Genomic DNA, 72089 nt, shown 5'->3' on the forward strand with positions numbered 1-72089 from the left:
ATCACATATATTAGACTATTAGAATAAATTAAAAATAAAAAAACTCAAATTTCATATTTTTTATATCATCCCCTAATAAACCGGTTTCTGGCTTCCTTTCAAGAAATGAATCTGTATCCTCTTAAAATGTAAATAAAACACATCAACACAACAACATGTATTTCATTGCTCTGTTTTTTTTATTCAGCATCTTTGGGCTGAAACAGCTGAAGCCATATTTTGAAGGTTTTCAAAGCTGTTTCCCTTCAGGGTTTGTGTTTTCCATGGCCTTTCTTGTGTTTCTTTGCTGCAAAAGAAAGATACAGATTTGTTTCAAATCAAAAGAAGTTAGCCCAAAGCTCTGAGACCTTTACTTTAAGAACGTAGTATGAAAATGGCATAATGTGATTCCTTAAGCCTGACCTTTCCCGTGGTGGGAATGTCCACCGCCGAGCTGCAAGGAGGCGACACGACTGTCCAAAATCCTTGGCAGGGCCTTGTCCTCTGGGATAGCTGTAAGGTAGGAACAGGCCTGTCAGTAACGAATCCACAAAGTTACTGCTTAATGCTCAAATATGGTAGTCCACACGCAGTAGTACCTTCAGTGTCCTCAGTGGTTACGACTGCCTTCGCATAAATCCCGACCACAAGAACAAGGAGCAGGAACAGAATCTGAACCTTCATGATCTACAAGAGAGCACTCAGGCTTAGTCCAGCGCTCTGCCCTCCATTCCACCATGAAAATTAACCATCCGGTTTAAGCGCCAGTAAAAGCTCAAAAGAGATTTTAAATAACAACTCACCTTTGCCCTTAAACTACGCAGCAGAAGTCTGTAAGTGGGTCCTGAACGGATGGGTTGATGTTTGTGGCGTCTCTGTTGTGACTCTGATTTAAGTAGCAGGCCAACAAGCCTCAGGCTGCGTGCGTCTGCACGTCAAGCATCTTAAAAATCCACCCAGATCAGTTTGAGGAAAATAGGATCCAAAAATAAATCACTCACTCATTGTACTGTAAAGCACGGCATGTGCGAAACTCTTAACTGCTCATACTCGTTGTGTCAGATCTACACAGCAGCCAGAAAACAGTGGCAAACAGCAGGGACATGGAGGACACAGCACGCTGAGTTTGAACTGAAACACTAACAAGGAGGCTAAAGTGCTAACAGTGAGCTTTCATTTCAGGGTTTTTTTTTTATATCCAGACTGGTGATTTAGGTTGGAATTAACTTAAGATTTTTCTAGGTGTCATATGGCTGCTGTTGTTACTCCAAAGGGGGATTTTTCACATTATTAAATGACCTGAAATCATCACAGTTACAAAAAGAGAGCAAAGAGAGAATAAGTGTCAGTTCGCTTGACTGAATGCTTGTAAATGACACCTGGCAGCAATCCAAATCTCTGCCGTGGACGAAAAAATGTCGAAATTCAACTTCCATTCTGGCTTCAGTCAGGCAAGCCTATTCTACCGAGCCTGAGGGTGGACACGGGGGAAGGCAAATTCTGAAGATGCAAACATTCAGGTTTTGCCGGCAGGTCGGTGGACAGGTCTCAGATTCACACCGTCGTCACAGCAGGAGTTCAACGCAACCACATTCCTCTAATAAACATCTAATTTAGCAACGTTCTTACTTTGTTTACAAGGTTTCTGGTTTTGAAGCTCTCATTTTGTGGTGACACAATGATCAGAAAGCAGGCAGTAGGCCCTCAGATGTTTGCACGGTACTGAAGAAGAGAGGAGCTTTGCACACGGCCCAGTGAGTCAACAGGAAACGGCAAGAGAAACGTCAGCGTTGTCAAATGTTTGTTGGAGTGACGCTCAGCCCTTTAATGACGGGACGATCAGTCATCCAGAATTATCAGCCATGTGTTCTCGCTGCTCTTCATCAGACTCGTATATTACATGTGGCTAAAGCATAGTTCATTCATTTAAATGTGTGTGTGTGTGTGTGTGTGTGTGTGTGTGTGTGTGTATGGACAAACGGTACAGTGCTGTGTGAAGAAAGATAATAATTCAGGTTAAAGCTCTTCAGTAATAAACGAAATAAAACAGAGTCCAGTTATACATTTCTGGGGTAAAAATAAAAGACTAATTTCATGTTGTATCACCTCTGATGCCCCCTGCTGGAAGCATTATAGAATCAGATCATGTAAACAGAAAGTGTGTGTCTGCATGTGTGTGCGTGTGTCTTCATTCACAAATTGAGTGTTCGCTCACCACCAGCTCAGCTTCATATAACACTTGAGATTTATTCATTCCTCTCTAGAGAAGAAAATGTTCAACAAAATCTCTAATACAAAGAAACATTATTGACCGCAGTTGCTAATATTTACATGACATCTGTTGTCTTGACAGACAAAGAAAAGAGAGGGGGGAGATGGGAAGTGTAGGACATTTACATACGAGATACTTACAGAGAATGCGCCACAGAGCAGTGCCGTCCTAGTCGGAGAAAGTCATGAAATGCAAACAACTCTAAACTGGAAAAATACTTCTCTCTACTTCTCAGCAAGTACTATAACACTGACAGCTCTGATGATCTTTACAACGTCTCCTCTTAGCTAATAAAGCATCAAATCATTCTACAAATGCACTTTTGCAATAAAATGCATCATGATCAATGGACAAGAAAAGCGTCCTGTTTCCATTTGTGGAGAATATTCAAACTTTATAATTTGACAGTGTTTAAAATATGGCAGAGGAGTCAGTATATCCACTACTTTCAAAAACTACAAGTACACAGAAACTTCAAACAAAGTTCCACAGCTTACGAGTTTCAGGGTTCAGGTTGCTTGAAAATCAGTAAAACTGATGCACTACTAAGAATATTATTTTAGTTACACTCGTTTTTACAATCCATCACTGAGTAAATCAGTAATTGCCCAATATGGCTCCTCTAAATTTAATTTCAAGCCAATCAATTTTTTTACATTTTTCCTCATGTGTTTAAAAGTCAGAGTGAGAGAAACTGAAAATGAGTGACGCATTAGTCGAGGGTGAATTGAACAGATTGAATTGAGAGCAGTTTCTTAAAGATTCCCTCAATCTTCCAGCGATAAAAGAAGTGAAGAGAGAGAGAGAGAGAGAGAGAGAGAGAGAAACATACAAAGAAAAGAGAAAAAGAGGAAAACATGGATGGAGGAAAAGCATGCATGGCAAAAAAGTAAGAACTGAGAATCAAAGTGTCGGTGGTTAAAGAGTGACTGTCGATCCATCACGATATAATCAAAGGAGGTGAAGTGGACTGAGTCATGGCTCTGATTGGTCAACAGTTGAAAGCAGTGCTGGGACACTAAACTACGGATGTGAACTGTGCAGTTCATCCGTCTACAGCTGCCAAACTGAACCAAAATGTCACCACAAAGCTGATCGCTGGAACGACAGCTTGAGACTGTCAACACGATTCATTTTTTCACTTAAAATGTGTCATCACGCCTTATTTAACAGGGGTTCAGCTGATGAGATGGTCTTCCACGTGAGTAGACCAATACATCGTGACATAACCAAACACAAACAGTGCAAAGCACCGGGTTAGTTGCATTGAGATTATTCAATTATGGCTACAGTGTCCAAGCTAACAGTCTGAGGGCTATTAGGCACATCTTTTAACACAAAAACAATGTCACACAAGGACAGTTTCCGAAGTTAAGGGTTAAAATCTGAGATAAAACAATCTGGACAAATTGTTCTAAAACCACAAATAACATGTTTGCTGTTATTAAAGCTCAGCGTCAAATGACTTCCTGCTTCAATAACTGCTGATCAGTGATGATGTGCTGCCTCCAGGGTAACCCAGGTTTTCCCTCCACACATTACCAATATTGAAACACGGCTCCTTTGCTTCTGTCTTTGTCACATCGTGGTAAATTATATAAAACACAGAGAGCTTTGAGGTGATGTAACAGGGTCTCTGGTGGCCATAGCGGAGGTATTCGGCTCTTGGGCACCGACAGCAGTGAATATCTGGTTTCATTTCTTATGGCTGCACATAATACTGCCTGCATTATGTTTTTTCAATTACGTACTCCTGCAGAATTAAGCTAAGCTATGGCTAAGTTAAGATTTAGTAACTGAACCCTCTTAATTAAAGTCAGGCTGCTTAATCGGTATTGAAAATAACAGACATTACTGTTCCTGCCATGCTGCTCAGAGACTGAAGTGAGTAGTGGTCTGGGTTTCTTTCCTTAATTAGCAATCTGATGAGTTATGCAACGCAGCTAAAACAACGCACTTCTTGCTTACCGCAGGTTAACCGAGAGGATGTTTTCACCTTTAGTGCAACAAGGAGAGAAAGCCTCCACGATGGCTGCAGCCAAGTTAATTCTTTCATGAGAGCGAAACAGAGAGAAAAAGACAAAGTCAGAAGCATCCATTCCTCCAGCGAACAGTGTGTGAAGGTCTACAGTTTAATGTGTAACGTCTTTGTTGCATCAGCCCGACCTCATCAGGTGGAGGGCTTCAGGCTACATTTTGCTGCTGGGGTCCAGTTACAGAATTGATATTAAGACCAGAGCCCTTGACAGAAAGAGTTACGATGATTTGTACAACTGTGGACAAGCCGAAACTCCCTCGCCGGCGATGACAGATGTATGCTTGAGATGTTTAACATTGACGTCCATAACATCATCATAGTGCTTTGCTCAAAGGCATAACAGACAATAATAATTCACTCTTCCCGTCCAGGTAGTTTCCTAATCGCTTTATGGTCACAACCATTTCATCATTCTGATACTACCACCACACTGGAAGCTACAGTACAGCACACTGCCCTAAACACACTACAGAGACTGGAAACCAGCAGTGGTGCTCTGGAAGTTGAGGATGTCACACACAACACAAGTGGTACTTCCCTCCAAAACAACATGGAAGTAGACTGACAGGTGAGGATCCAAATACCAAAACATATGCAGGAGGGGGGCACTCTGTGTACTTGTGTATACCTTAAACTACATCACTAAATACCACATTGATATTTGTACACTCAGTCTTTCTCCCACAGACAAAGTCAGCTCGCTGTCCTCTTCAGTACGATGAACAGACGCTCCAAACTCCAAACATGACACATGACACCGTCCTCAGACAGAGAGATTAACAGTCAAAACATGGCGAAAACTGAACTAGACAATGGTGTTATTACCAGACGGAGGAGAGTCTTTGTCCAAGGTCGCGTCGCCGGGGCGGCGAGCCTGTTCACGAGAGAAGCTGTCATTCCAGAAACTTTACAGTACAAAGCAATCAGTCAGTTTTTCTTAACAAACTGTAGTTAAACTGTTGAAAACTGGAGTCCTGGCTGCATTTCAGTCCACGGAGAAGCTGACCTCAGCAAATTTTCAGCTTCATTAGCTGTTAGCGACTGTGTGGAAGAGGTTTACGTCTCATTTAGTGTCCATTGTTTGGTGTCACAGCTGCTCTTAACAGCCATTTCGTGCCTCACATCACAAGTGTTCGTTTAATTCAACTGGGGACAACCGACGGCGCAGGTGAACGAGGCAAATTAATTGTTCTACAAGATCTGGTTTGCCCCTGGTTGCCGGGAGTTGCCATCATCCCCCCTCTCTGATTGGTGTTTATAAAGGTCACATGGCATGAGAGGGAGGGGCTGTCCCTGCTCGGCCAGCACTGACTCATAAGGCGGCGCCGCTTCCAGCGGGAAGGAGATGGAGGCGATGTGTTGATGCTCCTGCTCCTGCAGTCCCAGCGGGCAGTGGGAGGGGGAGAACCAGGCAGCGCTGGCTGAGGTCTCTCCACAGTATGGCGAAGGATCCAGACTGGTGTAGTTAGGCTGCTCCTCCTGCTCTGCCCCTCTCTGACAAGGGTCCAACAGGGAGTAAGGAGGCGGGTCATCTGTAGGTATGTAGATCTGAGTCGAACCTGGGCCAACACACTCATCGTAGCTACGGATATGAAAACAGAAATGAAGCAGTTAGTACTCGGAGGTGAAGGTGGAGAACCAAAATTCATTCACCGTTAATGTTAATTGTCTTTGACTTCCAAGACGTAGATGGACAAAAAAAAAAGTCTCCCAGCTGAATCATCAGTGCAAAATATGAGCAACTGTGTTCTAAAATATCTGAATGTTTGAGGAAAAGTGAAAGGTAGAAGCCTGCGTGTATAAAACTAAAAGGAGAAATCAAGTGCAAACTATAGATTAGGCCTCGTGCAAACTTAATAAAACATTTAGCAGCACTTTAAATTTTAGTTGAACTGCAGCTATGGCGCATGGAGCTTCTTCTCACCAGCAACAATGGCTGAGGCTCATGAGCGTCAACATTCTCAGAAATTAAGTTTGTATAATTAAAACTGATGACCACAGCATCAATTTATGGTATCGTAAAATTAACCAGGAGACTCCTGCATTTGCATTTTGAGGAACATTGAGAATCATTAAGAGGAAACGTTTAAATGTGAATTTATGGTGTGGAAAAGTACTTCTGGAACCAGCAGCTCATCGCAGTTTGCAGATTTAGCATGTCGTTTTCTGAATGTAATCCCATTGCCCCAGTTCAGACGATGTAAGGCTGTGTGTGTGCTACATTACAGCTGATTTTATGATCCATTGTGTGCTGACAGCTGTCCAGTTTCGTCTGTCTCTCCGCACTGACAGGGACACAAAATGTCACAGTCATTTGTCCTCATGTCCTCCAGTTTTCCCCTTGTGTTTGTCTCCTGTTTCCCATCTAAATATGTGTATATGTGATGTGGGCGTGGCTTCCCTCCCGCCTCCGAGCTCTGCTCCTCCTGCACACCTGCCGTCAGTCACACCTGTCGCTCATCGGTTCATCGACCGTGCTTCTTTGTTCAGCCCCTCATTGTTCAGTTTGCCTGTGTGGTGCTCACACGACAGCCAAGCTTTAGCGTTTATCAGCAGTTTCCTCGTGGTTTCCTGATCCCTGCCTAAGTCTGTGTTTCCTGTGATCTCTGCCCACCTCGACCAGCATCCAGCCGGTCTGTCCTCCAGCCGACAGCCCAGCTCAACTCTCCAAATGAACTATTGCAAGCACTCCCCTCAGCGCTGCACATACTGCATTACACTGTGCAACTCTAAAGCATTTATCAGTGCAACATGTTATCATTTAAGAATGTGTGTACAAAATATCCCCTCCAGCAAAGCTCATAAAACATCCAACCTTTGGCTTGTCCCTGCCTGTGTGTCTAATACTGCCCTCAGGAGATCCCAGTTTCTGCGTTTGAGAGGTCAGAGGTTCTAAGTTATGGAACAACATGCCAGAAACAGGTGAGAAGTCAGCATCAAAATGATTTCACAACTGACAGAGTACCTCCAATACACGTTGAGTGGTACTTTGCACAGTGGTCCACACGAACAAATGAATAAAACAGCTTCAATACGCTGCATTTAAATAAATAAATGCTGGAAAGATATAAAATTGAAACACGCTGAAACTGGATGAAACTGAATGGATGTTGGGAGAAACTGGAAGAACCTGCATGATTTTGGGTGTTTTGTTCACGGACTGCATCACCCAGAACAGCCGCTGCAAAATCAATCCTGCTGGTCTGGTTTTGTATTAATGAGGGGGAAAGCAGAGGTTTGAAAAACGCTGATTTATGACTGTCATGATGGGCCGTTTTCCTCTGTTGTTCTTGTTACTTGATCTAAACTCCAAGATGTTGAATCACCACTGGGGTGAAGCCGATGAGTCCATTGGGCTGCCAAGCACAACCCAGATCTCCAAAAAGTTGTTGTGTAAAACACAAATTGAACAGAACGTGATCATTTTTGACATGTACTCAACTGAAAACAGTACAAAGACAAAATACTTAATTTCTTAATCTAAATTGCTGATAAAATGCTGCATTTTTCTCCATCAACGTGTAGCCTAACCCAGCAAGAATCGATAAATGCAGCAGATTCCTTTTGCTCTTTACACACACGCACACACACGCACACACACACACACGCACACACACACACACACACACACACACACACGCACACGCTCAGAGCCTCTTCCCTCTTCCTGCTGTTTTGGCAGAGTCCCAAAACGCGTCCCTGATGAACTCCTCCAGCAGCCCCAGAGGTCATATTTCTACCAACCTCCTCCATCAGGCAGAGAGCGAAGAGAACATGTAAAGCAGAGTGAAACCACATAGAAAACAGAATTATAAAATCTGTGTGTGTGTGTAGGTGTTTGTGTGTGCGTGTGTCTGCACATTTGTGTGTACTTGTACATGCTACACAGGGTTGGGGGGGAAGGGTGTTAGGTTTAGGTTAGGGTTGGGGTTACACATTTAGGTGTGATGTTAACGTTAGGGGAAGGGGCATGCATTGAGTCAGTGAGTGTCCTCACAAGGATAGAAGTACAAATGTGTGTGTCTGTGTGTGGAGCTAATGGTAGATGATGATGGAGGCATAGGAAGCAGTAAATCAGTGTAACTCAATCAGGTCAGTGGTTAACTATATCAGTCTGGTACTGCACAGTGCTGCACGTCTGTGTGTGTGTGTGTGTGTGTGTGTGTGTGTGTGTTTGCCTTGCCTTCTTTGTCTCCTTCCGTTCTTTGGTTTTATTCTTGTGCACCCTCTCTGTCTCCTTCACTACCCTCTGTGAGTGTGTGTGTGTGTGTGTGTGTGTGTGTGCCCACTTGCCAGCTATTTTAAAGCAGCGTTGGAGCCTCTGAGTGTGTGTGTGTTTGTGGTTTCCTGCTCGATGCGTGTTTGCTTGCAGGAGAGAGGGAGATATTCTATTTTAGCCTTGATGTGAGGACAAGGCTCAGTCAGAAAGACCTAATGTCCACTGCACCCACTGCTCGTCATCACGCACATGTCTCACACACACACACACACACACACACACACACACACACACACACACATACAGTACTGTCAAAGGAGGCAGAAGTAGGGCTTGAAATGAGACCCTGTTCCAAAGTCTGTACGTGCTCTTTAGCATCAACATTTAATTGAGTAAAGTTGGGACGCTGCGTAAAAATAAATAAAAACAGAATGCAATCATTTGCAAACAAACCTGAGCCCATGCAGAAGCATCCTTGATACAATCACGTGTTCACAGAGTGGTGAACCTCGCTCCATCCTTGCTTGTGAACGACTGAGCTTTGCGATCAGTGAACCTGTTAACCTGTGGAATGCTGTTGCTCCTGTGCTGCTGCATCAAATTCAGGAGCACAAATTTACAAAAATCAATGATGTTGATGAAGTGAAACATTAAATATATTCACTTTGTACTCTTTTCAATTGAATATATGTCAAAAACGGATTAAATTCTGCTTCACTTAAGTCTCAACTATTTTGGAATCAGGGTTGTTAGTGCAAATCTTGTGAGAGAACTGGCTCCCTGTTTATTCCCAGCATGAACAAACCAACGGGGACATGAAGGCATGCTGGTCTACTGCTAATTGCAGCGGACTTTAATATGACCCTCTTGGGGATTTAGATACTTTAGCGTCTGCTTTTATGGAGTTTTTATACTGACAACACTATTTTACCTGGTTTATGACTAACAGTCTAATTACAGGGTTTTTATTTAATCCTTTAGATTTAAAGTCTTGGTCTCTTTGTGGAAGACTTTTCTTGAATTTTACATAACGTCTCTCCCTCACACACCTCCACACATGCACAAAAAACAAAGGACTGGGGGTAGCTGTAGTTGTCTAAAACATTTATTCTGATTGTTTTCCTGTGCTTTGGGAAAACTGACCTTGAACGTTCAAGCCAAGGCATGTTGAGGTGAAAATTGGAGACAGGGGAAAGTGTGTGCTGGGTAGCATGAGGGTGTTTCGGAGGTGTTGTAACACACTGTAAATCCCTGTGTCTTTGGTCTCTCTGGAGTTATAAGCTCCTCTGCTCCCCTGCAGCCTTCTGCTCTGTGTGTTTGTGTTCCTGCAAAAATGTCACACTAGATAATGAATGTGGTGCTCTACACGTATGTGTGCTCTGTTAATGTGTGTGTGTGTGTGTGTGTGTGTTAGCTAGGTGTGGCTGAGTGACAATAATTCATCCCCTCTGAGACACATGCTGCGAGTTACACAACTGCTTCTGTTTATCTGTCTGTCTTTGTTTTTGTCTGCTGCTCCTTTCTGTTTCAGATCCAGACAATTTGTTATTAACAAATGCTGTTGCTCAGCGGCAGCGTAACAAAATGATGAGTCCCATGCTGCTGCTATCCTCCGTTAAGTTCTTGTATTGCTTATATTTATAAAATGTGTTGGGTACAGTCTTTAATCCATCTGTCTTTGTCTCTGCTTCTTCACCCTCAACGTTTTTTTATTTTTCCTGTCTTCGTCTCAGCCATGGACCCGCCCCTCCCTCTTGATAAAAAGCAATATTTATTAATATTTCAGTTTTAAACATTTGAAAATTAACCAAATTATGTCAAATAATATGTGTTTATGTATTGTGCTGCAGAGACAGCTACTAAAGTTAGCATGCTAACCAGCTAGCCCCAGTCCACCTTGTCCTGTAATACCACGTTATACCTCAAGAGGTGATAGTGAGCCACTGTACAGACCAGTCTGCCCTCAATCCAACATGGGAGGATGAAGGGCGTATTCTCACCTCTTGTCAGTCATGTTGAAGATCCCGCCCCTTGTGCTCAATGAATGAACGGTAAAAACAAGCTCTTGGCAGGTGAGCCAAGGGTCACCACAACCCCAAACCAATGAACCTAATCCAGACCCCCCCAACCCTAACACAAACCCCAAACCCCTCTAACAATAGGTGATCAGCAGCAAAGAGAAGAAATGAAATTTGATGCTAAACTTGTAACTTTCCAACTAGACTGGTACGTAAACCGCTCTTCATGCTAACACTGGCTGTTTAGCAATAGCTTATAAAGGTAGCTGATTGTATAATGTGACAGCTCTATGTCTCTCTATGGAACTCTAATTTACTTACATAATGGACTGTCCATTTCCTTTTTTATGATAGAACTAGGTACTCCAACTTTCATGCTTTTGTTGCCTAAACCTAAACACAGACAAGAGTTGAAGGAGATGAGTGTAGTGCTTAGTTCAATCCAAAACCACAGTGTATTTGGGAATTTAGCAGCTATTTCCTTGGAAAACAGCTTTGCTTTTCCCCCAGTCAATGCTGGTTTCTTTCAACCACAACTTAGAAAACAATCTTTCCTCAACCGGGCAGTTTTTGTGGCTTTACCCTCACAGATATTTGTCATGATAGAGATGGCGGTCCGGCACACACAGGTCATGAGAAAGGGAGGACCTCTGGCATGGATTCATGCTTTGGTAGTGACGCTCTACAGAGCTGAACACCGGACTACGCCAGCTACAGCACAGAGCATATGGTCTCTGTGTGTGAGTGTGAGCGTGTGTAAAGCTGGCATGTCTCTGCGCTTTACCACTGTGAGAGGTTCTTGCATGTGGAGAACCATATAGATGCTGCATTCAGGTGATGCCCACAGTTAGACTCAACAACTTCAAAGAACATCACAGAGGAACAGATCGGGTTCTATCAGATTGCATTACTGCAGCTTGCAGAAAACAGAGGGCGCGTGTCTCCTGTTCCTTTACAGTGTTGTTGCTGAGATTCAATTATTGAGCTTCCATTACTGCTCTCATCTTCTCTCTCACTTGGTCCCTGCTGCTTGGAGAGGCCTCTTCCTTGCCGTCTGGTGTTATCGTTCCTCCTAAGCTTTCACTGCTCCCTGACTCAGTGTTGAAATTGCTGTGAGACATCCTGACCTGAGTACACTCTTTCTGTCTTTGTCAGTGACACTGACCGCTGGTGTCACACAGTATGACACAGCTATCACACAGATAGCCAATACTGTGTTTACAGCTAGTTGTGTTGCTTCTAAGTGACCCAAAAATGTAATTAATGCCTCTTTAAAGGATCTTAATTGTGGTGATTGAAGAATGTCACCAGAATTTAGCAGTGAAGAAACACCAGATGACATCTTTCTAAACTTTGTGCAACAGATTACCTCTTCTAAGTGTATAGTGTGTGTAATTGTGTGTGTATGTGTGTGTGCGTGTGTGTGTGTGTGCCAAAGTTTGCCCAGCGTCTCCCTGAGAGGAAGCAGAAGCTTTCAGTCGCCACAGGTGAGCTGCTGATCCATGAGTGTGAGTTTTCTGGAGAGAGAGGGTGTGTGTGCATGTATCTGTGTTCTGTGTGTGTGTGTGTGTGTGTGTGTGTGTGTGTGTGTGTGCGTGTGTGCGTGTGTCGGAAGCATTACATTCACAGTCTCAGTAGGTGAGCTGTTGATCTGAGTTCTCTGAGTTTCTCTCAACCATCTGTGGTCCACACACACACTCTGTCTCTCTCTCTCTCTCACGCACACACACACCCTGCAGGATCATCACATGACTGTAACTACCTGCTTGTTGACAGGGTCCCAAACCACGACTTGCCAGCATTATGGTAAACAAAATGTGCGATTTGTACGTACGTATGTGTGTCTGTTTGTAAGTGTGTTCGTGTGCATGCGTGTGTGTGTGTCTTGGCTGCCGTCCCATCGTCCGGGCCAGAAAGTCCGGCTCTCACACAGGCTGTCCAGAACACTCTGCTTCCCTGCCAAAGCACTGACGTAGCTCGCTAGCTCCCCTTCCTCTCCTCTCCTTTCTTTCCTTCTCTTGATGCTGCTCCGCTCTGTCACGTTTCTGCTGCTTAAGCTGAACAAACGTGGTGGTTATGGTTTCTGTCCTGTACTGCTAATAAGCAGGAAGAGGATTTTTGCTAAGCATCGTGAATGGATTCATGGAGCTGTAGGGTACGTTTGGGTACGTTTTCTTGGTCTGCATTAGACCCTGCAGCATCAAGCATCGTGTAAACACCACAGCAAAGCTAAACCCTGCTGCTGACCAGCTTACACCCCCACAGCTGATGTATTTTTCAGGATAATGCATTTGTCAGTGTTACAAGGTACCACCAAGATTTTGACCACAGCTTTGGTTTAGTCTCCAGATTGCAGCTCCAGCAGAGACCTCCAGCCTCAGGTTCAATACGACGAACGTGAATCTGCAACACGATTGAATCAGCGTGATTCAGGATCCATGTGCAGCATTTCCTGCAGTGTTGAATCCATTGAGGCCACAAAGAAGATGAGCTATGTGTGCCCAGAATAACTATAATGGCTGTGTGAAGAAAAGAAATCAATATCCGTTCAAGTCACGTTCAGTTTCGCAGTGGCTGGCAGTTGGAGTACTTGTATGAAGGCTTGTATGATCATGAAACTGGACATGAATGAGAACTGAAACTGAGCAAATGCAATGAGTGCAATAAGAAATGTGTGTTTCTGTAATAACAGATGCCATATTTACATCCCATTTTCTACCTGCTTCTTCTGCAATGGTTTAATGGCACCCAAGTGGAAAATTAGCACCACCAACTGTTTATCTTAAAGTTCTGTTGTTTGTATACAGGAACTGCATGAAAATTCACATTCATTCACATTCATTCACATTTTCTGTTGCAGAGTTTCTCAAAATTCAGTCAAAATTTCTGCTACCTTTGGATGGAAATCGACTTTAGATTAAATAAACGATAAACGAGGCTATCATGCGAAATGTTCACTGGTATAACTGCATGTAGAGCCATCTGTCATGCCAATGAAAAACACAATTTCTCATAAACTAAGTTGAAATAATCAAAACATAAACTGTTGGTTTGTATTGTTAAATTAACCAAGAGAATCCAGTGTTTCTCTTCAGCATAAAAGACCCAATCGGGATGTACTGAGGGCGAAAAAACACCATATAACCTTCATATTGATGCCGAAAGTGTTTAAAATGTGTCCGCTGGTGACGAGGGACATCACAAAGTCAGATACAGTTCACTTTAAATGAATAAAAAGAAAAGATAAGATAGTATCCAACCTCAGATCGATTAATTTGGATAAAATGAGTGAAAGTGTCTCAGGCAGAGCAAGGAGAATGAGACACACACACACACACACACACACACACACACACACACACACACACACACACACACTGCAGGGGAGGGATGTATGTGAATTATTAAAGTTGCCAATTAGGCCAGCTGACATTTAGATCAAAAACACCATGACATTGGCCTTTAGCGAGCTCTTTCTTTCTCCCATTCTCTCTCACACACACAAACACAAGGTGCACAAACACTCATTCCTGCACCCGTACAAAGGGCACCAAAGGTAGCAGCGCTCCCTAATAAATGAATTACCACAGAGGAAGGGTCAAACCAAGTGGACTGAGAACAGTGGGGGACAGGGGCTGAATGGGCAGTTACATTCTGTATTTGACATTTCACATAATTGGCAAAAGGAGGCGTGGTTTCTTTCTTCTTCAAACATGCTGAAGTGAGAGGGGGGTGAGGACAGCGCAGGCTGGAGTTTTTCACTTGATTTGAAATCAATCAAGTATTGTGGCTCAAGTGAAAGCAACTTGCACTTAACATACATAAGTAACTTACCTATTTTAAGCCCAACCATGATCTTTTCCCAAACATAACCATGAGGTTTGGGGCTTAAACCTAAGCAAAGAGCGACTGTATCACAACAGCTTATTATTGTTAACAGCAAGCTTTATTTTGAAAGTAACCAGATGTGGCTGAGCAGATGTTTATTATGTTATATATTTATGTTTATATTTATTCCTGCTAACTTGACCAAAGAGCCCTGCATGATGAAAAATGACACTAAAGGGGTACCCAGTGCCATAAAAAGTGACATCAAGGGGTCCTGATGAGGTGCGTGTGATGAGCTGGGAGGGAGAACGTGTTGGTTCTGGGTGATGTTGGGCAGAATTCTTAAAGGAAAATTTTGGCATTTTTAGAAAGTGCCATGAGGTAGATGAGAGGATTGATACCACTCTGGTGTGTGCTAAGTATGAAGCCCCCGCCATCAGCCAGCTAACTTAGCTTAGCACAAAGACTCTCATCTGAGTCTTTACAAGAAAACGAAAAGATGACTCATTTTTCCTTTGAAACAGGAGTTTGAGCCTGAATACCTCGCGGGGAATGAACTATTATTCTGATCCATAATTAGCTCTGATTCACTTACCGTGGCGGTGAGTCGGGGTACAGGCTGTTGACCTGTGACAGAGTCTCTCTGTACGAATCAAAGTCTAAACCAGGAGGAAAGTCTTCTAAGCAGGTAGATCTCAGCTCTCCTACTGAACCTCCATAGGAAAAACCATCCAGACCTGCAGACACAGAGACATGAAGCTGAAGCCCAGGTTCAATGGGAGTTTTATCATTGGGGACATCCAGTAGTACTGCAGTAATTGAGGTATTGGATGCAGGTTTTGTCTTGAGCGCATGTTATTTAAAGATAAGTGAAGTTCTGAAATGCATCCTGTGTGATAAGACAGAATAATTTCAAAGCACAATTAAATGGATTACGTAATCTGTTTTTTCTGTCCATCCATTTAAAGTTCTGGCAGCAACTATTGATTAATATTTGTTTAGTGCTTTGAAATATTTACATTCTCTTGGGAAACTGAAGAAGAGATTTTGGAAGCGAGTTATGTGCGTGATGGTGTGGGTGTTGTGAATTTCAGATCAACATGAACAAGAAAAATGTGTAGGGGTATAACATCACTTATGTGAAGCCCCCACGTAAGAAATCTGTATAAATGGGCTTGAAATCTTAATATCATATAATCTTAACAGTGTGTTACTCTGTGTATCTGTGTCTGATTTCAGAATGACTCATAACATCTACTTCCTGAGTGCTGTACAGTCTTTTAGTGATAATGCAGCTGTAGGTTGGGCCTCCATCACCGCACAGATTTACCTGATGGAGATGGTGAAAATCACTGATTTTAACAGGTGGTGAAATACAATCCTAACTCAAAAAAAGGGGGAAGATGCATGAGATGACATGTTGGTTGCTTAAGTCTCAGGCTGACCGTAGCTAGCTCGGAGGTGTGGGTTTCGCAGTCGACTGTCTTTGCGCAGGCTGCCGACGATGATGGTAATGCAGGAGAGGAAGAGGACCAGGCCTATAACAATCCCCGCCACCACCAGCGGAGACACCAGGAGAGACGCCTCCCCTCCCGACTCCCTCTCACTCCGGCAGTCTGGGTACTCCCCATGGCTCTGGTTGGAGCTCACTGCAGGGAGGCAGAGAGAGGTGGAGGTCAGATGTGTGTTTGTGTGTTTTAGTGTGTGAAAATCTGCAAACTTGGAGGGCTGCACTCAAAGGGTTTGTTGTGGTGAACTTGTAAGCAAACAGTCTCTTATTAAAATTAGGGTAACCCATGAATTTCAAAAAGGGATTGATTAAGTATATGTTGCTTAAAGTAACTCATTGATGCCCTGACATTGATGAGATATTCATAAATAAATCCCAAAAATCAGAATATACTAATAAACAAATGATCTATCTGTCTGTATGTGTGTTCCTGTTGAAGGTCGTGTTACATAACTGCTGTCTTGCCCTACACATCGTGTCATCGAGGACTTATTCCATTTCAGTGTGGTGACAGATAATTAGAGCGAGAATCCACACACACACACACACACACACAGTCATCATCATTAGATTACAGAGCGACGCTGTTGCCCTCCATTTCTGTTTAACGTCTCATCTCTCTGTTTGCTCTGCCTGCCCACCCTCTTCCTGTCTGTCTGCCTCTTCATCTGTCTTACTGCCAGTCACTGTGGATCTGTCTGTCTGTCTGTCTGTCTGTGGCTGTCTGTCACAGCATGGCTGAGAGAGGACAGGGGAGGAGACTACGATTTCTTTTAGTGTAACCAAACTGTTCAAATGCTGTTCTGCACGGCCTCTACTGTGACACAAATCTGACGTTTCCTCAGAAATATGAAGAGCACAAAGCTACGTGGAGTTGGGATGGATGGATGGATGGATGGATGGATGGATGGGATCAACACAATGTCAGACTTTAATGCAGGAGATCACTGTTCATTTCCTGTTTCCTGCCATCAGTCAATATTAGCATCTTTTAACCACGAGGGCTGTTGTTTCCTGACCTTAACCAAATGTTTATCAACGTCATCATGACATCAGAGTCTCCTAGCCTCAGCAAATTAGCATACTTGCCTTGAATTTAGAGGACTTGAATTACACTGGTTTCAAATATGAGTGACATCCTATAGAAGATATGAGCTATGACTCACCAGACAATGTGCAAAGTGCAGCAAAGCTACATCATTCCTTCACTTATTCATGGATCAAGAAACGATGCATTCACTGAACTGAATTCACACTAAAAATCCTAAGAAATACAGGAGGTACAGCATGCAAAATCTGTCTTTCTTTACATCAAATGCACTGTATGAAACGCAGTAAAACACATGTATGTACCTGCAGTGATAACAGACACGACAGATCTTGGACAAAACTTGTCATTTTTACACCTGACTGACCCAGAGGGCGGCTGCATCCTTCGTGTCTGAAGACATGTTTGCTGCTGTGTCTCGTCTCTCACCCTATCTATCACTGCTCTGAATATAAAGCAGGAGAAACAATCAAAACAACAAAATGATTTACACTCACAATATTGTTTTCATTTCTGTCTCTGTGCTTCTCTATTGCTCATTTCTCGTCTCTTTGCCCCCGAACGTCTGCGTCCGTAATTCTGTTGCCTGCAGTAATTTGGTTTCACGCAGATTCCCGAGAAGAGGAGTATGTTCTCTCACCCCAAACGATTCCCAGCAGACCTCTCTCCTCTCTCCGTAACGTCTCCCCTCTCACGCTCTTTGTCTCCTCTTTCTCTCGCTCCTAACATGATTTGCTCTTCATTTCGCTTCTCATCTCTTCCTCATAAAGTCCATTTTCTCTCGTTCCCTCCAGAGAGAACTCGCTGGGAAATCTATAATTATATAGATGTAAATTCACAAAAACCTTCCTCCTCTATAACATCACACACAGACAAGCAACAATCCTGGTAAGGCTCCTCACTACCATGAAATTTTATACAGACATTCATGGTCCCCACAGGATAAAATCCTATTCATTTCGATGATCATTTGACTTTTCATCTAGCAGCATCATCAGGTCAAACTGTCGAGCGCTTTGTTTTACAACCAAATACCAGTAAACTAAAGATATTCCCATCAGCCTGTTATTGATAATTAGCACGTGTTAGCATGCTAACTGAGGTGATGATGTTGTTGTGATGAAAAACTTAATCACTGCCCGGTTTATGTTCAGAGGAAATGTTTCTTTGAATGAATGAAGCTCTACATCGTCTACTGCAGTCACACAGAGGGGGTCGGGCTTGATGGCAGGTGTGCAAAGTGCAGGACGTTCACTCCAAAGAGTGGTTCACATCCTGAGTCCCATCTATGGTTAGGTTTAGGCAAAAAGAGCGCTTTGGTCCCAGTTTGGTAGAGTTTGTGGTTTCACTTAAATATAAATAAACACGTCGTGTCACAGGTCACAGCAGATGTTTCCTATATTAAACCACAGATTGTCCCTTGAGGGATGAATAAGTATTTTGAATTGAACTAAGGGATGTGATCAAAGTGCTATAAACCAGTCACAATGCAAGGCAGAAATTTCTCGTGTCTTACTTCGACTTTCTTTGCACCACGTCATATTAAAATGGCTTCCTCTGTGTGACTGTATGATCTCATTCTCCTGTGAGGCCATAAAACCGACCACGAAACACCTTTTTTGTTCTCTCCCCTTCATTGTGATTTAAGACAGAAGAGGAGAATTTAAGAGATGCAAGTGGAGGAAGAAGGCAGCAAGGAAGAAACGGATTTTAATAAATGGTGATAGTGTCATATTTCAAAAGCCCGAGGGGCCCGGACCCAGCTGCAGAGGGAAAGCAGAGAAAGAGGAGAGAAATTTGGTTTGCATCTGTGTGTGTGTGTGTGTGTGTGTGTGTGTGTGTGTGTGTGTGTGTGTGTGTGTGTTTGTGGGTGTTTGATGGTGACTGGGGGTAGTATGAGTGTCCAAGTGAAAAATATTAGCCCTGCATGGCCGTCGCATGAAATTAATCAGTGTAAATGAACAAAGGGAAGCAGGTTAACAAACAACCTACAACCCCTGAGACATCCAACGGCGTCACATGTTATTTCTCAACATCCATTATGTAAGTAAGGTGAGCGACAGAGCAGCACCTGCAGTATGAGGTACGTCCTCAATAGACGTTTCAAAGCCTCGCCGCCATCCACAGATGACAAGGGAGCGTGTTGGCTGAGATGCCACAAAAACACACATTCAGAGAAGCTTCTGTAAATTAAGCTCCAATCTCCGGAAAACAAACATTTCTCGGAAGAGATCGTGAATTTGCTTCGACACTGAAACTCTTTCGAGCCATCGTGAAGCAGCTAATTGTGATACTGCATCCCGAGGCCGTTCTGCGCTGGCCTCTTCGCGTCATAGTCACAGCGTCTTGCTCAAAGGCACTCCAGCAGGGTTCGTGCTTGCAGGCGTTCTGCATGAGAAACACACAGTGACCCCTCAGTGTGAGAGAGAGTATATAGTATATGGTCATATATAATGAAGCAGCAGCAGAGATAATTCACTTTGACAGCCTGTCAGTAAAGCTTACTGTTGAACATGCGCCCACCTCTTCCACCATATAGTGTGTTACAAAAAGCCTCTCCATAATCCTGATGATGACACCAGCCCGAAGCTGAGTGTTGACCTGCGGCTTTTTCAGTGTCTTTAAATGTGCACCAAGTTCAAGCTGTTTTTATTTTCTGCGTTTGTGCTTTCACAGTCAGAAGCTGTTTTCACAAACTTCAGCTGCACATTGATTTCATCCCCGAGAGGAATCATCTCTTCCAAAAATCTGTCTTTGTTTTCTCTTCACCTGACAGACATGGCCTGCTAACATGGTTGGAGTTTTGTTCGCTGCAGTGAAAGTTTTACTCGACTGCAGAACATTAGACATGAACTGAAAGAGGACTTTGGGTAGTTTAGCAGTTGTAGTAGTAGACTTCGAGTGAGTAGTTTATTAAGCATTATGCTGTCGATGCTGTCCACTTTGAGTAACACCAGGATCAGATTCAGAAAAACTTTATTGATCCCTGCAGGGAAACGGCTTTGTTGCAGTACAGCTTTGCTCAACACACAGTTAGAAAGAAGGATAGAATACTTCAAAAAGGTAAGAAGAAATGTGATGACATAGCCATAATATGAATTATAATAGCAAAAATGTGCAAATGTGATTGTGCAGGGGGTAATGCAAATGTGCAAATGGTTAATGAAATAACTCTAAGAAAAATGGAAACATAGTAAAAATGATGCTGGTAATAGTGATACAAGGGAAGAGTTCTACTTCATTACCACGTGTAATGGTATTACCACGGTACACCATGTGTTTGAGACGTATTACTGCACAGTGGTTTATGACACTATGAGGCAGGTTTTTACAGCTCTGAAAAGGCATCACAGCATCAAACATCTTATCCCCTGCCTCAGTCACTGAGAGGTAAAAAGAAGAATAATGTTGCTATATTACAGCTAATAATGCTAACAAAGTGCGGCGCGTTGCTGCAAAATTTTAGCAAGAGTCACCTTTTTTTGCCAGAGCCTCTGCATCAAGACTCCATCTGTGCCAACTGAAACCCTCCTCATTAACTGAAATGAATGGAGTAGCTGCTTTGCTTTGATGCTGAACTAGTGGTGGTCTGCATGCAGAGAGTTGGCACATGTCATTCTGGAAAATGTAAGACATCATTAGGTGGATTTCTCTTCAGCCTGAAGTCAGAGTGAAGCTTATAAAATGTCTCTGGGGGCTCGTACAGAGGGGTCAGGAATGTAAATATAGAGCAAACGTGTTGTCATGTTCAGCAGTTCATCTTCAGGGTGTGTTTGATTTATTAAAAGCTGCTGAAACGATAAATCATGAGAGACAAACGCAGAGGGGAAGACATAATAATTTTGGTGTCAAAGATCAACATATAGATCGTGTGTGTGTGTGTGTGTGTGTGTGTGTGTGTGTGTGTGTGTGTGTGTGTCAGACTGGGGAGTCACTCGCAGTCATTTATTTTGGGGTGTCACAAACTATAAAGGTTACGGGCCTGTGACATTGACTGCTGCTGCGTTCGCTGCATCACTTTGTACATTAGCCGCATACATTATACAGAGGCATCAAGCAGCCGCTCAGATTCGATCTGACAGCTTGTCGTTATGAGTTACAACCACCTTCTCTTCAGTATGAAATATACCATAGTGCCGGCTGGCTGACTGAACATCCACAGACGTCGAGGCAGAAAGAGTTCCTCCTGGCAGGATGTTCAATAGCGGACGACAACGAACTCAACTCAAGCCAACAGCAGCATCAGCGTCGATTTGAAGGGAGTCTTAAAGGAACATACGGCTGTTTTCTAAGTCTTCCTCAAATCATGTACATACATCTTCTACTTCTATCAGCCATTTTCCAAAGCATGCTCCAGCATACATTTTTTTAAATGTAAGTTTCTTTTAGCTTCATTTTCACATGAATATCTCTGTGTTTTATTTTTGATGATATCTGGTGATTTTGGTGGTGATTCATGGCTGATTCATAAACATATCTGGGCTTGTATTTGTCACAGGACATGTAGCGCAGTGCAGATGCTACAGAGGATGCTAAACCTCCAATTGTCATTCATCCACCCAACTTTTATCCGTCTATCAGGCTCCGTGTCCTCTGTCACTCTTCCTCTTTCTACCACTTTCACATTCCTCTCTTCAAGCCTTCCTCTTTCCTTTACATGCTTCTTCATGCCCGACATTCAGAGCAACCCGACAAACCTCGACAGATTTTTCCTCTTTTCATAGCTGACAGCTGGACTGCAACCATTCCAGACACACACACACACACACACACACACACACACACACACACACACACACACACATATGCATCCCTCCTGAGACTTCTTCACGGTCAGGACACTCTTCAGACTCTCTTCATACACCAGGCTGCTCATTAAGAATTATCTACATAGAAAAACGATATAAAATATAAAACTAGAATAATGAGTAACGCCACAGTAGAACATTAAGCCTCACACAGTGTTTAGACCATTACAACATCTGTATCCTCTAGCTGATGCATTTCAAACAGGCCGAGGCAGCGTGAGTGTGTGTGGGCTGGGAAGCTGATCTGATTCACTGACCTTCAGTCACCTATTTGTTGTAACTCTCATTCACTCGGCATTCGCTGTGTTTTTTTTTTTTTTTTTTACTATATGGGCTGAAGGAAGAGTTGTTGTTTCCAAGGTGATATAACTTGCTCTCTCTAACCAAATCTCTCAGTGTTTTCCTCAATAACTGACAAAACGCTGCAGCTTTAAATGAAAGTTAATCATTTCAAAGGTTGATATAACAAAGCAGCAGCACCAGGTGGAAATGTGGTGCATCCGGTAATATGAGGTGACTGTGAACGCTGTTTTAAAGTGAGTCAAATCCAATCCTAAAACACTAATTAGCTAATGGACAACATTTATCACATTTGACACTGAAGGCTAATTAAGCTGGTTGCACATAACAATCAGTATCAATGCGGTTACGCCGGGATGCTCATTAGGATGCATTAACATCATTGCAAGTCTCTGACCACACAGCTGGATTTTTAAACCAATCAGCCTAAGTGGTATTGAAAACATCTCCGCCACAGCGGGCAGCCATTCCTCAAACTTTTAGCATGCAGCGGAGGATTAAAACATGGTTTTTCATTCCTGAGAAGGGAAAATGATGTTTTTGAAATAGAATTTAAACAACAGCAGCATGAATACAGATTTCTAATCTAACCACTGTAATGGATTTGGTGTTGCTCAGCTTTGTCCTCTAATCGCTGTGTCTCTTCTTCTGTGCTTCTTCTTTCTCATCTGGATCTTTCAGGGCCCGAAGCAAACAAAGCTGTAAAGGAATATTCCACTGATGAACCTCTTCAAAGCATGTAGGAGATTGGCTTTGATAAAAGAAATGTTATGGACACCCATTATGCTCCTTCTGGTGCATCATTATTATATTTACTGCTCAATAACATTTAGATATGTGATAATATTCTTAATTGTTGCTCTAAAACTGGGATATGGATAGTCAAAGGGGAGCGTCAAAGGCACTGAAGCATAAACATATCTTTAAAAACATGTCGAGCTCAGCAGGAGGGTAATAAACTAAGACCATTATACTTTATACGTTTGTATTCCTGATCAGCATCTTTTTATCAGATGCTGAGTTTTGTCTCCTTTCAACATCTCACCATTCGATTGCTGTAAATTTCTTTATTATGATGACAGTTTGACGCACCCTCTGATTGGCTGACTGCTCCGTCTACGATCACCGAATAAAAAATCATGTTGATAAAAGGACGTCAGGATCGCGTCAGTTATATTTCTTACAAGTGTTTTCTTTTTACAGCCTTGAAGCAGGGCCCAGGCTCAGTGTCTGATTGGCCGGTTGGACCGGCCGCCTGCTTTGTTTTGTCTGTAACGGGGCCAAGAACTTCTGTGTACCGCACATTGTTTCTTTGCTAATCAGACAGAAGGCCATGAATCAACAAACTGCTGTGAGGACGGGATTTTTTTGTCTGCATTCAAGTATGGAAAGTTGGCACTGCTTGTCTTTAGGTCCTCCAAATTCTGTTCATTGTTTGGTAGACTTGAGATGATTTACTGTGCGTGCTGCTGCAGACTTATCACATCCAGCTCTACAGGGACAGTGCTGGGACCTGGCTGTCCTCTCTCCTGAGTCGTGACTGTAGGTCTTCTCTGTTTTCTTGTTTTCTGAAACCCTTCAGACCAACCTGAGCCACCTGACAACACCAGCACTAATTAACCTCTCAGCTGGAGTTGTTATTGCTCCATTACATATCATATTTATTAGCATCACAACTGAAAGATGATTGTAAAAGCTGATGTGAGGCTGCAGGAGGAGAGCTGCAGGAGAATGATCAAATGACAGCTCAACAAGAACACTGATTGCTTCCATAGTGGTTCTTCAGGTCTATGAGTGTGCTGATGAGGAAATACGTTGTGTTTCCTCCATGCATGTTTTTTAGTGTGCGTTCGGCATCAGAAGCAGCAGGATGACCTCCAGTCTCTGAGCCCCTCGGGATGCCATAGACATTCCACCACAAACAATGTCGTTCCTCCTTTTCTGACACATGAGCAGACCTCACACTAAAAATACCCCTTTCAGAAAGACTTGAGTAAAACAAGACTGTGTCTATTGAACAAGTGTGCCTGGAAGTACAGGCCGGGAGGCGCTACTGCACAGTCATGGTCTGCAAGAGAATCAAATATTTGACAGATGGAAAAAATATGTAAATACCATTTTTTAGTGTAAGCACCAAATCTTGGGTGTCATATTGTCACTGCCTCAAAATGAATCTAATTTAACTCAGCGATGCCCAGCTCTGATCTCACCAACATATCCCCCTTTCATCTTAAAAATATCAAAATCCTCCCCTTAGCATCTGTCTAAGGATCCCTGAAGTGTCCGCCTTTACAGTGGGAGCTGCAGTGTATCTTTATTTGCAGAGAATGTAGTTGTGGCTGTGACATAAAGTGACAGATGTTATCTCTTCACTTGTGCAGTGTGCTGGAAAAGCCTCAACCTTCCTGCCGCCTGGTCAAAGGACAACAGGGGGCTCAAAGAGAGAGTCCCTCTCTCACACGCACATCCTCCTGCCTCGCTGTCTCTCACCGCTGTCTTGCTGCTCCCCTTGCTTTTCTCTCTCTGATCCTTCCTGTTGTTGTATTGAACCGATGCCAGGAGGTCTTTGTTGTTGGAGGACGGAGGACACTGGCCATTAAAAACCATCATGTTGGGGCCGAAATATCCTCCTCTGCTTTAAAGAGCAGCTCAACACCAGGCTGAGAATCAGCCTTTCACTGCCCTCGCAGGCTGAATGTTTTCATACTGTTTCATCTCTTAAGTGTGCTCTGCTGCACCTGTAAGCACACCAAAAACTGATGTCACTGGGAAGCTCACGTTCACTCCCAACTCAAGAATGCGTCAGCAAAGAAAGTCATAAGTGTGTCAAAGACTAAACCCTCCAAACATCATCGCACACAATGCTGCCAGTCTGACACATAGCCACCAAATTCTAAGCCTGTTTCAGACACACACACATTGTTATCTAATGATGACCGCAAAGAGATGAAGAGAAACACTACAGGAGGGAATCACAGCGAGGATGATTCTAGTTTCCGGTCGTGCCCCCCCTCGGCGGTGTCATTGAAACAGAAGACATATTCAGAAGACCTTGTAAGTCTGTGACTGCAGATGTGTTCGCGGTTTGTTTCTGGAAGCTTTACACACAGTGGTTCCCTCAACCTCAGGCCTGGTGCTGTTTCAAGGTTGACAGCTCAACGAGATGAGTGACAGGTGCAGCGGTATGAAGCGAGTGACAACGGAGAGGGCGAGACGCGCCACGCACTTTGCTGACTGCTGGCGAAAAGTTGCACGTCGTGGAGTTAAATCATAGGTGACAGACAGCAAAGCATCGTCCTCCTACGACTGCAAATAGAGCCCGCTGTCATTTTTTCCCCCTTTCTCTGTCTGTCTTAACGATGGCACATGTGATCATATAAACATTCGGCTGCTGGATGTTCAGCAACTGTTCGTTTTGATGTACTGTAGATAAGAGAACATAAGATACTATAAGATAAGATTTATCCAACGACAAGACAAGAGATAAAAAAATACAATTACTATCATGGATGCTAGACACACAAAATGACCATGAAGAGACGCAAAACAATGATGGATATTATTTCATATCAAAATATTAATATGAATATTGTAGTTGTTTATTTGGCATTCATTCATTACACAGAATAAACAATGCAACTATTACGATATATAGAATACTATCACATATAATAATGATAATAAACTTTATCTGTACAGCATCTTTCATACAAGAAAGCATGCTTCACAAAAAAAGGACATAGAACATAAAAACAGGGATAGAACATTAGTGTAAAGCAAGATGGAGAATAAAACCCACTTGAATTATATATTAAAAAAAAAAAGGATGAAAGTAAGGAGAATGCATAAAACAAGCTAAAAAAAAAATAAAGAATTAAACCACTAGATAATAGTAATAACACAAAGTACAAAGAAAGCATGAAGTGCCAGAAAAGTGCAAAAGTTTCAGGCCTGAATCAGGAAGTCGTTGCTGGTTAAAGGCTAAATGTACAGTTAATTGTTAGCAAGGACCTTTAAATGTGAGTCTCATTTAACCAAAACCTTTCTTCAAATCTGTGCCCCAGCCTTGATTGAAGAGTTTGTAAAGCCACCCCTGATTTTAGCTGCACCCTTTGTGGTTGTGGATGAAAGCATCTGTCCGAATTAAACAGCTCTCACATTCAGTAAAAAGCTAAATGATAGTCACTGTCATCCACTGAGCTGCCAGGATGCTCTAACAGCAAAACGTCAAAGTTTAATGGCATCGATCTGCAATGTGGGTTAACCTGCAATATTATCATACTGCAGCGGTCCGCAAGGTACAATGGTGCATTCATTCTTAATGCGAAGCACACGCGCACTCGCTCATACACATATCAGTATCAAATTAGGAAGTGCATTTAGATGAGGTAGTATGTGGGTCACAACACATCACTGTGTGCACGAATATGGGTCAGAATACATCATACATCCCCTTAATCTCTCTCTCTCTCTCTCTCTCTCTCTCTCTCTCTCTCTCCCTCTCTCTCTCTCCCATGTGGGATAGATGGATGGCAGAGAGACAGATTATCACACCCTGCTGGCCCACATTCCTCCGTTCCCCTCGTTTAATCATCCGCCTCTTTTCCTCACTCGTTCAGCTCCGACCATCGCTCGTCGTTATTGTTGTGGTCGCTCGTTGGGCTCGTTTATCTCCATAAAACAGCCGCTGACCTGCTAATCAGGCCTAATTCTGATGACATCACCGCTCATGAATTATGGGAAGCGTGATGCAGCAGAATTAGGTTTCCAGTGCAGCGTTGTCACATTCTATGATGCTCTAACTGTTCTGTATATTTTATATCTGCTTAGCCAGCAGGTACACAGGATAGCTGGATGCACACAGTAGATGCAGAGAGAGTGATAAACAAGTCAGTGTGCACATGTACTATTTTGTCTGGATAGGAAGAGGGAGAGGTTCACTCCTGGCGTCTGAGATTCTGCTTTCTTGCTTACATGTGAGTTAATCTGTGGGGGACAGCTAGAAAGCAGATCTGAACCGATTCTTAGTTAGCTAGTTGTAGTGAAACCTACTTGCAGCTGTTGGTGGCGTGGGTTTGACAGGAAGAAGGAGCAGAAATGTTTTAATGAGCAGGAAGCCTGAGAGGATTACTGGAAGTCTTAATGTGTCAATACACAGTTTCAGAAAATCCTGCATAAATAAATTAGCTCTAAAAATGTGTATTTCTATTTTTAAAAAGTGCACAAATAGATAATAGAAACTCAGTGTGGCATCTCTGTGGCACAAACCGAGCCCAGAATAGATCCTGGCAATGACTGCACTATATCTTTCTGTAATTGGTCAGTGATCTCTGTAAATCTGGCTTTGATTGATCAATAAACACTGCAGATCAAGTTATGATTGGCCAATGCCCACGAAAAGTCAATATGGCGGGTGAGTGAGCTTCATAGATTCAAGTCCAAATGGTCAGGGAGCACTTTAAATCCAGCTGTGATTGGTCAATCAAGCCTTCAGCAGCGCAGAAAATACCATCTACTGTCGCACACACGCACTCTGCAGATACACACATACTGAATGCACACACAGCACAAGAGGATGTGTGTCCCCATACATGTACACACTTGACCATTTCCACCGGGGCCACGCTGTGATTACTGCCGCAGACACCACAGAGTCTGCGGCTCAGATGTATTTGGCCACAATGTGACTAATTTCCTGTCGCTGCCATCTCACCTCTCTACAAGTCACAACACCTGTCCTCCTCCTCCTCCTCCTCCTCCTCCTCCTCCTCCTCCTCCTCACCTCACAGAGCCACTGGGCGGATGGATCAGAATATGTCTTTTTTATCTAACGATAAAACAGTTTATGGGTTTGTTCAGACGCTGCAAATAACAGCTGAAGAAAGTAAACTTGAAACAACATTATTCTGTTTTTCATTTTTGTCATTTCTTTTTCCGTTGTGGACATTATAACTTTGATTGACAGGTGTCTCAGCCTGTCATACACAGCTGAAGAGATCACTCTTGTTTGTCCCTTCATCTCCTTTGAGGCTCGCCTTGTTGCTCCTTTTTCAAAAACAGATGAAAAGATGGCAAAAAGCAGTAAACCAAAACTCCATTTTGGTTTACATTTCTGCTCTGTCTCTGCGCATGAAAAGGCAGAGCTGCCCCGAAATGCATGCTGGGATCAACACCAGTCAACAAGGGAAAAGACTTTTGCCATGTCCCAAATCAGCATACTGATCCTGTGCAGTACATACAACATGCTAATCATCCTAGTACACTCTTTTAGCAGTTACTATAAAACCTATAAACCTGCTGTCAAACTCATGTGGTCACTTTAAGACAAAAGACGGAGCGGCGAACAGCCTTTTGACAATATGTCTGATGCTTTTCCTGTCAGACAATAATCTCTCTAACGACATCATCACCTTTCTGGTCTAACGAGACAGTTAAGAGCTGTGAAATTGTTTTGACATTTGAATGAAGGCGTGGAGGCAGAGGTGTCCACTGAGGGTTTGACAGGCAGCCACACGCCCCAACCTCAGCAAACGACTTCACGTAAGACACCGCGGACACCATCTTTTACAGCATCGTGGAGTCTGTTTCAAATTGGAAATCTGTCCGTGAGTCCATCCTGTAACGCTGAAGGATCCCCCACACGCGGCGCCTCAGACTGATTTGTTGAAAATCTGTCTGTTTCTGCCAAGCGATCAGACCAATCTGCCTGAAAGTGTTTCTGTTCGTCTGCTGGGTCACTGAAGGAGGATTACGCCCAATCCAGCGAGGGCCGGTGGCTCGTGGCAACTGGAGCAGCCTGATGAGCGGAAGCCAAAACAGTCATAACATCATATTACAGAGGTCTGTTTCAGACAGACCTCTCCCTTTTGAATTATAAGACCGTGATCTCTTCCTCTGCGTGACCCTCCTCACCTCGGTCTTTGCCTTTCTATGTGTGATTCCCTGTGAGGCTCTTGCCCTTTAGCTCACCCATCCCTCTCTTTCTTTCTTAGAATTGCCGTGTCGGGGATAATGATCGGTGAGAAAAGGGTGGAGGAGAAGATGATACAGAGCTGTAGAGGCGGAGGAAGAAGCAATGTTTAATCATGTTAACACAGCTGCGGGACACACCCCTCTTTGTAGCCGTCTCCCCTCTGCACACACACACACAAACACACACATTTACGGATTGCACGTGTTGCATAACATGTTGTAGATGAAATTATTGCATTTGCAGGATTGTAAACAGCCAGTCTGTCCATCCATCCTCACACTGATTGATGTTTGTAACCAAACCAGTTCCATCTTTCCTTTGATTTGGAACAATACATCCATCAGCTCTCAATCTGCCCGTCCATCCATTTCCATCTTATTCTCATTAAAGAGCTGATTAAATATTAAAGGTGTTCACTTTTTATTCTCCCATTTCCATTCATCAGTTTGCGGATTACTGATTAATTCAGAGGGAACGCACCAAGCGTAATGCACATTTTATCTACTTTTCTCATTTCTCATTTTTGGCTGGATTTCCGACCTCCAGGCAGTCACTTCTGTTCAGTGTCCATAGAAATCATGTTCATATAATCAGTTTTACTCTACTTTTTTAACCACTATGGGACTGGAGTTACCTCTGGAGCAGCTCAAACAGATGAGTGAGGCAGGGATTGTGCTCTTCTGTGTGGCCTGAGCAGGTTAACTGCCTCACCGTCAAGAAGCAGTCTGCAATATCTGCACATTGCAGCTGCAATTGGTCATGAATGGGCAAAAATCTTGGTTATGGTGAATTAAAAAACAAATGTTAATTTCTGGTCTATGACAGGATGTGAACTGGTCTCATGCATCAAAGTCAGAAATCTTCCCACCAGACCTCACTTTGTGCATCGGGGCATGGGGCAGGTTGCAGGCTGCTTCCTGCGCTGGCAGCACAGTGTTGGACATAAATCCTGTTTTGAGGAACCTCTGGAGCTAAAAAAGCTAACGCAAAGAGGCAAAAACTGCAGTTCCTTCAATGGGCAGTTGAGGCTGGCTCCAAAAGCGAATCAATCCCCTTAGACCCTCATATTAAAATGCCCAGATTTGCAGCAGAAATAAATATGTTTACAGCCTGGTACAAAAAACTGTTGTTGTCTTTCTAGCTAATTTCCTCATCCATGACAATTGTATGGGGGTGAATTTTTATATATAACTCACTCACTGAAATTATATTAAGTCTTAAAGTTATGCAAAAATTAAGGCATTGAGTGACGGCTAGCTGCTAGGTTTCAACTAAAGCTAGTGCTCCCTGGAAGGAATGAAAACCCCTCCATCAATCGAAATAGTACTACATGCAGTTTTGTAGTAAATAAGCTGAGGTGCTGTGGTCCTTGAATGTTTGATCCTCTACATATCCATCCATCCATCCATGGTGACACTGAACAGCTGAGCCAATACGTCCATTACCAAATGACAGAGCTAATGAACTGAGGAGGAGAATGCAGCGAGTGTACCGAAGTCAAAGGGAGCCAGCGTTAGTCAATACTGGCACCAAAGACATTAGCAAAGACATTTACCCTTCACTTCTCCTTCCTGTCCCCTCCTCTCGCGCTCTCCCCCTTTTCTTATTCTCTCAAACGTTCCAAGCCACCTCCCTCAATTTCTCTCTCCGCTCCTCTCCTTTCCCCGACTTCCCCTCGAGAGTGATGCCGTTTCCCCCCGACACCCATTTCGCTTCCTATGCTGCACCTTGCTCCTGTCCGCTGCTTTCCTTGTTTCATGTATAGCTCACACTTCCTTTCTTTTATTTCACCCATGCCTCATTAACTCTCTCCCCTGCTTATTCAGATGTTTTATTCTGGATAGATAGATAGATAGATAGATAGATAGATAGATAGATAGATAGATAGATAGATAGATAGACAGATAGATAGATAGATAGACAGATAGATAGATAGATAGATTGATAGATTGATAGATAGATTGGAATTTTTCTCTAATTGCAGACACATTCACACAAATTTGACTACCTGTGGAGAGTATTATTATTATTATTATTATTGTTATTAGTATCAATGGGCCCTGATGGGGGCTTGGTGAGGTGGAACAGCCTTTGATATTTGCTGACCTGCTGGGCCGTGAAATCTCGCTGCATATGCACGCGCCTCATATCCATTTAAATAGATTTAAATAAACGACCTTACACTGTGACTAGATTGGACGCGAGCGTAGATGGAAGGGCGGACGGACGGACAAAGAGAGATAGGTGGATGTGATAGAAGGTAAAATGCCATTAAATGAAGCTTTTCCCTCCCATTTCCATAAAGCATGGGAATGTGATGATTGATGGCTCGGTGGCGGGAAGGCGAAGCGTTGTGGCGCAGCGCTGATAGATGGATGGAAGATGTGTGCAGCGAGGGGGAACAGAGGGAGATTCCATTTCAGATCTGCCCTCATCTGATGCACACACACGCCAGCGCACTAATATGCAGATTGTGTTTAGCCTTTATCTTTTGTAATGATATGGCAGGGAGGGACATGAGCATGCACACACACACACACACACACACACACATACACACACAAATATGCAATTATTTTGCACATGGCAAGCACACAAATGCGAATCAATCTGTAACTTTTTATGACTCCGTTACATCACAGGATAACAGTGGTTTTAACAGCAATTTGCCTAAAAAGACTGAATGCATGTGAGGAAATATGTGGAAAAGCTCACTTTACTTTCAGTCGTTCTCTGTCTGTAAATAAAACTGTTTTTCTATCACTCAATGACTTTGCCTCTCTTCCAAATATGAAGACAGATGTGAATGTTTATGTTGGCAGTTGGGGACTAAATGTCCTTCTCTGGGGCACAGCAGCAGCAACCCTGAGGCACAAACAGCTGCCATGTGGGACACATCGGCCTCCTTTACACGCTGCAAAAGCACCCAAAGGTGGGTCAGGATAAAGTTTTCAGAACCCTCGTTTATCTGGGAAAAGTTCTTAACCACAGGCTCGCTCCAGGTGGGCGATCATACTGTCCTGTTGGTGATCACGAGCTTGATCGGTGGAGCAGTTTGACTGCCGTATAATAACAGCAAATGTTGTGATAAAAGTGTTATAGGCATTTGAACCACATCTGTTCAAGATCGTGCGGACAAACATTGTGTGGAGCCAACACTGAAGGGAGTTATTAATGTGTTATGGAGCTCCGAAAGCTTCACTAAAAACTGGATGTCGAGATGAAAAAACACTTTTAAAGGAACATTTAAAGGAAACTTTTGTGATCTCAGGGACGACCTCACTGTCACTTTCTCGCTCTCTTTCCAGCTGCACTTTTACATTTAAATGTAGAAATAGGTCGCGTCTTTCAAAATGACCCACATGATGCTTCAAAAGCGACTCAAACGAGTGTTTTCTGATCTCTCCGGTTTAGGTTTGGTTGTGTTAAGCATCTTGATTAAAGTTGGAGAGAAATGACCTTCAGCAGCTTGGTGGGAGTCATTGTTCTGCATGTCAGCTGACTGATGGCGTATTGTCCCAGATTGTGCCACGACTTCTGTAAGCCATTTGTCTCGTTGCTGTCAAACCCTAAAACTGTCTCTGCTGCTGTCATTTCAGTGTCCGATCAATACGACTTACCTTCACCCCATTCCCCTCCAGCTGTCATCAGAGCCAGCTGTCCGTGGGTCTATGCACTGCTCCCATCAGAAATCCTGCTCCACATCACGCCTATCCAGCTCTCCACTTCCTGTTCTTTCACCACCACCACTAGACTCCATGCATTATATTTCTGTAAGTCACTACGGAGCCCCTTCCTCACCTTCCTGTTGTGCACGATATGTCAAATAAATTCACTTCATTACTCCTCAAGACTTTCGTTCAATTAATTTGAAATAACACTATTACTGCAGATCGATTGAAGTACCAGATGGGAGCACTTGCAACCACAAAGCAACAACCTGGCACACATGCACAGCATCGTACCAACAACCTGCTGTGGCTACACCACTGAAATTTCAACAAATTCAAGAAACCACCTCATCAGTGTGGAAACATGGAGACAGCATGAGTCATAATGATTTCTAATAATTAGGTTATACCTTTCCTACCTTTATTTGATTGCTAATAAATTAAAAAAGGTAATTTAATATCGTTTCTCATCCCATAAAAAGTGACGCCTTTCTCTTTATCTGCTCCTCTTCTGCTCTTTGTCCGGAGAGGGCTTCAGGTCTTTAAGATCATCAAGCTCAAGTCAAAGTAAAATACAGATGATTTTACTAAAATATGTCTGTCTAAATTATATTTGTGCTGCTGTTTAAAGGCATTTTAGAAAAAAAAACTCAAAAGCAACTAAGGTGCATGTGGGAAAGGCACAGCTAGTTACAACTTCTGGACCATCATAACCTGCTGCCATCCAACAAGAGTGACACCTAAAGGGTAAAATACTACATTTTCCACTATAGTCTAACATCTTGTCCTTACTGAATCTAACACTGCTGGAACCAGTCTTTTTCAAAGGATTGCACAGGACTGTGTAAAATGTCAACCTATACAATAAGCCAGATGGAGAAATACCTTGACATATCTATAGAGCTGCCCACACCAAAGCTTTTTATCTGTCTCTTCGCTCTGTTCTTTTATTCATCACTCTATTTCTTTTCCTGGGAGGGATGCACTGTTGGTAGAGGTCTAAACGCCCTGCAGCGGACGGAGGGATTCCAGGTGTCAAAGGAAAGAGAGAAAGAGTCAGAGAGGGGTGTGAATAATAGATCAGAGAAGGGAAGAGAAAGTGGGAAAGAGTCGGGAGGAGAGACATAAAAGGTGGAGAGAAAGAGAAACAGATATAAAGAGGGTGTCTGAAGGAAAAGAGAGCCCGATAGGAGGACGCCTGAGAGATGCATGGGAGTAAGAAAGAGGAAGTGGGATTGACAGTTTTCTTAAAGGGCAGTCGTGACAGGAAACACACACGTCTATATCAGTTATGCATCCGTCCATCCATCCATCCATCTGGTCGTCCCTCCTTCCGTCTCTTCCCTGCCTGCAGTGTGGTCAGGAGTCGTTGCATAAGACAGCGGTTCATCTTTTATTGAGAAGGGAAGCTTCCATAAATACGTCTACCTTGTTCTCTGGAGTTTAAAAGCTCAACCTGCAAACCAGCTGAAAATAAACAAAGGATACCCACAACAGCAGCGAATCTAAATATACTGCGGACACAGCTGAGGGACACGACGACGTCTGCTCTCGGCCGAATTATTTCAGAGGAAATGAAAAACTTCTCTAGAAATCAAAGGTTGACTGATGTGTGATTTTAAAGGCTGATGACACCATTTTTATTGCCAGATACTCATCGATGGTGATATTCACTTATTTTAAATCTATATGTTTTGCTTCACAAACATCATCAAATATGACCCAGACTGACAAAGTTCAGAGTTTAAATACTTCTCAATGTAGTACATGACTGCCCAGTACTGTAACACGTAGTGCAGTGTGTAGTCTCTTTCAAGTGGTTATACACATTTATCTCATATCTGTGTTTACGTCCCTTCTGCCTTCTGTAATTATCTGGAATATGTCATTCAGACATTTCCTTCTTTAGATTTAAAGTGTTAAAGTAAAGTAAAAGTTATGAAGTTTTATTGGACAGTAATTCTGTTAGTTTATCACAACAGGATGTTTGGTTATATTGATGTATTTATACAGTAAATAGAGTACATGTGGTTTAAATGTGGTGTATTAGGTGGGTGCACCCCTGTTTATAAGTCTGTATGCTCTCACTGTGTCATTATAAACATCAGGTTCATCTCATGTTGAACTTTATTGTTAAATTACTGTAAACACAGACACACATCTTTCTGCTTTGCTGTCTTATATATTTGTTTTCCACATGATTCCCAGATGAAGCTTTCTCTCATCACCTCACCCCACATTACAACGTACAAATCACCCCCCCTCTTGGTGTGTGCAGAACAAATAACACTTAATACCAGGAGACTAATTAAAACGAAAAGAGGAGGAAGAATAACGAGTCTTGTTCCTTACCTGAGCAGATCAATTTCATCAGCATGAACCCCTGTTCACAGTGTTTCCTATTGGCACATCTCAACAGGCAGGAAGCCAACTTCAACTGGTCTCTACCACACAGTGCTGCTATATATGTAACTACAAGGAGAGAGAGAGAGAGAGAGGGAGAGAGAGAGAGAGGGAGATCAGCACATTAGTGAGAGAAGACAATGTGTGGAGCAGGCCTGAAGAGAGAGGGAAGGAAAACAAACAGCAGGCAGGTAGATGAAGAATGAGAGAAATAAATGAAGAGCGAGGAGAAGCTGAGAGGAGGGAGGGAGGGAGGCAGGGAGGAAGGGAGGGAGGGAGCAGAGACTGATGTGCGAGTCACAACCTCCAAGCCCGGCTGTTTATAAAGCCCCGGGCATTGTGTGTGTGTGTGTGTGTGTGTGTGTGTGTGTGTGTGTGTGTGTGTGTGTGTGTGTGTGACGCAGTCAAGTGGCCACCCACGCCACCCTGTGTGTGAATATGTGTGTGTGTGCGCGCTTTGTATGTGTGTGTTCATTGCTCTTTCCGGAACATGGCCACAGGGTTCAAATGTACCAATCAATACCTGAACCACACACACACACACACACACACACACACACACACACACACACACTGCTTTACTATACTGTTGCATACTAAAACTACTACTTCTAAAATGAATAATAACAATGAAAATAATGATGATGTTGGTTATGAATCTTGTCATTATGAAAAGCAGAATAAGCTGAACACATCACAGACAGATATAAATAAACACACACGTAAATAAAGGTTTCCCACTTTAATCACTATGAAACAATCTTCCTGGAACAAACTGTCAGAGAAGCTGCTTTGAATGTGATGTTTAATATCAGTTCGTAACATCTTTATGACCTGTTTGTTTTACAGCTGACCTCATGGTTTCTATGATGCAGAGTTTAATGGGGCTTAGTTAAACATGAATCAGTCGGCGGCCTCCTCCGTCTTTCACACCTCTCTGCTCTGCCACTATACATCAAGTTGCCTGCGCTGACGTTGTCCTCAGCACATCCTCCACGCTGCCCTGTCCTCTGATCGCCCATCAACCTACAGGCACCTGTCAGCTGTGCTCACGATGAGCGCTGGACGTGTTTGTGGGTTTATTTGATTGGACTTCATTAGTATTAGAGTCTGTTACTGGATTATAGTCCCATTGTTGTATTTATCTATTCGTTTAGGGGAGTTTATCTGAGATCCAGGTTCTCTCTTACATCTCTAACTTCCTGGTCATGTTTTTTTGTAATGTGATTTTAACACACAGCTCTTCTGATTTTTAATTTATCGGTTGGTGATTTTTCTCGTTTTCTCATGAATGCCTTTGACTTCTTAATGATCGTCACCTACAGTAAGTAACCACTGCGGATGTGGGCCATTAAAGCCCATTGAGACACTGTATACGATGGAGGTCTTTATAAATAGATTTGAGCTGAATAAAGCCATTTCAAGCTGTCAAACGCTCTGTCACCGTCACTGTCGAGTCATGCCGATGAGATGTCATGCCTCACTTCCTCTAATTCTGATAAATCATGAATGCTGTGTAAGATTTAATCCCTCACTTCCTGTCCTGAGGCAGAGCGCGTACAGGAGCATGGCTGCATATCTGTGTGTGTGTGTCTGTGTGTGTGTGAGTGTGTGTGTGTGTGTGTCTGTGTGTGTGTCTGTGTGTGTGTGAGTGAGTCATGTGAACCTACGATGCATTCTGCTTTGTTGTTACATAACTGTCCCTGCTCACACAGACAGATATTACAGTCAACACTCTCTGGCAGCTAGACTGAACTACATCTCTTCTCTACCTCACACACACACACACACACACACACACACACACACACACACACACACACCAGGTTGTTGTGTGTATATGTGTGTGAGCGAGAGAGAGACAACAGAACTCACAGGATTTGTGTCAACTCCAAACCGACTGTGCAGTGCAGGAAGAAATGAAGCTACAACAAGAGGAGTGAGCGAGAGAAGAAACACAATAACACAACAAGACCTCACCGCTTCTGAATTACTGCACATGTCACCTAATGTATAGATATAGATATAGATATAGATATATGTAGAGGCCATATTTGCTTGTATTGGTTTATATGAAAGCACTCCGACAAATTAATTTAATGTTTAGAGGTGAATAACGAAGTAACATCAGCTCTTTGTTTCCATATTTTTGGAAGTGCTGCCACAGCTCCACGCTGCAGGAGGATCCCTGCAACAGAAGCTTTCTAAAGGCAAATTTCAGACCTTCAGCTGCTGCATTGAAGCATCATCGTAAGCTGATTACTGTCACCACAAACTGAGCCTCGTTTTAAACACAAGGTTGAAGTTTTATGTGCTTTATCGGGGAGAGCCTCAAAGAAATTACACTCTAACCCTTGTTTCTGAGACGCTGGATAAACCTGAGTTAGGAGTTTTTAGGAACGTTGGAATTATTTTATTTAACCTCTATTAACCAAGCTAGCTAATTCGGGTAAAAATCGTACTTATGATGAGGGATAAAAAGGAGTATTGAAGGGAAAGTGTGCAGATGAGACAAAAAGGCTGAACTGAAACAAACAACACAAAGCAAACACACATTTAAAAAAAAAAATAAAACCTCCATCACGCAGCTCTGATATACAGTAAAAACTGATATAGTGGAAAAACAAATTCATATGATCCCATTTAATGCATTTCCAGGAAGAAGGTGTTCAGAAGGATTCAGGTTTTTATAGACTTGAATGCAGTTTCAAAATGGAGATGATGTCATTTCTCTACAGACTTGCATAGCTGCCAACAGGAGCCTACTGCCAGTTTCTCAAAATCACATATGAGTGTCCTTAGAGAGAGTTTGGTTGGAGATGAAAGGCTTGTGAAAATCCTAACTGGACAGGAAGAGAAGAGCAAATAGTGTACTTTCTTTAGAGTTTACATTCTGCTAGTCTGCATGCAAAACGCATTTCCGGAGAGAAGACTGCACATTATTGTTTGGGCAAAGCAGAACACAGACAGATGAGGATGAGATGAGAGTAATCACTTTTCTCTGTAAGTACAACCCAAAACACAATATACCAAACTGAGAACAGTACAAAGACGATGTATTTATGGTTTAACCTCATCACTGATTTTTGTAAATGTCTGCTTATTGTAACTATGATGCAGCAACAAGTTTCAAACACGTTGAGACCGGAGCAAGAAAAGACTGGGAAAGATGTGGAACGCTCCAAAAACACCTGTTTGGAACATTTTACAGGTAAACAGGCTCATTGGTGACACGTGATAGTATCATGATTGGGTATGAAAGCGAGGATGAAGCGAGGTTCACCACTTTGTGAACACATGATTGCATGAAGGATATGACTACATGGGCTCGGGAACAGTTTATGAAGGCTGGGCCAACAGAAGTTTGAAGTCTACACCCTAATTTATACCAACAGTCAGTGTTGGTTTCTTTCATCCATGCAGGTCCCAAAACCCATTTTGTCATGAGGACTCAATGAGATGGGAAAGAATGAAAAGACGTTCTTATTTAAGTAACTTGTCAAGTTGCCACAAAACAGCACACATTCCTGAGGTGTTACACGAGCGCTGGTAGTAAAACAGCTCCAGATACTGTGCAGAGCTTGTAATACTCAAAAACAGGCGATGATGGGGAGTGAAAAGAGGGAGAGAGTGAGGGACAGGACCCGTCAGAGAGAGAGAAGCTGAGGGAGTCAGGTATTGCCTGTAGCCATAACAGCACTCCATCATTTCTTCATTTCTTCATCTTTCTTCCTGGTATTCCCTCTCTCTGATTCTCTCTCTCTCTCTCTCTCTCTCTCTCTCTCTCTCTCTCTCTGTGTCCCTCTCTCTCTCTCTCTCTCTCTCTCTCTCTCTCTCTCTCTCTCTCTCTCTGTGTCCCTCTCTCTCTCTCTCTCTCTCTCTCTCTCTCTCTCTCTGTGTCCCCCTCTCTCTCTCTCTCTCTCTCTCTCTCTCTCTCTCTCTCTCTCTCTCTCTCTGTGTGTCCCTCTCTCTCTCTCTCTCTCTCTCTCTCTCTCTCTCTCTCTCTCTCTGTGTCCCTCTCTCTCTCTGTGTCCCTCTCTCTCTCTGTGTCCCTCTCTCTCTCTCTCTCTCTCTCTCTCTCTCTCTCTCTCTCTCTCTCTCTCTCTGTGTCCCTCTCTCCCTCCTCTCATCCATCTCCTCCCAGCTCTCCCTGACAGTCTATTTGGCCCACACAGCCCTGTCATCCATTCAGCCTGTCAGTCCTGGCAATGGCACCAATCTCACACTGACTAGTGTTTGTAGCCAGGCAGGCAGGGCCCGTGGTTAGAGCGTCCGTGCCATCGCTGAAAGCCCGGGGGTTAAAATCCCATGACAGCCGGGTCACAGAGTCGACCCCACAGTGAGACGGTCAGGGGTTAGGCCCTCGTGGTGCGCAGTGCTCATCCCTTGTTATGAGGTTTTCACGCAATCTGCATTTACTGTACTGTACTTAAAGTATTTCTGAGTACTTAAATGTGTTTTGTAACATTTTTTTGCTGTTTTTTTAAATAAACATTCACATTTCTTTTACAATCTGCGTCTTTTTCTTTACGCTTTTGGCTATCATTGCTATCAGTGTAATTTCAGACTTCCCTTTCTCTTTCTTTTCTCCCACCCTGTGTAATTTTATTCCTGTAATTTCCTGAAAACATGACTGCAAACAGAGTGATGCCTGCTACGAGTACTGCTACATTATTTACACTGACAGATAAAAACTGCATTATATGCTTGCTCTAAAAGCCACATCTCAGTCATGTATCCAGTTTTAGCTTATTGGATCTGACTTTAAAGAGTCAAACATGTTGCATAAATCTGTAAGTGTCAGACTAAAGTCAAAGGGCTTTTTGCAGCGTTGACCTTCATAGCTGAGTGGAGAGAGGAAGCCACTTAGATAACCCACGGAGGGGCTTTGATACCCTCTGGGGAGCGCAGCATTAAGACTGTGCAGCCCTGACACTGCGAGGCTCTTTAGATCAAGCTGTCCACCTCCGTCCCTGAAGAAGTCACACGTATTAAAACAACACGGCTTTTAACACAACAACACAGATGATCACACTGCTGTATCGAGGGAATATTTGATTTTTCGTTGCGTATTTTTGTCTCTGTTCAGTTCTTGTGTTCTGCTTTTTATCTTGACCCATGTGGCTTCACCTGCACCTGTTTGGATTTCCTCTCTTTGAAAGGTCCAAATCACTTTTACGTAACTTCAGCCCTTTAGCGGATCACATGCGTGCTGATCTGAGTGATATGAACACACTTGGCCAGCGTTCCTCTCTGCGCTGTTACTGTTACTGTAGGGTTGTAAGGCTTCTGTACTTCACTGCTGAAACAAGAGAGTTAGAGTGTGTGGGAGGAAAGCCTGGGAGGAAAGCTGAGCGAGAGGGAGAGATGAGCCCATCCAAAAATCACTATAACTCACCCACAACAGGGACCCACTGTGTGTTTGTGCTGCTTGCTTGTAAATTTGCTTTCTGCTTTTTTAAATTTCCTCTTACAAAAATCTGTTTTTAACATCTCCTGTGCATAAACGATGCATAATAATTCAATGCAACTATCATTCTTGTTAGCCTGTCTGCAGCGCACAGTGCATTGTTTTTTGTGTTTACTGCTTTGGTTTCCCTCCTGTGTCATAATGATTGCACAGGAAAGTTCATACTCATCAAAGCCTTCACTCAAGCCTCATGGCCTGTGTGCATCTGCATTTTTTATGTATCTACCCTCATTTATTCAGGTTGCACCAGTGGTGGAAGAAGTATTGACTTAAAAGGAGCAATGCAGAAATTCTGAAATACTCATTTACAAGTGTGTAAAGTAAGCAAAGTCCTGCATTCAGAATGTTCCTTAAGTAAAAGTATAAAAGTATTAGCAGCAAAATGTACTTAAAATATAATTAAAAATGCAAAAGATGTCATTAGGCAGCTGGTTTTCTCATTAGTTTAATTATAAATCAATTAGTAGATTACTATCATTGATGCATTCATGCATAAGCAGCGTTTTCATGCTGTAGCAGATCGAGGTGGAGATAACTTTAACAACTTTATTTACAGTTTGGTAGCCAGTAGTTATAGCTGAGATACATTAAATCGAGTAAACAAATTACATTTTCCTATAAAATGTAGTGGAGTGGAAGTGGCGTCAAATAGAAAGTACAGATACTTAAAAACTGTATTTGAGTGGCACCACTGAATTAACTTGAGCCACACTTTACAATCTCCTGTCAGTGCCTGCATTGGAATATTACATAATATCACTGTGATACTGTAGGAGGTAAAATACTATGAAAGTAATGGACTCACTCTGAGAAACCAAGACAGGAACTACAACCACACCTCCCTACAACTCCCTGTTTCAGCGTACCGGTAGTATATATGCAGTTTTATGGTCACCGCAGACAGAGTTTAGGTGCGGATGCGGAGAGAGAGACAGAGAGAGAAACAGAAAGAGAGAGAGACAGAGAGAGAGATTAGCTGCTTACCTGCACAGATGTAGAAATGCAGGAAAGCAGGAGTCCTTTCATCAGCTCCTTAATGTCGCTTCACATCACTGACAGCAGCAACAGCAACATCCCAGAGAGATGAGCCAGTCCGAAGGTCCTCTCTCTCTCTCTCTCTCTCTCCCTCTCTCTCTCTCTCTCTCTCTCTCTCTCTCTCTCTCTCACGGGACTTGGCCCACCTCCTCAGAATAGCGCTTCGTTAAACTCTCGGCGATACCCGAGATTTACCCGCACGATGATCAGCACTGAGCAGAGAAGCGCTCCGATCGTCCGAGCATCCTCCTCCGAGCGGTCCCGTCCTCACACCCTCCTCACATCCTCATCCCCATCATCCTCATCATCATCATCATCATCATCATCATCACTGTCACCATTCTCCAACCCGCAGAGCTTTATTTTCCTTCTTTCTCTACGAACATCCCTCTGTCGGTCACAGCATCAGCATCTCATTGCGTTTTCTCTCCTCATCCTCATCGTCTTCGCCTGACTCTGTCCTCGCGGCTTGCTGGCCGTGTCTCTGTCCCGTGGCTCGTCCCGTGGCTCGGCTCTGCAGCCCAGGAACTGTGTCATGCTTGGGTAGGGAAGCGCATCATCCAGGGCAGGCATATGCCGATGGTGAGACAGCCAGCCAGGAAATCCCTCACCAAAAACAAACCGTGATGCTCGGAGAAATTAGGACAACGGTTAAATGTGCAGAAATCACCTCACGAGCAGAGAGAGAACACGTATCAGAGTGTTACTGAACTGAAAAATTACATTTAAACCTTCAACTTTCAGAATCACCAACAGGAATTATCCATTTATTCGGTTGAGTCCCACAAACACAGTTACCTGTGGCAAAGATTTAAAAACACAGTGACACCACAAAATAAACTGATATCCAGTAAATTCAAGGGATGTTACAGGAGAGCTGGAGGAGGTTAAAATACCAGATAATACGTTAGGTGTGATGACTTGCTCTGAATGTAAGGAATTAAAACGCAGCCTTAAAGTTTATTAAAGTCCACACACTCTCAGGGAAACTCTCAGCGCACTGAACTTCTGGATTACAGCGTGCTCTCTCGTTTGTGGCCCTTTCCTGTTTCAACATGACAAAGTGAGATTACAAAGAAATGTTTTTCACAGTCTGATGTGGACTCGACTGGTGTGCACAGAGCCCTGACCTCAGCCCCATCCAACACCTCTGGGATGAACCCCAGCTGTGAGCCTGAGCCAGTCTCCCAGTGTTGGTGCTGGACCTCGCTCATGCTCTTATGGCTGAATGGGAGCAAATCCTGGTGGAAAGCCTGAAACCAGAGGAGTGGACGCTGTTACAGCAGCATACTGTGTTCAACAGTCAGGTAGAGGTGATTTTGACTGAACTTAACTGGACGTTTGACATGTCAAGGTAAGATATAATGAAATTAATGATGATTGCTCTGGGGCACTTGGATAGAACAGAGCCATCATTAGTTTTATTAGTGAGACTTGTGTTTTTCCCACTATGACAAGTCAAAATGTCTCTTATGAAAATGGGTAATTTCTTACATGGAGTTTGGTGAACTCCCATCACAGCTCCAGCCACCCTCAACCTGTGCAGAGGTCAAATCAGCCAGAAACGAAAGCACCTGTTTAGGTGCACAGAGCCTTTAAAAACAGGTGAATTATACATGCAAGTCCTTCAAGCGTTGTCTGTGAAGCTACAAGCAAACTGAATCAATTTTTTTTTACTGCCTAATTGCAAAAATGCAGTTTTTTATAATATGATTTCCATTTTAACAAACACTTTCATTTGGACTATTCTTTAAAATTAGTTCTTTCACTTTAGACACTTGAGTTCATTTTACTGCTAATGCTATTTGTTTCCTTTAACTTGGGATCAAATGTGTTTTGAGTGCTTCTGCCACTGGGTGACAACATCACCTTTATCAGTACCTTGTGCCTTGGCTTGCCTTACTTCTTTTAACTGGTTTTCAAAATCAAAATACATGTGTGTCAGAACTGAATGCATTAAATTCACCATAAAATCGCCCAAAAGCTCTCCATGAATGGAAATGAAACAGGGTGTACTTCATGCTTTTAACCACAGTGTGGCGACAGAGCATCACCAATCTTTAGCCAGCTTTCAGTTTGGCTTTTTCTGATGTTCTGCTTCCCTTTGTTGGTTCATACGTGATCCATTTCATTTCTGGCGCACATGATGGGAATCAGTGATGGTAATTAACATCATAAGCCACGAAGCCACGAAGCTCACCAATATGGTGAAGATGTCTTAGCAAGATGTTCACCTTCACGTGCTGTTCTAAACTGTCCCGGACTCTTTGCACTGGATGTGGATCAAACTTTCTACCATTTTGCAATGAAAAGGCTCAAACAAAGAGGATGAGAGGATGGAAAAGGGGATATCCTCATCCTCACGTTGTTGTTAGGTATTCACCGTTCACAAACAGGACATTAGTCAAACAGCTACAGTGGCAGTCACGTTGAAATCACCCTTTACGTATCTGTTTCACTTGAAGGCAGAGCAGCTGAAAAATCAGCCCTCAGTGTGGCACAAAACCACAACATCTCCCAGCTGATTAGTCACCAGAGCATGTCTTTCCTTCACCAAACAGGTTCCAGCAAACACTGCGACGTTGGACCTCAGCGGAGTCTACATCTGCAACAGCTCCTGCTTTTGTAGCGGTTGTTTTGAACTCAGGTTTGTTTGTCAGTGTGTCAGTAGGATGTCTGATGCAGCTCTGCCTTTGTGATGGTTGACTGCAGTGCTTTTCAAACCAGGAATGAGGACCAGGCCTGTTTCCAGTGGGCATCCATAAGGGAGCGGTACTGGTATGTTTGAGTAATCCTGCTCGACCATGACTTACACGTAGGGAACTGAACCCCTAAATCTGGCAAAGCCGCGTTCTACCTTCTTAGCTACATGCCACAGCTTTATTTCAGCCTCTGACAAAGACAAAAACACATCTGCTTGACAGACCAACAGAGGACGCGCAACAAAAGAGACCCAAACGCAAATCCTGATCCGCAGCATGAGGCCAGAACCTATGTGTGCCACAGTGTTTAGTCTGGAGATGTCTGTGCTACACCGGTGACATATTTGCACAGACAACCCAAAGAAAACAGTTTTTCTCCCTCTGCAATAACAATAGACAGAGTTTTTATTTATGAGATTTTATCGAAAGATGTGGGCGAGGAGACAAGTTGGCAGCTTTTTCAAACAACATCAGTTTGTCTCTGACAATGGAAGACATTCCTCACTCGAAATCAACTGAATTCAGCCTTTAAAGCTTACAGCCCATTTTAGAAACCTGGTTTCTTATTTAAAACCACTTAAATGTTTCCAAATATCTCAAATACTATGCAATAACAGGGACGTGTTCATCAAAATAGTGTTTTGCATTTACTGTAATGGATCATAAAGCACGAGAGTCTCAGGTTGTATATTTCACTCTGTGGGATGTTTACACACATTACAATATCGAAGAATATAAACTGATGATGTATATCTAAATATCTAAATGGTGGTTGAACCTACTGAAGGATCACATTTCTGTGGTAAAATTATATGTTCATGTTCAAATTAGGTAACAAGAATGGCAGGTTGGAAAAATCCCCCCTGAAATCCTGCACATATCCACCACATTTACACCAAATCATGTCATATGTGCATGTAATACTTAAAATTTGTTGCAGTGTGCACAGGTACAGTAGCTGTGTGACTCTCTCACATTGATCTGTGCTGTTTTTCATGCTAACAGAAACAAACATAACTCCTCGTGACAAGACGCAGGGTATTCTCTAACTGGATTACATGCTGTAGTCATGTAAACAGCTACCCGTATCAACTCCTTTTGCATGTAAACACACACTGCAGCCCACTTCAAAATTCAGACTTTCTTTGATCAGGCTTCAAAGGATTATCCATTCGCAGTCTCCATGTAATCGTATTCAAGGATAAAGCATGCCTAAGTTTAATAGTCTGGTTTTGTAGTTTAACGCGATGTTTAGCATGTTGCCGCCAGCTGGTCCTGTCCCATCCTCACCACAAGTGGAGCAAAGTTGAGGCGAGGTTGAGGGAGGAGGGGAGATGAGATGGAAGCATGCCTCTCTCCTCTCTCCTCTCTCGATCAGCGTCTTTCCTTTCAGTCTCGCTGCTTCCTGCAGACATCCGTCACATCTTCCAGCCATCCTCCCTGCCTGAATAACTGATGACAGAGTGAATTTGGTGTCTGTGCAGCTCACAAGACTCAGTGAAAGCTTTTTGAAAGCATCCCTGTTCCTGATTAGGTGGTATTAGAGAGTGTAACCATAGAGGGAATATGAGAGAACACCAAGGGTTAGATGCTGGACCACATGGAATCACTCAGAGTTGTGAGAGGTTGTATTTTCCATTGGAGACATGATGAGGAGTCACACAACTGCTTGAAATGGTTAAGTTGTGGATGTTATGGATAATAATGTGCTGCTTTGGAGTTCCATCTGAATGCATGTGATTTTTTTAGCCTCTGATGCCCTTTACAATGCTCAGGCTAAGGTAGTTTTTTTGCTCTCCCAGGTTGGAGGAAATTGGTGTTAACAGCCTGTCCACTCCCCCACCTGCAGCAGCTTGGGTGGGTCGTCAGAGTAACCGGCTGCACCTGAGAGATGGGAGTGGCTTTGAGTATTTAAAACCTGTTTCCAGCAGGTTCGGCTGTCTTTCTGGGCAGCCCTCACATCCTCCACTTTGTCCAAACGCCGTAATTAGCTTTATGTTTAGGCTTTAAAATGACTTGGCTGTATTGTCATTCAGTCCTTCAGACACGCCTTAAGGAAAGAAAGGAAATGTAACATGACCCTTGCTTCCTGTTTTCACACCTCCACAGCCCATGTTATTTCCTTTCATTTAATTCAGTAATTTTGACTGGCATTTAAAACCTTTGTGTTTGCACAGTTGAGTCTTGTGTGTAACAATAAGAATGCTTCAAAATACAACAATTCACAGATATGATTGAGTGCACGTAACATCAAGGGCTTCTTGATGGATTTAATGATCCAGTTTAACCGATTAGACCAAACAGCTGCAACATAAAGTATTTATCAATGCTTGGTGTCAAGCCAACACATCCTCATATCTGAAACACTGAGAAGGTTGATTGTTAATGACTCCCGAAGCGACATATGCACCATTAGAAAGTACCAGCTACGAGCCGAAGTGACAAAGGCTGACCTTTGTCGTCACATCGTTAACGTAATCAAACGATTGCTTAAGTTTAGGCAACAAAAGTCCTTGATTGACTTTGGGATTCACACTGTGTTTGATTCACTCATCAACCCACCTTCCTCCACATACAGACTTTCTTGCTTTTCATACACAAGTCACCTCACTCCTTTCGTTGCTCCCATCATAATTATTAGGGCCGCGAGAGGTCGCCACCCAACAATAAACGTAAATGTGCTTCATAATAACCTGCCTGCAAAGTCGAGATACGCTATCGTTTTTCCTGGTTCGTCAAGCAATGAATCGGAAACATCAGCAACTAGCCTGAGTTAGCAGCTAGCAGCTACGTCATGTATTTGTCTTCATGTATTTCTGCAACTTTTTCTGTGCCACTTTTTCACATAAGAACAAAGCAACAGGTGGCCGCTATTAACGTGCAGAACGGTGGTACAACAGGATTGTTTTGTGAGGAAACAGGACGAATTAGCTATTTTGACTTGAGGACTCAGTGGAAATTGAGCTTCCTGACACATATAAGTGCATATATGTGGTCACACATAAGAGCATTACAGCGAACAAAGCCTGAAGGTGTGTGGACACCTGGTCCTGTTTTACAGTCATTTGTCAGCCAGATCAGAATCTCAAATCTTTAAAAGTGTGTGTGTGTGTGTGTGTGTGTGTGTGTGTGTGTGTGTGTGTGTGTCCAGGGAGAATTGACGTCACTTTGGCATTTCCCTCTCTCTCATTTTTAACCCTGTGATCTTGCACACTTGGCCATGTTTCGTGTTCACGTCTCATATGGATCTGATCACATATATGGAGGTCTGACCCCTCAGTCCACGGCCCCTACCATGATAAAACTGCACAAAGCTGTGCTGAATTTACACTTGGTTTGAGATGGAGAAAAACAGAGGATATCCTCTGCCTCACATCTGATCACATGTCAAAGATCAAGGTGAGGGAGATCAGAGCTTTCTTCACGCCGCCGCTCATCGTGTAACATGTTGGATCATTTTACACGAGGGAGCAGAGCTGATCTTCACCACATGGAATCTTATACAAAACACTGACTGGATAAAAACTGGCTGCTAATATATACATTACTTTGTTTTTGAGGACCAACAGTCAGACTTGATGTCATTTGGTGCAAATCTGCTGCAAATCTCCCACCTGACCCAACCTATTGTCGGGTTATTACCAGCAAAGGAATGATTTTTGTCGCATGATGTCATTGTTTCTCAATCAACCTTGAATTTGAAATCCATCAAACTACTTTGATAATCATATAATAGACGTTTTCTTCATTAATTAAATTAAAAAAGCCTTGTGAATTTCAGTTTTTCTATCACCACAGGCTCATTTTTGGCCCTTCTTTACATGGTTTGATTCATAAAAACATCAAACCAATGTAGTTTTGTTTGCCAAAGTGGAAAATCAAAACACCAAACACAAGACAACAAATACATATTTAAGTGTTTATTTTTATTCTACACTTACAAAAATGTCAGGTAATAAAAAGTAGTTGCTATACACCATAAAAACAATATAGAAAACATTGTGTTCGCCATCAAAAAATGAATTACAGTATTTTTTTTAAAGAATAAAGGCACATGTTGCTTCCCTTGAAGACCCTCCCTGTATTTACACAAGAAAAAAATGTATTTCTATGCGGTTGCTATTTTTTTATTAGGTCGACACCCATTTGTGTGTATGTACATGGGTACAATCACAAGCACGCGCACACACACAAGAGCACATACAGAAAATCACATATTCACTCGGGCATCACTCGTGCATCAAAGACTTTCATTTGTAGAAAATGAACCTTTTTGTTACTTTTTACAGCAATAAAAAGAGATTGTGTCAAGTTTAACATCTTCTAAATACAGTAATTGAGGCAAAATATAAACAAGGTGAGGCCAGAGAAAAACACTATTAGGCACATTTTTTTCTATGTACATTTCACTCAAAGTTACCCCTCAGTATTACATGGGATACACAGATGAAATGAATGTTAAACCACTTAAAGGTCTGCTTTGTGAAGTTAGTATATCGATACACGAGGGACGTTTGTTTCTTGACATAAAGGTGAACAGTTTTATTTTTTGTGCCTGGATCCCAACCTGAGAGATTAATTTTCACTGTCTGGATCCAAAGTGATTCACTGTTTGATAAAGGAGACAAATGTTCTCACACAGCCATCGATGGGCCACAAATAAAAAATCAAAAATGGCACTTTTTTAGAACATCTAACAACTCAACTTGACAAAATGGCATCAGTGTTACATAAAGGATTTTGCAGATGCTGATGTGTCGCTGTGGAGAAGCGACTGAAAATTACCAAATAAAAAAAAAAATCAACCTGAAATAAAAAATGTTGATTTGTAAGGAACAAACTTCAGTTTCATTCCAAAACAATATGTACAAGTCATTATGTTGCCAGCACACAAAATAAAAACAAATACGAGACTTTCAAGAGGAACCACACGCGTCTGAACATCTGTTTCTGTTTAGTATTCTATTAATGACCCTTTTAGAAGTGTAGACGTATATATGGATGATTTTTACATACAGTTTTGCAACTTATCAAGTGGAAAACACTGCTGACTGAAATTGTTGCCTACCTCTCCAGATGCCCCAGATTTTCTCACCCTAACTACATGCGACACTTATTGCTGTGAGGAAAGAAGATAACGGTGCAGCTTTTTCTGCTACAGGCTGCTGATTTCACTCACATTCCCAGTTTTTAAAAATATAATCTGTAATCAGTGATACACAAACAGATTCCTTGAGAGCCGCAGATTTGAAACGGCAGGATAAAAGCATGTTTCCTCTGGTGCACTGTGAAGTCGAATTTTAACTTGATTCACAAGGCCAGTCTCCATTCTTCGACCCAAACAAAGATGGCAGCCAGAAAAGCTAGCCATTGTTTGTTCAATGAATGTGAGACACGGCTTATAAAACCAGCTATGATGAGATTTTGGAAATGTCTTCAGCAGTAATAAAAGCTGATACAAAGGCAATCTTCAGTGCAAGCTTTTAAAATCCACAAAGGCGTAATTAGAGGCTGAAAGTCCTTCACGTTTTACAATATAAATGTTATTTTTCTGCCACTTGGAGCCATTAAAGTGAAGAGTTTTCTATGATAAATTTAAAGATTCAATCGCGGGTAATCCTCATTGATTTCGGAGTGTTGCATTCAATGTTGCTTCATCAAGGTGCCAGAGCAACAGGATGTTAACACCACTTGCATGTACGATGTGTCGCAGCGTTTCATCACACGCATCTTTGTTCTGAAGAGTTTCTGCTCAGCTGGAAAACTCATCACTGCTCGGCATTGTTCTCTTCATCTTTCTTTCTTGTTAACCCCCAACCTCATCCCAAGTTTCTCCTTGCCTCGCTCCCTTTTCCTCTCCAAGATTGTTTCCCAGGCCCGGCTAACAGGAAGTGAGCACAATGTGTTGGCTCACGGGAGAGATAACACGGACAGGAAGGGGCGGGCGCAACGCCCCAGATGGACAGGAAGTTGACCCCACTGTTTGGTTTAGCTGATTAGAGGACAGAGAGGGAGCGAGATGGTGTGGTAGAGATACTGTGAGGCAAACAGGGAGAAAGGAGGAGAAGGAGAGACAGACGGACAGTGAGGTGGAGGATCTGGCTTCTCTAAGTATGTATATGAAGCCAACAGGAAAGCATTGAGAGGGCTTCCAGCTATTGTATCCACCGTTTATCCAATGGAAGTCCACACGGGCCAGAGTTTTAAAGAAACAAGTCCAAGTCCAAACAAAACAGAATAAACAGGAGAGTAAATAAACTATATTCTCTAAACTTAAAAGAAAAAAATCGAAACGGCAGCATCTTCAGCAGAGTGGAACACAATGGATCTGAATATCTCACCGTCAGCGAGGCTACTTTAACAGGAATGGGCACCAGTTCACTGTTAAGCAAACTTATCCCGACAATTGGTGACCTTTTACCTTCACGACCCTTTATAAATAACTGTCTAACTGCAAAAGCCATGATTTATCTCCAGGACCTTCATTTATACAATAAGCCAAAATGTCTGCAGTGATTGTTTAAATGTTACTGATAGCCAAAGGCGACTGGGTGCCGTCATTCCTGATTGCTTTTAAAGCTCGGAAAGAGCGAAGTGACAGCACATCCTGTACGTTATCAGAGGATGTACCCACACCAACCACCAAAAAGGGGGTGCTAACAACCTGGCAACCCAAATAAATTACAAACCGGAAGGGACAACCCACAATGGAGCTGAGACAGTCGATTAATCAGCATTTGGCTAATTGATTGAGTTTGGCTGCTTTTTTCTGTTTTATCTGATTGTAAATTCAGTTTCTTTGGGTAACATTTTTGGTAACACACAACAAGCAGCATCTTAGCCTCTGTGGCCTCTACCAACCTGCAAATCATCATGGAGTTTTCACATTTTCTGATATTTCATAGATAAAGATTAGGTATCCATGAAAGGCTAAAGAGGTAAATCAAATATTCGGCAGATTAATCAACAACAGCATTAAGGACTGTGTTTTTATGGTTAACTGTGGTTGACTGTCCTGTTTATACAACCACACGCCAAAATGTTGGTTTATCCATATTTTGAGACAATAGGTGCTGTAAGATATTAACTAATCAAAGTGTTACTCTAAGAAGCAGTCTGGTACAAAATGAATAGACTTCTCATATTAATAAAGTAATGATGAACAAATCACTAAGCCTGTAGAAGTTTACCTCACTGAAGGATGGCAAAAACCACAGTCAAAAAAGGTCGAAGGATTCAAGCTTTGTTTCGCTTTATCTTTCTATAAATATGCTAAAAATCTGAATGGAGTTTATAGCCTGACAGTAGCCAAAAAGGATGAGAGGTTAAAGTTATTCAAGCCACCTCAGGGCCATCACAGCTGCCCAACTAGCTGCTTGTGCCACTCGGTGTTTCCTGAGTTGTCTGAATGACTTTTGTTCTAGTAGACCTCTGAGAATTGGGCTTTCATCTCAACAATAACTGCGATGATGGGTTCTGTCAAATAAACCCTGGGAACACACTGTAACTCTGTCCGAGCAGCAGCAGCAGCGCTATTTCCTTTCTGTCTGTCTGTCTGTCTGCTGTCTTTTGTCTCCTCAGAGCAGAAGATGACTGGGAAAATGGACAAAATGACTCACTTAGAAAATCACTCTGTACTGATTTTAGATGGCGGGTTTCAGAAAAGGTTTTTTTTTAAGGTTTGTATCTTCAAAAAACACTGTGCTAAACATCAGGATGGTTTGATGCATGATTGCTTTCCAGGAAATGCAGAAAATCTGTAACTATGTGCAATGAGAATATCATGAAAAAACTTCCTGTATGAACGGTTGTCCATAGTTTAGCTTTTCTTAAAAACAGTGCTTTTTCGTATTTTACATAAAACAAACACAGCTGGCATCTCGTTGTGATCAAACAAGTCAAACCTCTTTGAGTTAAAACTTTTGTGGCCGCTCAACGTTTTTTCACCTCAAACAATAAACCCCTCAAGCGATCATATTCCCGAATCAAATCACCAACTCCACATCAAAAATAAAATCAGCTTGTTCTATTTGTGTTTGTGGCCTTTTTGTCAGATATTAAAAAAAACAACAAAGTTAGAAGAGCTTACAGGCCATCAGCAACAAAGAGAAGAGCAAAACAGAGAAAATCAGCGATGAACTGCTTTGAAATGCACCATTTTGCATCCCCAGTGGAGCAGGAATAAATTCATTTAAAACATCCATATATATTGAAATTCCAATATTAGTCAATACACAGTACTTAAATGAGCTCATGTCCAGATTATATCCTTTAATATTAGCAAGATATAAGACAATGAGTACTCTTTAAATAATGTTGAATGATTTCAATGTCACTGCTGGGATGCAAAATGGTGCTTCGTAATGGAACTGAGACTTGAATTGAATGCATAAAGAATCTGAATAACACTAACATCGCTGGCCAGCAGTGAACTGATTAACCCTTCAATTATCCGAGATAAACTCTGATTGGCCACAGCCTGAAGTGGACTTTCATCTGATGTGACTTCTAAAGCTGAATAAAAGGGTCATGATGGATTAAAATGCATCCTCACGGTGTGAATCTCACGCTGTCACCAGCAATCCTCTTTCAAATCTGTGAGGCGGCTTGGTCTCACTTCCTCCCGTGGCGTCATGTCATGGTGTTGCTTTAAAAACCTTTCCAAGAGGAGGCGAAGGGCGCCGTGTCTCCAAATAATGAGGTCTGGGGAAACAAAAACTCCTTGATTCAACTTGATGGAACTTCCTAGAGTTTTTACCGACAGGTGGTGGACAGACTGGGGAGGCTCGACAGCTAACGGACTTCACTGAACTGATAGCAAAAAGTCAGTTGTTAGACTGGAAACAAGAGCGCCCTGTTTTCAGAAGCTAGACAAGTCTTTGGAGAACACGGTTGTCTGCTAGATCAAAGATACTCGTCCAGAAACAAAATGGACAGCATCAAAGCCTGCTGCTGTGTGTGTGTATGTGTGTGTGTGTGAATGTGTGTGTTTATTTCACGCTTTTTGCTTTGTGTGAGTGTATTGTTATGGCTGTTTTCGATGTGTGTGTGTGTGTGTGTGTGTGTGTGTGTGTGTGTGTGTGTGTGTGTAATTTGGCATCATATGCTTCTTAGCAGACGGTCTCCATTAGTATTGATGGTAGTACTCAGGTGCATCCACGCCGTACAGCTCGGCCAGGGTCCTGAACCTCGGCCCCCAGTCATTGAGGAAGTCGTAATCCAAGTTTGAGCCAGTGGACGAACTTTCCAGAGAGCTGAGGCTTCCAGCTAAAGACTCGGGGCCCTCGTAGCCGTAGATGTGGAGAGTGTCGTACGGGAAGCCGTCTCTGTCGTGATCCGCCTCTTCTTTCTTCACCTCGATCATCACGGCCATGTCGCCTTTACATGCGGTGGGTTGGGAGTGATGAGAGGGTTTCTGGACCATGGCGTAGAGAGACGGGTGGGGGTGGTGGTCCGGGTGGCGGAGCAGGGAGCCATCGTGGCAAGCGGAGGAGAGGATTGAGACATCGTAGCTGAAAGAGAGGAATAATGTTTGTTAGCTTACTAAGAGCTGGTTAAGTCCTCACCTGGGATGGGATGGTGCTTTTATTCATGATGAAATGTTTGTTTCCAGAGGGGTCATGAACATTTTCTGAGTTACACTCACATCAACCATGTTCTACTGTCAAGTCCTAGATTTGACAAAACAAGGAAAATGAACAGTGAAGCAGTGCTATCAGAGAGTACAAACATAACCTAAGACTATAAGAAATCACATTTAATCCGATTTTACAAAAAGAACACGTATTTAATTGTACGAGAACAGAAATGTCAGTAATAGTTTCATCCGTTCTTCACTCTGCTCTTCCTCCAACCCAAGTCATCGTGTCTTTTGACAGCATACAGTGTGTTGCAGTTAATGCACCATAAAGGATTATGTATGGTTTTAATACTATTTAAATATGGGTAAGATTAGATTCAGATTAGTTCAAACATTAATGATTTCCTTTGGATAAACTGGGTCAGCAAACTGACAAATACACCAGGAAGAAAATAAATACTGCCAATGGGGAGAGTTGATAGACTGTGTGTTTTTATGTGAGTACAAAATAATTTAAGTAGAACGTCAGTACAAAGAGTCCTTAATAAGAAAGGTACAAAATTAATATATTTGTTGTGTTGAATTTTTAAAAGAGAAGTATAAAGACTCCTTTTTTGAATACTGTAGCTCAGATAATAAATCTGACTTCTGTCAGCTTCAGTGACTTCTTACCATTCGGGGGCAGAAGTTAGTACCAAAGAGAATTTAATGACAACAAGAGCATTCATGGCCTCGCTGGCAAAGCACAAAGGATGAGTAAAAACGCAATATCTCGAATTTCTTTGCCTTCTTGTTTCATCATCAGAGGTTATGAATTATAGTTGATTGTTTCAATGGTTGAAAATTATTGAAACTCTCAGCATGTTCAGGTTTTCTGAGTGAATGTGGTCTTATTCTTCATCTACATACCCATTAGTGTCCATCTCTCCTCCTCCCTCCTCATCGTAAGTGACCAGCTGCTCGTGAATCTCCCCGCTGTTCTTCATACTGGCCAGAGAATCCTTCTGGTAGCGTTTCCTCATCACGAACAGGATCACTATGACTGGAGAGCACATCAGAGGAAGTTAATTTTAGAGCTCCTCTTCGACAGCAGCACCTTTCACACCAGTTAAGATAACGTTGAAATGATCTGCTCGTTTCAGACAAGAGGAGCAGACCTTAACAAAACTAGTGTGAGGTCTGACCTTGCAAGATCAAAGGCATTCTAGGGAATCACTATCTGAGAAACAAGTGGATCAATTTCGGCCATATATACAGTGTAAAAACCCCTCTGTTGCATATCTTGTCATTGTGGGTGAAAACAGACTGTCCTGCCATCTTTCCTGCTGGACCAACGCTTCATTTTTGGTACAAACATGAGAGAAAAATTAGGGCAGAAAACCACAACAGAATAAAAATGGGGGCAGGAAAGAAGGAGGAAAGTGGAACACTAATGCGGGATTGAGACTAGAAAGCAGAGCGAGAATGAGGGGAGAGAATGACGAGTGGATGGTTTAAGGTGTCTGAGACATTCGCCTCCAGCATGAGAACTTCAAATGAATCTACTCAGCCAGAGACAAACACATCGCACAAAGAGAGGAGAGAGAGGGGAGCACAAGAAACAGGAAGAAAGATTCAGTAAATACGGCGGAGGAAGTGGAAATGAGTGTGACAAAACAACACGAGAAAGAAAGGAAAGGGAAGGAGAGCTGGACCCGACACATGACGAAGAAATAAACAATCGAGGGAGAAGGAGAGGGGAAACAGAGCGAGGAAGTCAGAGAGTAAAGACAAGAATCCACGGATAAGAGTCTTAAGAAATAATGAAATTCCCCAAACTGGCATTTATACATTCAAGTATCAGAAATCTCTAGCACGGGGTGCAATGTCTGGTCTCCGGGCCAAATGTGGCCTGCGAGACGGTTTGATGGGGCCCACGAGGGAATTCATGTTGACAAAAAAGCAACTCAGAAATTAACACTCTTTGGAGTTTGGGTGCCCAACACGCTGCTTTCAGAAGACCCTGAATGCAACACACGTAGTGGTTGATATGACATCAATGCTTCATGGCGACTCAATAAAATGAGAGTGTCACACTTCCCAAGAGAAATGCACAATCAACTATTTTGGGTTTTTTTCGCTGAAGTAAAAGAAAGACTGTGTTGAAGTGAATGAGTTTGTGGAGACGAGGACAAGGTGAATAAGGTGAATCCAAAGTCATTACAGCTACAAACATGTAGGCAGACATGCACTGAAGTGTGAATCTCTGTTTGGAGCAACTTACACTCAAGGCTGACTGACCCAAATCTGGAAAACCAGTCGTCATCGTCATCATCATCATCATCATCATCATCATCATCATCATCATCATCATCATCATCACGACCATCTGACATTAGATGCCTCACCAAAGAGAAGCAGTTCCAGCCACCCCAGAGATTAGTGTACATGTTTTCAATAATTTAGAAGGATGTTATAAAAATTGAAATGGCCCTTGACAGGAAAAAGGTTCTCCACCTCTGCTCCAGCAGCTGTAGGAATTATGATTCTTGTCTGTCAGGAGTGAAGACGGAGGAAGCGCGATGGTGCTGTCGAGCCTCAGGGGAAGAAGGCTGTGATAGTTGCATGGGTCACTTCCTGTTTCCTACACAACCAATGCTGGTTTCTAACCTTGAATCATATCCTTGAGTCAGTTTGAGTCTAAAGTGAACCAAACCTTAACCGCAGCAGTGTCAGATCAGAAAACTGTGATTTGTAATGGTCTCAGATGTCATCTGTCAACTGTGGGCGTATTGTACAATATGGAGGATTTGCTGTCTCGCATAAAGTTGGGAAACCAACGACACATACATGTTTTTTCATCTTAACATTCAGAGAGGAGCACATATTGAACGAATGAGTACATATAGAAGAAACTAGAGACCATCTTGGGATGGGATCAGACCAGCTGCGACGCCTGTCAACATGCTGGTGTTCCGACGCGTGAGTACTTCATTTTGATCTCAACTACACACTCAGAAAGTTTTGTGACTGCGTCTTGCGAGGTTTTGACGCTACTGTGGTAAAAAATCTGTCCGCAGACAGATAGACAGACATGTAACACCTGGCAAAGTACTCAAAACCGCTTCTGTGATAGCTGCTGCAACAATAGGTGCCTCCAGAAGCGCATTTTGCCATGATGACACACAAACATACACAGACTCACAAGGTGGAAACAGTGCCAGCCAGGCTGCCGCAGCTGCTAGATACAATGAACACATTTGAGGCACATCATTTTCAGCCCTCTGAGAACGAGAGTCATTGTCTGCTCCTGAGAGATGCCAGTGACAACGACTGTAAACTTTAAATCCTTCTCCCACTAAGTGACATGAACAGTTTTGTCAAAGTCACGGAGGTTAAACATCTTAAAAAAAAAAAAAAAAAGCCTTATCTGGATGACAGGCATCAACCCGTGAACAACAAGCTGTGATCGTGTCTCCTTCCTGTCGACACCAGCAGACCCACGCTGGATTTTGGCCGACCTGGGTCTGAACATTCATACAGGCTCAGCAATCATAATGTGTGTTTGACTGGGAAGAAAACTGGGAAAAGCACCATAAGACAAGGTCGACTTGGCACAGACAGTAAACCTGGTTCAAAAAGCAATGCCTTGTTGCTTTTCTTTTGTCTTCACTTACCGAAGCTGATAAGAAAGCGGAGTAAAAGACCCTGCATTTAGGCCATAGAGACGCAGAACGAGGACAAGGAAGAGAAAGAATAAAAGGAAAAGACAAACAAATGACGAGTGCAGCCGACGACCGAGGGAAGGAGGAAGAGGAAGAAATGGGAGAAGTCGGGGCTGAGGAAATCAAGACAGACGACAGATGAGGAGACGAAGGATACATTTGACATTAGATTAGGCCTCGAGCCTCAGTCCCGATATGAACCTCTTTCTCTCTCAGCGGACGGGCAGCATTAGCCATGCCTTTTAGTCGAGGGCGAGCGGGACTAATTTAAGTTTGCCTGGGAAACCAACAGATTAATCTTTTACAACATATGCTCTGCAGTTTAATAAGCTCTAGAGATATCAGACTTAGAGGGACGAGAAAAGAGTGAAAAAAAGGAGCTCTTCCTTTGTACAAAAACGACTGAGAAAAATTTCTTTTCGCGTGTCAACCCCGACTCCTTGTGAGAAAATGCGTCGGTGAATGGGGAGCGCGGTAAATTGCTTTGGGCCCTGGCAGATAATGACAAGTGCATTAAATAGTTAATCTGGCCTGCGTTGGGGGTGTTTGATAAAGAGAAAGAGAAACAGAAAGGGGAAGAGAGGGCGGCAGAGAGAGAGACACAGAGACCCAGAGGGAAAGAGAAAGAGGAAGACAGAGATGAAGGAAAAAACGGAGGGGAAAAGGCGCGATAGTGAAGGAGTGTATTAATAGTTAATAGGTTGAGTGTTTGGTGGTGTTTGATAAGCAGACGGCACCTAAAGAGCTGATAAACTCCCCTCATTACCACTCCTATTCTTCTGCTGCTTTTCCCACAATTCTCCTCTTCGGCATCTCTCTTCTTTAACCTCTTTCTGTCTCGCTCTGTCACTCAGTCTCATTCCACCTCAGTTCCCCGTCTCACCCGCCTCTCGCCTGTCTGCCTGCTTCACCCCTCTCCACCTCCGATATCGAAGCCTACATATAAGTTCTCTCCATCCGTCACTCCATCCCTCTTAATCCTTAAGTTCTTCTTCTCTTTGCCTTTCTTCCTCAGCACTCCTCAGCCCAGATCCCTCTTGTTTGGCCAACTATCTCAGGCGTGTCTCACATCCAACATGACAAGTGTCTCTTTTTCCCCAGAAAAAAGGAGCAGGGGGCGAAGGTATCAAAGAGAATATTGAGCTCACACAACCACAGGCATTATTTCCACATCCGCCGCTGCATTATTCATAAAACCAACAACAAAGGGAGGGGAAACGTACCCCACAAAACACAAACCATATTTATCGCAAAGCAAGGGCAAGTGAATCTGCACACATGCTCCGATCACTCAGTGCTGGCTTTTTGCATCATTGACGCCATCTTCATTCGCTCCTCTCACAATAAAAACTGCGTTTGAGACCTTTTGCACCTGTTTGTGAACAGACTGTAAAACAACCAGGACTGAAAGTGAAAATGAATCCATCAACAATAAACGTTTTCTCATAGTCTGTGTTTCTGCTCTCTATCTCTGATGAAACTTCGAACATTTCACCAGTGTTCATATATTAGTTTTTCATAAAACTTTAACACAGAGCCACATAGCAAGCGATGCAATTCATTTTTCCTGCTTCTTTGAAATACACTTGTGTTTGATTGAGGGTCTAATTTGTTTACTTCCAACAAATTTCCGACCTCCAACCACAAATGCAGAGTACTTTTCCTCAAACTGCAGTGTCACATTTTACAAATGAACACGGCTGATGACACCATAAACAGGAAATATTATATTAAAACACTTTTAAAACAAAGCAGTGTTTCGCTGTCCTCTCTGATCCAAAGATTCAGCTGTCACCTCTGACCACACCAACCGCTACTGACCTCATTCACGAATGCTTGACGCTGTAGCCCCACTGTCCTCTAAGTAACAATGACTGGTTGATGATCAACCAGTCATTGGTTGTCAGCCTGCATTTCAGCCTCCATCAGCCTGAAATGCAGTAAATCCTTAAAAGAGTACTGCACTGATTTAGCATTGCACACCAGTAACAATGTCAGACTCATGATGGACAGACAAAATGATGCAGTAGAACAAGAGATATCATCTTTTTTTCCCCATAAACTGGGCGCCTTCATTACCCATGATGCACCTTGACTGACAGTTCTGTTGGGGATTCAGCTGTGTTATGCTAGTATGTTATGCTAATGTAGTGTTAAGACTCTGGCCTCAAGCTGAGACGAGGATGTGTCACTTGTTTCAAACTCCACATCATCAGATGTTTTTTCATTTTCTAGTCTTTAAGCTTTTAGTCCTCAGCTGGAACCGATGCTGATTGAAGTGATATCACATGTTAGATTTGACACAGGTAAAGTCCCCCTTTAAGGTGCTCTTGAAGATGAAAAGAAAAGTTCTCATGAAGATGAAAAGGAAAACAGGATTGTCTCCATCCTGGTGAAAAGCCTGGCAGTAATGAGCATTTCCACCAAAGATGGAGACCACAGTATGAAAGGATGAATGAAAGACAGGATGTAAGCAAGGAAGGGACGAAAAGAAAAGAAAACTCACCCAAAATGGTCAGGATGCAGAGCAGGATGGCGATCAGGGCATGAACACTCACTCCCATCCTCCGAGCACCAGCTTTGCACTGTGTAGGAATCCGCCTGGCATCACACCGACACGACTGCAACAAACAATTCAGTCAAATTAACTGATTCATCGAGCAGTGCTCATCCACTCATTATCCATTTCAACTATACACTGCATGCGATTACACCTTATGAGTTTTATTGTGCTAAAACTGGCGATTTTGACTGAATGGAAGAAACACATTTTGTGCTGAAATAATCTCAAGCAGTTTAGTACATCCCAACCACACACACACACACACACACACACACACACACACACACACACACACACACACACACACACACTCAAGCACACAAGCGCACGCAGACCTTGATTGCCAGCTTGGTGATGCTGGTCTGGACGGGTCGCCCTCCATCAGTGATGCGCACATCCACGCTGTAATCCTTGGGGTCATCCAGGCTGAACGGCCCCATTTTCACAATGATGTCTGCTGTGTTGTCTTTAAGAAAGAAGCACATAAATACACACAGTGAGTGTACAAAGTATGACAGCCACCTTCACAACACACATTTACCTTTCCTTTCTGCAAAAATCCATGTCTAATTTGTCTGACTCATCACTTCATCTCACCAAAGCGGATCTAATGTTCACCTGCTCGGTATATAGAGTCTTTAAAGTCTATTTATACAGCGAGCGTCTGCTCCACAGATAAAACAAGATATGAGAACAAGAAGAGAGTCGTTACATAAAGGCAGACAGATAATTTATGATTATCTGTCAGTTTGGTGCATGTTGGATTTGAGTCATTTGGGATTATAGATAATGGCAGCACCTTAAAAACCTCAAATCCTACATGAGGAAATGCTCAAATAAATGAGAAATAAAGGTTGTGACTGTATGTAATGTGGTCAACTGATGGTCAGACAGGTTCTGAAAGAGGCAAAAGAACCAATAATCTAAAAGTCAGAGCACCAGAAGGGAAAAGAACAAAACAAAAAGAGAATAGGAATAAAACGAGAATTGAAACGTGTTGAGCAGAACAGAGCTGCGTCTCCTCCGCAGGCCGGACCAACAATACAGTCATTAGTCAAATCCCCGGCAGGCAGACGTTTCCTGCTGAGACGATGGGGAGAGCCGTTTTTCCACAATATCCCACCACTGGAGGAATTTCAGAGAGCACAATGGCAGGAAAGACCCTTGTGAACACGCAAGCATACCTAGAGACACTCTGTTAAACTGTCGCACAAAGAAGCATGAGGTATAGCTCTGGTTTAAGGTCAAGTTTAAATAAAAACAACCTGGGTGTCGCTGACATTTGCACTTTGAATACAAATCACATCCGTCTGGTGTGAGGAGCTACAGTAAACTTCTTCTGCTGAGGCTTGTTTCACATTTTTTACAGTTAACTCTGACCCTTCACAGGTCGTAATGATTACTGATAAGACTGCAGCAGCTGACCACACGTATATCTGAGAGGCCTTCCTTTAAAAAGGTTAAAGTTTGTATGTAAAGGTTTGTACAGTTCTATCCAAAATATATAGACATAAAATCACTGGAACTAAGAGAAACAGTCCAAATGAAAACAGGTCTGTGGATTAAAAGAGAGAGTAAGGGGACGGTGGATTGAAGGAGGTGCTACTGATCAGCTGTCTTTACACGACACCAGAAAGTGATGCATCCTCCCCAGAACGAGGCGGCGTTAGTGACACAGTGACTGCGCAACAGGTAAACCGCCGTAGCTGGTGAGATAATATGCTCACCAGCTAGTGGGAACGTGCTATACAAGCTAATTAGCTGTGTTGCAAACAGCGTGAAAAGTTCAAGTCAGAGTTCAAAGTTCAAAGAATTCAAATGAGGCTCATGCAACCAGCTGACTGGGATCAGGTTTCCACTGTTGCCTGCAAGACAACATGTAGTCGCTGAAGGTGTGTGTGGGAGGACATGGGTACAGATGAAGCTTAGCTAACTGAATAAAAGATGAAAACAGCTTCTGTCCTCCCTTCATCTCATCTCTCCTCTCCCTCTCGTCTCCTGCTCCTTCTTTGTTTGAATATCCTGTCTCTCTGGGTTTCGGTATATTTCTCACTGTCCTCTCTGTATTTCTTTTGTTCTCTCCATCTCTCTGTTGCTGCATCTCATTAGTCCTTTTCTTCATCTCTTCGTCTTCCTTCCTCCTCCTCCTCCTCCTCTCTTGTCTGTCTGGTATTAATGCAGTGGGCTTCATGTAGCCGCCTGGTCTGAACACAGAGTCCTGTCACTTCACCGTGCAGCTACACTGACTGTTGTAAAGTGTGTGTGTGCGTGTGTGCGTGCGTGTGTGTGTGCATGTGTGTGTGTGTGTGTGTGTGTGTTTCTGGATCCCGTAATGAAAGCATGGTTGTTTTTTGCAAGTTTTAAAGAGCTGGTAGTCGCTAAATATTTCAAAAGCCCTCACTTTGCAGCTCTTGTTGCGTGTGTGTGTGTGTGTGTGTGTGTGTGTGTGTGTGTGTGTGTGTGTTGAGTGGTGTGAGGTGCTGTCAGATGACTTTTGGGGGACCACAGGGGAGAACAGAGGTTCACACTGGCGACCAGCACTTATCAAACAACGATCCACCTCCTCTCCTTTCTTCCTCCTTCCCTCCCTTTTCCTCCTCTTCCCAGTTCTCTCTCCTCTTCCCATCTGTCAGTTTCTCTATCTTCCTCCTCTTTTCCTCCACTTTCTTTTTAACCTTTCGTTTAAACTTTAATGTCTCTGATCTCATCTCTCCTTCTTTATCAGGTCATCATCTCGTCTCCTCCTCTTTATCCTCATTTCTTCTGTCATTCCTCGTCCTTCCCTCTCCCTCATGTTTAGCCTATTTTCTGTTCTCCCCTCATTTTTTACCTCCTCTTTCCTCCCTTTTCTCTTCCGTTCACTCACTCCCGTTTTCTCTCTGTTCACCTTTTTTCCTCCTTCCCAAATCCTGCTCCACTCATTCATATTTTCTCTCTTCTTCTCTTCTTTTCATCCTCTTGTTTATCGCTCATTATTCTCTCCCCTTTATATTTGCCCCCTCCTCGTTTTAACACGGTCTCACTTTAATATTACCCGTCTCCCTTAATCCCGATCTCTTCCTCTCGCTTCCTTTCATCTCCTCTTCCACCTCTGCCTCGTCTGTCTTTCCTCCATCTTCCTCTTCCTCTTCTCCATCAGTTCAACATGTCAGCCCCTCCAGGCATGAGCAGAGAGGAAATAGATGAGGCAAGTTCGGGCCTTTTTTCCCCTCTGTTTATCTTCCCTTCAGTATGTTTCAAGTTTCACTTAAATTAAATAGTAACACTTCACCTAAATCTTTCATCTGACTACCTAAGGCTTTCATCTATTCAGACTTTTAATATTTGACTAGAACAGTTGGTAACACTTCCTCGGGCTTTCATGTATTATAACGGTATGTGATGATCAAAAATGATGAAAACTGTTTTACTTGTGCCACTTTGTGTCCTAAGCTGAAAAACCCAAATAGGCTTTGGAAATCTGATGTAACAGAGCACCAACCTTTGCCTAAATATCAGTGTCTGGATCAAAGAAAATGTCTCTGCAGAGTTTCACACCACCATCACAGTCACAGTCTGTTTATTCGAGCTGACATTTTTTAACTTGTACATTTGTATCTACATAAATGGCACCGGATCTGCTGAATGCAGATGCTGCTGCTTTGAATTTGCAGCAATCTTTTAATCATAAGAAGAAGAAGAAAAAGAAGAAGAAGAAGAAGAAGAAGGAGAAGGAGAAGAAGGAGAAGAAGAAGAAGAAGAAGAAGAAGAAGCTCTCGAACAGCAGAATCCAAGTGTGTCAGCTGAAATATACAGTGTAACTATATATAACTACATTATGTGGTTTAATGGCAGGTTCCTCAGAATATTTTAAAACCACACTATAAATAATGAAAATGTGAAAAGCTGATTTTTATCCATGCTAACGGCCTGTCTGTCATCTCTGGTCCAGACTGAAATATTTATACTGTTCAGATGGATTGCCATGAAGTTTGGCACAGATACCCATGATGCCTTGAGGATGAATCATAATGATGATTTGGTGATCCTTGGTGACTTGGCATCGACCGCCCACAGCAGGTCACAATCAATTATTTACATAATTCAATTATTCAGTGAAATATTTCAACACCTACCGGGTGGAATAGCACAAAACCTTGCACAGACATTCATGCTTCCCAGATGATACATCCCTCTGACTGCGGTGATCCCCTGGCTTGTCCTCTTGTTACTGAGATCATGTTAGCATGCTCACATTAGCATTTAGGTCAAAGCTCTGCAGTGGGTAACAACCTCACAGAGCTGTTCGCATGGCTATAGTCTTGGTTGCATGTTTAAATAAATATAGAGTGGTCACATGCGTTACATGTTTATTCATTTCATACATTTTGTTTCATTTTTAATCAGTAACGCTTTTAAATTCGAGCTGTAGCCATGTCTGATTGAAGCTCTTTTATTCTCTTACAACATCTTTGATGAGCCCTAAAATGATTAGGACAATGTACACATAATCAAAATGTGCATGCTCTCATGCAGATCCCTAATAAACCTCATGGTGCAGTTTTCCATGTGCTCTTTTTTTCTAATAATTTCTTGTAAAAAAGCACCGCAGTAGCACTGAGTGTGACATGTTCCTTTAACATACTTAGGATGAGTGTAAAATACATAGAGAGTCATCTGCAGGTCCACTGAGCCACTTGCTCTCATTATGTTCAATATTTGCTGTTGTGCATTCTAGACAGCACTTATGGTCCCAGACAGGCTCTCTAAATCCCCCGTCTGGCTGGGAGAACCACAGCACGCTTTGAGAAGTTAAAATAATTTCAACTTTCAGCAACAAAGCACTGCGCCTCAAATGGAGTTTCAGTTGTTGCATAGCAACAAGTGCCGAGGCCAGTGCTTCCTCTGAGCACCGTTTAGAGAAACAAGCAAAAAAAGAAAGGTAAATATATGCTCGGCGCACACAGAGACTTACTGCCGTAGTCTTTGATGGAGAAGTTGGAGCTCTCACTGGCCAGGCTGAAAGTGAAGGAAGCCGGCTGGTCGTCTTTATCTGTGGCTCTCAAGGTCCCTATCACCTGAGGAGAGACACCAAGATGAAATGAAATGAAATGAATCCACCCTGCACGCAAACTTTGTTTATATCCAACGCAGTCTAAACGTACAGAGCACGTGCAGTTGCCAAAATGCAGTTTAATGCAGTTGCATCTCCAGGTTGTGACACAGATATTTGTGCAGATTGTGAAAATAAATAGTCTAAAAACAATATATTCTGAAGTGACTATAAGACCTGTAAATATCTAATTAAATGCAGGGCTGACACACAGACTGTAGTGATGCTACACATCTATTTTATGCCACTCCAGCTGAATACAAACAAATCCAAATCAAGAGATAACCTGCTGTAAACACTCTGTTTTTCTTACCGTATCAGCGATGTCGTTCTCGCACAGGAAGATCTCATCCACCGTCAGCTCTGGCTTGTTATCATTGATGTCCTGAACCGTAATATTAACTTTGACAAATGACTCCAAACCTACGGAGGAGAGACAGCAGCACACAGTTAAGTGCAGCGCAATGATCGAAGTTGGTTGCAGGGGCTAATTTTGTTGATTTGGTACTGATTTATCTCGTCTTAACTATCTCAGCGTACTGACAATGGAAATAGTCAAAAGAAATACATGAGACATTTCAGTGAGCTGCCTGCAGGGATTCTTCAGAGCCAACGCACGCTGGCGGATCAAAAAAATCCTTACATGTGAGTCTTATGATGTGATGTAATTTTATTTAATGTCATACTCAATATGGAGGGAAAACAAATCATCCTGTTAAAACGGATTAAAACAGGAGAAACAGTTACACTCCAGATAATCAATTCTCTGTATTCTTTGTTTTTGTTGTTTAAAATATTTAAAAATCCCACAGTTCATCCAGTTCCCAAGTTTTTCTATCATTTTTGTCTACTTAATTTTACTCTCTTTGTCTTCACGGCTCACTTCAGGCAGCTTGCTTGTCATTTACTCAGAGTGTATCTCTGTCTTGATTAAGGTCAAACGACTGAAATGATTTCTATTTGTGAATTCTTTGTTTCGCTGCTTTTTTCGTCGCATTAAAGCAGCTTTTGCCTTTATTTTACATCACTGATGTTCTTTTTGAATATGCATCTTTTGATAAACGAGTGGCTCTCTTGTGCTGAGATTTTGAAACTATCTTTAGTACAGCACATGCACTGTATATCGAGGACCTTGTCAAGCTCAGGGGACCATTGTGTTCCTTAAACATCGTGACAAGCCACTAAAATAGATCTCTGGATTTCATTCATTGCTGGTCTAAAAATATATAGTTTGGTTTGGAAGCTGCAAGTGAACAAAGAGACCCACTAATGTGATTTTCCTGCTTACTCTCTCCTTCCTGTGTGGGTCGAACCAGGTGTTCTGGCAATATGTTAAATCTATATAAATCCCCGTTAATGTGTTACACTCCCATCCCTCAATAAATCCAGAAGAGCTGCTCAGTGAACAGCGAGGGAACATGCTGTCTTCTCGGGCCTTTCTAACTCCCTCCCTGTCTGCACGTTCCCATTGTTAGAGAAAACACATGGTTTTGATTTTTCATCTGAGGTTCTATTGTTTAAAGGAAGCAGGATTAATAGATGAATGTGTGACGTACCGTTTGGCTCCTCCTGTGCTTTAACTTGAAACACGTGTGTGGCCTCCAGCTCTCTGTCCAGCGTCCTCAGGGTGGACAGCTGACCTGTGAACGGGTTGATGCTGATTGGACAGTCCTTGTCTAAGATGGAGTACCTAGACAGAGAGATCAGTGTCAGAGCGTCTGTGCAGGATTAGTGACATTGTTTGTTGTTTTTAGGGGCTGAAACAGCAGCGTACCGTATGTTCTTGTTGACTCTGTCGGGATCTCTGGCTGTGACTTTTCCAATGTTGCTCACAATGCTTTCCTCCACCACAGTGAAAGAGTAGATGAGCTGGGAGAAGACCGGTGGCTCGTCTACATCCAGCACCTTGATGTTGACCTGTCAGTTTAAAGTCATGCAGAGCAGTTGAAAGGTAGCTTTGACTTGTAGTTTGTGCAGATTTGGTCAAAGTTACAGAATTAAATGGACTAGACTTGTCAGACTGAACTTTTTTGTTCTTTTTTTCTACCATGTCATATTTCAGGCTCATTCTGTCAGTGATCAGAAGTGAGACCCGCCTGCTAAAAGCTGCCTGATGTTTGAGCAGCTGCACAGTTGGAAGCTAAGACTCTACAGCTCTGCTCAAGAATATGCAGTATTTACAGAAAGAAAATTACCAGCCTTTCAGCCTCCAAATCAGTCAATTTCAAGTAGTGTTTATATTGAATTTGTATGTTTCTGCTTTGTGTTGTTTCCTTAATTCCTGTTTTGATAGAAAATTAATGAAAAGTTGGGTGGTAACATCCCTGGAGGATGACTTAAAAGCTGCAGATGCCTTGTCTGATGTTTACCTGGGCTGTGGTGACAGCACTGTTCACGTTGTCAGCAGGAAAACGGAGGCTTCTTAGGTTTTCCCGCACCTGGACGGTGAAAGTATATCTGTCCGTAGTCTCATAGTCCAGAGCCTGAGGATCCCAGAAAGAGGTAAATGTGTATTCAGTTCTCAACATACCAAAAATAAATACTTATTAGATCAGAATTCAATTTTATATTGAAAATATTTGGCTAATATGAGCTCTTCTCATTCTTGCATTAGCTGTGCTTGTATACCTAAATAATTGAGTCCCTATTTCAACAAATATGGTTCAAAAGAGAGAAGAAACCCTGAAGTAGAAGACTACAGGAGTCCTCCTCACCAAGAGCACTGAGCATTGTTCTCATTGTATGAATGCTGTCACCAGATCAGTGTGTTCAGCTGTAGGTTACCTCCTTTAAAACAGTAAGTGCACATGATTTCTCAGATATTTACCTGTTGGATTTGATAAAAGAACAAAGCTCATTTCTGCCTCTCAAAAATGCACCTCATGTTCATGCAGTCTAGATATGATCCAGCTGAAAACCCTACATTTCTCTATTCTCTCACCAAAATGCCCTAAAATTACTCATTAACATAATATTTGTGAGGCTGAACTTTAATGTCTGTGTCGATGAATGCATGAATTGAAGGTGTACAGTGAATAGTTGGATTCATCCTCAGAACTGCTCCTGTTTTTGGGGACACATTGCATTTGCACTTTTTTTTTCCTTTTTGTACGCTCAAATGCATCTCCTATCTTCATCCTCAGTGCATTTACACCTGCGTCTGTTCACCAAGGGAAACTGTCAATGCCAGGTGAAAAAAGGCTCTAAACGTCACAACTCAACTGAAACAACCTGGTTGAGCTCATACTGCGGATTTAAAAAACACATTAAAATGCCAACTTTTTCCCTCCGTGTTAAACATGTTACCGTGCGTGGAAATGCCTCATTCCTTTCACTTTTTCAACATCCGCACAAACGGAGACTTGCAGAGTGTTACGGATACACTTTCATGTCAACAAATATATGGCAGCGAGCACTGCTTACTGTCACATTTCCGCTTATCGTTTCTTCCCCCTGTATTAGAAATAACCTACTGTTCAGTTAAATGTTTTTTTCTGGTGGACTGTTTTATCTGCGGATGGGACACCACAGGTAGACATATTCTGTTAACTGGATTATTCATGGTAACAGGGATACTCAGTCGCAGGGTATCAAAGGCATGTGTAAACAGCTTAACAAGAATAAGACCTGAACCGCAGTGTGGCTGATAGCTGGCTTACTCTGTACATGTAAACACAGCCGGTGAGAAAGATGAGAAGGGCTACAGAGCTGAGGGGCGAGTTGAGCAGAGAGAAGATTGTGGTGCGATTCGATTCCAGGCCAGCGTGGGTACAAGCTATTACAGAGCTCGTTTCATTAAAATACATTTTCAGCTCTCTGATGTCCTAAATACTTTATCTGAAGAGCACAATCCAGAGAAGTAAACCTGCTAGAATTCCTGCGAGCATAAATAGCTCTCTCGCCCAGAAGGAGGCCAGAACTTTTGGGTTTGAATTACATGTTATACATCACTTTCCTGCAAAAGATCTCACATTTGACATTGCAATTTCCATTTTTTTAGATAAGTCGCGGCCATGTGGTGGCACAATGTGCAGGCAGTCGTAGCCAAAAAACACTTTTTGATGTTTATAACCACTTGTAAATCTGTTTTTGTGCTTGTCTCACACCACTCTGGATTGAAGCAATACTTACACACCAGAAATATAAAATGAACATCAAACCACAGCTTATTGTACTGCTTGGACATGAGGTTCCCATTGCTTTTGAGGCTGGAGCAAGTGTGAGCCTGTAACACCATGCAAACCATTTTCATTTGATTTTGGATCCATAGTATATTTATTGTCTCCAAAATGCCAGGTTTCCTCTGATCTGAGTCTGCTGTAACAGCTTAACAACAGGAGTTGTGATTGAGAGCATGTGGACACCAGTCAGCCAGAAAAAAGCCAAAAGGAATAAATAAATGGCTGAAATGTCCAGTTTCTGCCACTTCAAGAGGTAGTACAGCTGTATGAATGCAAACATGACCACAAGACACCAGGCCTTAACATCAGCAACCTCTCTCAAGTACTATCAAATAATGCAATGAAGCCATCATATCTTTCAAAGAGGTGACATAAAGGGGTGCTTGAGCCCATCTCACAGAGCTGTGGGAGACATAAAACTGGCTGGGAACCACTGCTCAACTCTGTCACAAACTGCAGACAGCAAACATGCCAGCAGATTCACCAAATCTGGAAATATTCAACATTAAATCTGTGTTCCAGCTAAAAATCAACTCGACACACCAAAAGCGAAGGATACTAGGGCTGATTTAAAACACAGGAATAAAAAAGACTTTATCCTTGAAACACTTTTCATTTGTTGCCATGTGAGTGAGCCTCTGACCTTTTTGAGCATGACGTTGCCGTCCTTGTTCGGGCTGAGCTCAATATTAAACATTCTGCCGATATCATTTGGGATGGTGAAGATGGGTTCTTTGTTCTGGATCTGATCTCTGTCCTCCAGCTCCAGAGTGCCTATCTTCTCATTCACCTTGTGGTCCTCTGGAACCTGCAGTTCATATGTCTCTGCAGACGGTATGAGATAGTGAGTTAACCATGTGAAAATACAAACTATTGTGAATATTTGATAGCTATAATATCCTTCTAACATATATCTTAAACATTGCTCTCGCACTCTGTTGCTTACTTCGGGTGAAAGAAGCGATGTTGTCGTTGGTGTCGGTGATGGTGATGACGACAGAGGTGGTGGCTGTGCTGCCAGAGGGCATTCCTCTCATGTCCTGAGCCTTAACCACCACCACATACTGACTCTTGGTCTCCCGGTCCAGAGTGTTTATCTTGCAGCTGATCACACCTGCAGAGGGACAGACAGACAGACAGACAGACAGAGAGGGTGTTATCTCTGAGGTCAGCTCTGACTCATATTCAAGTAAAAATAGCTTGAGCCTCCTCCGGATTGACTGGTTAAAGAAGAAAAAGAAATTGTAGCTGCAGGATAACGATGATGGTGGACGTCAGTGCAGCGAGCTCACCTGTGATGCTGTCAATTTCGAAGGCAGAGAGGTCTTGGCTCAGGGAGTACCTGAGCTCTCCGTTAGCAGTGGTGGGGTCATCAGCATCGGTTGCCCTCACCTCAATTACTTTAGTTCCTATATGAACATAAATGTAAAAGGGAATTTGCATCATCAATAAAACATTGTTTAGTGCTTTGCAAAAAGTTTTCTTTCATTGAACATAATGGCCGTTTAGCTGATTAATGCACTATGATTATGTGCTAAGCTTGTGTTATTTAAGTCATCAAAGTGCCTTTTTTCACAGAAGGATGTGCTAATGAATGTGACAGGTGTTGACATTATGTTTCTTTTTTCCCAGACTTTTCACAGTCCAGTCTATTTTTAATCTCAATTATCACTGGGCAGTAAATGTCAAATTCATACTTGCAGTGATGGGAACTTTGTCTAGCAAGAATTTGCTCCATTTATGTTCTTGGCAACACGTTTTTATTGCATTTGTGTGTTTTCTCACAGAGTTTGAGCTTGTTGGAACACACTGAAGTTGTGAGCTTACAAAGACCAGCATGAAACACTGAATGTAGTATAAGGCTGTATAAACGAATCCAGTTTAACTCTATTGGCAGCGATCAATCTTTCTCAAATCCTCTGACAGCAGCCCAACTCACCTATCATGGACCTCTCCATAATGGATCCATTGTATATTCTGGGGAAAACGGGACTGTTGTCATTGAGGTCCGTCACCTGGACAACAAAGTCTCCAGCGTCCTCTATCAGCTTGTTGTTCCCATCATACATCCTGGCAGTCAAATGGTACGAGCTCTTCTCCTCTCTGTCCAGGGATCTGGTGACAAACAGGTCTCCTTTGTGATCCACAGTGAAGATGGTGTTCGCTCCTTCGCCTTCTATTTTAAAACTCTTCACCTCCAGTCTCTGGCTCGACTTCAGCTGTGAAAGGAGAAAGAAACGGTTGACTGTTTTCAGCGTTCAGTTTTTTTTTTGTCCTAGCTGGAGTGAGACTCAAGCCAACGACTGCCCGGCAAATTTCCACAAACAGAGTATTCTAGCAAAAACACTTGCATATTCATCAAAGAGCCGGTTGGCAGCAAGTTAATGTCCCAGATTGTTGGCATTAACAGCATCAAACTGAATGAAAGTGGCAACATATTTTCCTTCCCTTCAGACAGTCATGGCAAGTAGATTATTGAACATTTAACGACTAAACTGTGGAAGTTAGGCCCAGGAAGCAGACCACAAACATAAGGAGGATTCTTGTTGGATTGTTTTACTTGTGCAGCTTAACATGACCTACCTGTCCTATCTTGTAGGCGATGGGTGCAGGTTTCTCCTCCTCCACATAGAGGGAGTTCCAGATCCACTCCCTCTTCTGCCTGAACAGGACTGGATGAGTCTCCTTCTTCACA

At 42.7% G+C, this 72089-nt stretch overlaps 2 protein-coding genes across 2 annotated transcripts in view; both read right to left on the reverse strand.

Annotated features, from left to right (window-relative positions):
- Positions 1-402: 402 nt before the first annotated feature.
- On the reverse strand, positions 403-42143 carry bean1 (brain expressed, associated with NEDD4, 1). The gene is made up of 7 exons (XM_076743171.1): positions 41522-42143; positions 35017-35136; positions 15800-16003; positions 14950-15091; positions 783-5871; positions 579-666; positions 403-492 (listed from the first exon to the last, which is right to left on the reverse strand). The coding sequence occupies exons 2-5, from the start codon at positions 35039-35041 to the stop codon at positions 5481-5483; spliced, it is 762 nt and encodes a 253-aa protein (XP_076599286.1). The 5' UTR covers positions 35042-35136; positions 41522-42143; the 3' UTR covers positions 403-492; positions 579-666; positions 783-5480.
- A 6077-nt stretch (positions 42144-48220) lies between these two features.
- The window catches only part of cdh5 (cadherin 5), a 33895-nt gene continuing 10026 nt past the window's right edge, over positions 48221-72089 (reverse strand). Inside the window, exons 2-15 of the mRNA XM_076743170.1 lie at positions 71978-72089; positions 71334-71613; positions 70687-70803; positions 70341-70508; positions 70038-70219; positions 67583-67696; positions 66988-67130; positions 66770-66903; positions 65527-65636; positions 65076-65178; positions 60457-60587; positions 60065-60179; positions 54764-54896; positions 48221-53786 (exon numbers count right to left, since the gene is read on the reverse strand). The exon at positions 71978-72089 is cut by the window's right edge and continues 128 nt beyond it. Coding sequence (XP_076599285.1) covers positions 53402-53786; positions 54764-54896; positions 60065-60179; positions 60457-60587; positions 65076-65178; positions 65527-65636; positions 66770-66903; positions 66988-67130; positions 67583-67696; positions 70038-70219; positions 70341-70508; positions 70687-70803; positions 71334-71613; positions 71978-72089 — 2227 coding nt within the window. The 3' untranslated portion in view covers positions 48221-53401. The remainder of the gene's footprint in view (positions 53787-54763; positions 54897-60064; positions 60180-60456; positions 60588-65075; positions 65179-65526; positions 65637-66769; positions 66904-66987; positions 67131-67582; positions 67697-70037; positions 70220-70340; positions 70509-70686; positions 70804-71333; positions 71614-71977) is intronic.

Source organism: Chaetodon auriga, chromosome 11, assembly GCF_051107435.1.
Source record: "Chaetodon auriga isolate fChaAug3 chromosome 11, fChaAug3.hap1, whole genome shotgun sequence".
Lineage (NCBI taxonomy): Eukaryota > Metazoa > Chordata > Actinopteri > Chaetodontiformes > Chaetodontidae > Chaetodon > Chaetodon auriga.

Coding starts and splice junctions, on each gene's coding strand:
- bean1 (XM_076743171.1), bottom strand. CDS start 35,041: ATGCTGATGAAATTGATCTGCTCAG. Junction 16,004..35,016: donor GATGAAATTGATCTGCTCAG/GTAAGGAACAAG, acceptor GCCTCCCTGCAG/TGAGCTCCAACCAGAGCCAT. Junction 15,092..15,799: donor ACACCTCCGAGCTAGCTACG/GTCAGCCTGAGA, acceptor CTGTGTCTGCAG/GTCTGGATGGTTTTTCCTAT.